We start from the raw sequence: 72,089 nt of genomic DNA on the forward strand, positions 1-72,089 counted from the left end.
ATGATGCATGCATTTGTAGAGATATGTCGTTTATATTACAGCAAGCTACCACTGCCGAGTTGAAAGTTGGGATTTCACTGACATTTTTTGCATGGACTTTGCTTTTATTTTGGGATAAACTGGGGTTAAACTGGGCTTTCGCTGGTATACAAACCACATGCACCACTGTCTGTAGGCAGGGCTTTTATATTTACCGCAGTGATGAACGACAGCTGAACTGTATGGAGCCCACTAGACCAAAAAACATAATTTTTCTTTATGCTGCTTTAAATTTCATGTAGATTATTCAGAACACCATCAGAATACTCTAAATGTGAATAAGCCAACAGTGAATGACTCAGCATTAAGAATCTTAGGGGAAATGCTCAGATTTATTCAATAAACAAAAGAATTAACTACACTTGGATAATTGTTAAGTAACACAAACACGATATGAGCCCGTGGATAACTCAAAACATACATTTTTCATGGGATAATTTACAGCGTTTAAGGCTACTGTAAACATACTGAGGAGGATGTGAGTGACAACCAGCTCAGTCTGGGACACTGGCTCAGACTGCTGCTTTGTTAACTTTGATCAGGCCAATCATATATACATAATTTCAGGATGTTATTTGAATGGACCAAAGTAAATTGCTGCAATTGAGTTAACCTTATCCTGTAATTTTTATGAATATGATTATGTGAATATGATCCTCTGGTGAAAATAATTATGTTCTCTGTCACAAGGTAATTACAATATACAAAGTCGTATGGGTTTTAAGACAAAAAGTAGGTACTATTGAGACTTCCAGTGCCTTCGCGACATGCAGGACCTCTGTCTGCCCTCTTACTGATCTGCTTCCTCGGCCTCTTCTCGACTACGGGCTGTTCCCTCAGAATATTGAACAATTTTCATTAAGACTTCGGCTCTGCCAGACAAACCAATATGAGGGCCACTCTCTGCCCGTGGGTGTGCGCTCAACTGTTTGAAGATGTTGCACTGTAAAAAAGAGGGCTGTTATTTATGTAATGAATCTGTCACCATTGATCAACTCAGGTGATGTGATTACTGACAACTAATCATGGGTGAGTTTTTTTGTGTTGTTTAGTCTAATTGGAATTCATAAAATACTAATTGTTTCCAGATGACCAAATCTGTATTTTTATTTGTTATTAGTGAGTTTCATCACTGTAGATAAGCTGTAAATGCTGTACTTACAGTTCAGGCGTATCCATTTTTCCAATTAAGAAAAAAAAAACCTATCATCTGCGACCATTTCTTATCTCTTGGAAAGCACTAGATTTAACAATAAATGCAACAATAAATAAAAATGTTGTAATATTTTCCCCCTTTAGGCTGGCCACAGAGCAGCAGCTTTGTGTGCTTATGTAATGGATTTGTTGAACCTGATTTTTGTTCCTATTTTTTAATGTCAGTTTCAGTGTTAAGCAATTAAGGCATCCACACTGGCTGCATGACACGCATGCCTCAGTTGCTGTGTGCCATCTAGAGTTTTTACATGTGAGGTAAGTGTATCACTAACTAATACAGTTGTTTAGAAAGTGTGTTGTTACTGACATAAGGTCAGTAACAACACACCTCCCACTGTTGGTCCGATGTGTGGGAAATAATATAAATGAGAATAAAACTATATTCTTACCTGTTTCTTAATTTTTGAATTGAATGAATTACATAAAACTCTGTGCATTTATAGCCATTAGAGTAAACTTTTCTGTGTAAATTGCAGGCAGTAGCTACACTACACAGAAGCTAAAGGTTGCAGCTGCAAGGTGGTAGTTCAGAAATGCATGACACCGCTGGTGTGAAAAGCCAGCAGCATTTAGAAGTTTCTTAAATTTTTATCATTCAAAATGATTGATTTACGGTAATTTCTTTTTTCACAGCTGAATTTGTCATAATGCAACACTTTCATATCTAAACTGTCATGTTCATCATGTTCTTGCTGCCGGAAAACACCACATTATTAATCAGAAAACTGGAAGCGTTTGATAATAAAAAGAGAAGTGAGCATTATGCGAATATTTACACATGTGCAGTAAGTATCCCGTCCTGGACAGCTCCCTGAGTTTCCAAACGAGCAGCGTATGCTAGCCTTTGTCCGGTGGGACTGCACAGCCCGTCTGACACAGAGAGCAAATGAAGAGGCTGAGGTTTCCGCTAACGGGGACGTGGGGGGGGTAGCACACAGCCCTGAGGAGGTCCAGTGATGTACAGCGTTACTATGGATGGGTGTGTGTGTGTGTGCCTGAGGTGAATTTGAGATGTTGATGCTGATGTGTTCTGATGGACTCACACACAAACACAGACCCTGCCTGTGACTCAGAGACGAGACGCTCGTATTCCCTGTAGGACAGCCCAAGGAAGACAAACACACACTGTCTCACACACACACACACACACACACACACACACACACACACACACACACACACACACACACACACACACACACACACACACACACACACACACACACACACACACACACACACACACACAAGGTTGCCAGGTTAGATATCTGCTGGAACCATTCATGGTGAGGAGGGGAGGGTGGAATCATCAAGATGTTTGACTGTAATTCTGTGGAGACATAAGATGCACTTGAAGCATCTCATTGTGTCTCCGATTTTTTTCTGCCATGTTTTTCTCCATGTGAAATTAGATTTGGCCTTCTTGGGGGTTTCTTGCTCACCTCTCGTTCACCCTTTCATTGGCATAAATGCATGTAAGCACAATGCTCTATTTTGTTCCTTCCTATAGCCTGAATAGCTCTTATTGAATGGCTGTGGGAGTGTGACTGAGTTTTCTGGGTGCACTGCTGACTTCTCTCAGGGCTCCAACAGGAGAAGTTAGGGCAGCGACCGGAGGGTTCAGCCCTGATAAAGATGGATGATGAGGCTGGATGAGGAAAACAAGGCAGCACTAAAACCGTAGCTCTGAGCCAAAGAGTTTGCTTCATTCTTTCCCTGACTCACCGCTTATAATCAGACATTCAAAAATGAGTAAATCACTTACTTTACCCATCGCTTTTAATGTGAATGAGGACACTCACATGAATGAGTATGTAAGTAAGCATTTACAAAGACAGTCTTGCACAAAACTACATAGGATGCTAAAAAGGGCCAAGGGCTTAACATGAGCTGTGTGTGACGCCAACCATGTGCTCGTTATAACAGTGCTGCAAGCCTCTAAGTGACAGATATCACACACAGAATAGATTATCAGTGGGTCATTTTGAGAACAAAGCATTCTTCACAAGCGACTGCCCAGTTATTGGGGGAAATTAATTTTTTTTAAGTTGACCTCAATTTCAGTGGAGTTCCATCAATCAGTCAGTTGGTTGTTTGCTTCTCATGGGTCTTGAATTTTTTTGCATTATTTGCATCTTTTATGCTGCACCTGAACAACATGCCCTGAGAAATTCCGCTGGGTCAGATTGGTACAACTGGGACGTTAATGTAACGTTCTTACGGATATGAACTTTTGTGCTTTATTGTTGGAAAATAAGAGCCGAAACATAACATAGTCCGCAGCCAAGACTGGTGGTTGAAAGTTCTTACTGTGACTGTGATTTTAAAGTGCAACAACTGTTTCAAAAGGTGTCCTTTAATGCTGTTCACAATTTTCTTCTAGGCTTTCAACTGTTCATACTTGAACACTCTTGGGCTACTATAGAGGAGTTTTGGGGAAGGAACCTCCAACAACTCCAAGGGGATCTTTCAAATTAATTCACGAACGACATACAAACACAACAAAAAACACACAACTTAAGCATTGCTCAAATATGTAATTATCATGAAACCCTGTATGCAATCAAAGGGCTACATCTAGTCTGATGTGAAGCTGGAAATGAAGGAAACTGTAGTTCCTCTGCTGACCACTGGGGGCTGGCTTCAAGAGTGAGTTAAATTCCCAACTTTGCAGCAATATTAAAGCCTGATTTAAAGCGGTCTACAGTTTCATATCCACGACAACTAAACAGAGGGTGAATTTTTATGTACCACATTACAAAATTATGTATTTCATATCAGATAAAATTATATAAATCCACAAGTTTATGCATACATTTTGCTGGCTATGGTTGATGGATAGCTGCCAACAATTTAGCTACATAAAAATAGTTGCTAAATTGTATAAGTATAAGTTTAAGTATACAAATAAACGGAGTCCACCAGCTGTGAGTTGATCTGGAAGGCGATCGGGGACGAAGCCTACCTTTGTCCACGGACTTGGCTGCTCCCTGGGCTAAACAGTGAAGAGGCTCTAGAACTTTGGACACTCGTCCTAGGAGCAGTCAGGGTAGCCAGCTCCTTCAGCTGAGCCACTCCCCCCTTTGGACCGACTAACTTTGGCCAAACTGCGATCCGGCTCTAAAAAGCCCTGAGGACTCAAAGGCTGCGGTCACTTAGCTGAATGTGGGCTCACCAGTGGTTTCAGCGCCTCTCCTCTCCATCAGAGCTGCCCCAGGACACATTTCACCTGTGGCAGCACTGGTTTCAAATGTTGATTCAGTAATGACAACAGAAATGAGGACATATGCACATCTTTGATGAGAAGGAATGTAATGTAACGTTAATAAGCATCAGAGATTAGCAAGAGCTAAGCCAAGCTAAAATAGCCAAGGAATGATATCTAAACTAAAGTGGGTGTGTTTCCAGTGACCTCCAGGATTGCTCATTCTGACCATTTTCCCTTTTTTGGGTTAACTGTGGATTGGGCAGTCTTCCTTGGAAAGATGGCTGACCGAAGAGGTTCTCCAAAAAACCTATGTGGGGATTGTCCAAGTCTTTTTATAAAGTTTATGATTCAAGCCTATGTGCGTGGTGCAGAGTCCACCCCAGCCCACAGTGGAAATGCACACAACTGAACATCCTGGTTTGTATCTAATGACTACTGTCTGTTAGAGAGGTGTCAAGTATGTGTGTCATGCTCTTATCTCTTGTGTGCTTAAATGTCTCATATTGTGTGTCGTCTAGCATCATTCTAATATACCTGTCTGCCTCTGGAACCTGATCCTTTCCATGATCTCAGCTGACAAAAATGAAAATGGAACACCAGATACACTGTATAAACAGATAAATAAATAATCAACACTGTTCAACTGATTATGTTTTATTAAAGGCAGTTTTGGTCATAAGTTCTGTCAGTCATGATAAAGTTTTTCTTAGCAAGTTAAAATTGTATCCCCAAAATTTGTGTTGCTAATCAAGAAACTGCTCATTTCAAATACAGGTTGTCAAATATTCTCGTTTTTTTCAAACTCTCTTACTTAAACAGAATGGGCCTGCGTGGTGACCCATCAAGTATGGTTGCATTTCACACTGGGCACAAACTATGACATTGAACAACCAACCGAGACCCTTTAGAGAGAAATGGGACTTCTGAGTTTTGTTTTCTTCAATAGTTTCATCTCAGAAACGTGTTTGGGTCATTTGTAATTTCCAAATGATACCAAGAACTTGTATTTATTTATTTTTCTCTCTCCCTTGTCACTTTTTGGCGCCAAATTGTCCTGGCAAAGCAGCAATGTAATAACTTGTTGGATGTGAGGACAATTTTTTCTCATCTTTCTTTCTTGAAAAGCTGTCAGTAAGAGTTTTACTTCCTTGTCATGTGTTAGAAAGGCGCACTCATTTGGGCACTTCTGGCCCTTTCAGACGGACAGTTCTGCTGCAGATGGTTTGCCCAAGTCATTGTGAGAATAACATTTCAGCTATGTTTGTAGAATGGTAATCTTTCAATTAGAAGGTTGATGATTTGATCTCAAGCCTACACAGTTTTTCATATCAAAGTTTCTCTAAACTCTTCATTGCCCCCGATGTGTTGCGTCTGTTTTAAATTTTGAAATCCCTTCTCCATCTTGGAGACAAAGGCATTTAGCCACACCTGAGAATAACTGAAATCAGATGTTTCAGTCAGTCATCAAGCCCCCAACCACGCAGACTCCATTTGCAAAGATTTGTGTTAAAAAATTGGTCGTTCTGGAGAGGTCAGTGACTTCAGGCATGATTACTGTGATAAGCTATACCATCGTAGCAATAAGAGGGTTTGCTAAATTTAATCCCTGCTGGGTATTCCGTGTTTAACTGTAAACATATTATTAGAAAGTCAAAGCATTTTGTAACAACAGCAGCTCAGCTCATAGCAGGGTCAACGACTGCTAAGATCCACGATACACAAAACCCACGGACACTGCTGAATCCATAGCTGAGAAGAACTTCCACTGGGATTATCGTAAACGCATAAACTATGTGGCGGGAGCTTCATGGAATGAGTTTAGATGGCTGAGCAGCTGCAGTGTGGTGAATGCACACCGACACTGGGCTGTGGAGCACTGGAAATGTGCTCTGTGGAAACAAATCACACTTCTCTGTTTGTCAGTTGGATGGGTGAGTCTGGGTTTGGCAGATGCTCGGAGAATGTTACCTGCCGGGGGGATTAGGTTTAGAGACTGCGAGCCAGTTCTTCTGGTCCAGCATCAGTGCCTGACCTCATAAATGCTCTACAGAATGAATGGGCACAATTCCCCACTGACACACTCCAGAACCTCGTGCAAAACCTTCCAAGAAGAGTGGAAGCTGTTGTGGCAGCAAAAAGTGAGGCAACTTCTTATCAAAGTGTATTTGAATACAATATAATTACTGTTCCTGTTCCATCCGACTACTTTTGTCCTTATAGTGTACATTAAACTGTTGAATTTGCTTGATTCAAATGTACTATAGTATTTACCGGCTGAGTACATGCACAGAGTTAAACTTTGGATCGTGTATCTTATTTACATTTCACCACTTAACACTAAAATTGCCACATTTGCAAAGAATATTACTGACATATTGAGGGGGGTCATTTGTTTTTCGTCCAAAGGAATTTTGAATACCGGTAGATATTCCAAGTATATGTTATTTATTTAATCTTAAAAATATGTCTGTTGATGTGGTGGGTTTTATTTTGAAAGTAGATTTACCGATGATAGTAAAACCTTGTAAAAGCTTGGATGGTCTCAAGTACGAGAAACCCTCTGAGCATTGTTGCATCACTACTTCAACAGATTCCGGTTAATTGTCCCAGTCTTTACTTTTCCTCTGCATTCCTTTCATCTGTGAACCTGCTGCTTCTTTCCTCCCTATGACTTCACAAGTGTAATGGCAAAGCATAGATATTCTTTTATTGCATTGTTGGACTGCTATTAGGTAACTGTCTACAAAACTTGTCTATAGTGAGGAGTAAACCTGACCACTTTGGTATCCCAGGAATCCACTGCATCATCACATTCTGGTCTGATAACACTGGAACTGCCTGATCCCTATCACTGTCTGTGTTGTAACTGTCTCTGCCTATGCGAGTGTTTGTGTGGGTATTTGGGTGTGTGGGAGTGGGAATTGTTGTGTCCTCATACCATAATAGGCTTCTCTCAACTTTCGTCTCATAAATCTAGTCTCGTGAGGACAACCTCAAATGGAAAAGAAAGATGGGGAGATTGTTGTTGTAATATTCACTCTCTTGACTTGAAATTCACACATACCCACACTCAGACACACACACACACACACACACAAACCCAAGACCTTAATTCACCCTCTATGTCAGACAGCAAGTTTTTCCAAAAGGAATTTTAGGCATCCTAAGAACTATCTTCCTGATTCCTACGGACTTAGTGTTAGACTCATATTGTCTAGATGCTCAGCCAAGAAACACTCACATATACAAACAATCCAATAAGCCCAGATATCCACTTGAAAAAGCTGAATTTACATAGTGACTTAGCAGCAGGGAATGTTGCTGTAATATGTGCTGTGCTGAAGCATGTGTGATGAATTCCATCAGTGATGCTGAGCTGGCATGCACTCACGGGACAACCACAGAGGCAACAGGATATGCACAGGATGTTTGGCGGAGATGAGAGGAGAGAAAGTGTCTTATTTATCTCAAATACGTGCCTCAGAGCAATGGGGTGGGCCCCTCTTGCCCTGACGCTTCTAAATGTTCATACCAGCTGTCAGGGTAATTTTTCCATTGTGAAGGGTAAAGAAAGGCCCTGCCCTCCGCTGTGTTTAAACAACACATACAACACATAATAAGCTGGTCCACTGGATGGCCAAAAGTGTGAGGAGATGCAAACCATGGAGCATGGCTGAATAAGCTGCCAACACTTTTTTTTTGTTTTTAACCAAAGCTAAAATCCTTCTAATCTAATTCAGACGATCAGAAGGGACTGAAGTTATGTCAAAGGGGACTCAGCACAACTTGTGTATTGGCAAAAAACAATGGGGCAGTGCCCCTCAAATAGTGCTATAAAGAAATCTTGTAAATTTGTAAATGCAGGGGTATTTATTCTTTTTATAATTATTTTTATAAAATGGTCAATATTTGCAAAAATAACCTATATTCAGAAAAAGTTAGGAAAATATGATTAATGCAAAATAAACTGAAACAAAAAATGCAGTGAATCTCACATATACACATTTGCCACTGTTACACCTTAACTTTAATTTCTTCGATGACATTGGGAACCCAAGATCAGCAAAGCTTTTTCCACTTGTATTGTTGCCATTCAGTTTAATAACAGGAGCTGCATGTAAGAGCAATAATAAAACGAATCATAAAATGACCCCGATATGTCAACAGACATTTAAAAATCATTTTCATTTCAAATACTTATGTCACTGACAACAGCACTCAAGCCAGGATATTCCAGTTTAAAAAGAGGAGTTGCAGCCCTCAACTGATGTTTATGTTGTCATTTTTTGTTTTGGCCTGAAGGCCTGAATATGAAGTGATGATGTTTTTCCGTCATTTTGTGTAGTTCTTCCTTCAAACCCATCTTAATGTGTGGAAAAGTACAAGACATGTAAATGACCTTCGGCAGGAGGGTCCCCCCCTTATGAGCCTGGTCCTGCTCAAGGTTTCTTTCCTCCTAAAGGGGAGTTTTCCTTGCCACTGTTTGGCTTAAGGCTTTTCTCCCACTATGGGAGTTTTTACCTTCCATTGTTTATGTAATAATTGCTCGGGGGTCATGTTCTGCGTCTCTGGAAAGCGCCTAGAGACAACTTTTGTTGTATTAGACGCTATATAAATAAAATTGAATTGAATTGAATTTGTCCTCCTATACCATATATACCATCACAGGCCCAAGATTTTGGGTTTGCTGCTGTTAATGGTCTGGACAGCCCTTTTTGTCTGTGGTCCAGAGGACATGGTGACTATTAGTGCTATAAAGGAGGTATGGAGACCCAGATCCAGGAGATGATGGAGGCAGGAGGAATCAAATAAAAATCTTTTAATATCAAACAAAAGGCACTGCACCCTAGGAAATCCAGTAAAACAAAATCAAACTAAAAGGCACAACCAAAATTAACAAAAAAACACTGGGGGGGTTAGATAGGCAGGAAAATATACGGATGCAAGGCGGACTGCCGGATACACACACACACAAAATGATGCAACAGCCACATACACTCACCAGCCACTTTATTAGGTACACCTTGCGAGTACCGAGTTGGACCCCCTTTTGCCTACAGAACTGCCTTAATCCTTCGTGACGTAGATTCAACAATGTACTGGAAACATTTCTCAGAGAGTTTGGGCCATATTGACATGATAGATTCACGCAGTTGCTGCAGATTTGTCGGCTGCACATCCATGATGCGAGTCTGCCGTTCAACACATCCCAAAGGTGCTCTATTGGATGGAGATCTGGTGACTGTGGATCCATTTGAGTAGTGAACTCATTATCATGTTCAACAAACCAGTCTGAGATGATTCACGCTCTATGACATAGTGTGTTATCCTGCTGGAAGTATCCATCAGAAGATGGTACACTGTGGTCATAAAGGGATGGACATGGTCATCAACAATACTCAGCTAGGCTGTGGCATTGACACGATGCTCAATTGTTACTAATGGGCCCAAAGTGTGCCTGGGAAATATCCCCCACACCATGACACCACCACCAGCCTGAACCTTTGATACAAGGCTGGATGGATCCATGCTTTCATGTTGTTGACGCCAAATTCTGACCCTACCATCCGAATCTTGCAGCAGAAATGGAGACTCATCAGACCAGGCAACGTTTTTCCAATCTTCTGTTGTCCAATTTTGGTGAGCCTGTGCGAATTGTAGCCTCAGTTTCCTGTTCTTAGCTGACAGGAGTGTCACCCAGTGTGGTTTTCTGCTGCTGTAGCTCATCTGCCTCAAGGGTCGACGTGTTGTGCGTTGAGAGATGCTCTTCTGCATACCTCGGTTGTAATGAGTGGTTATTTGAGTTACTGTTGCCTTTCTATCAGCTTGAACCAATCTAGCCTCTGGTATCAACAAGGCATTTTCACCCACAGAAACAGCTGCTCACTGGATATTTTCTCTTTTTCAGACCATTCTCTGTAAACCCTAGAGATGTTTGTGCGTGAAAATCCCAGTAGATCAGCAATTTCTGAAATATTCAGACCAGCCCGCCTGGCACCAACAACCATGCCACATTCAGAGTCACTTAAATCACCTTTCCTTCCCATTCTGATGCTCGGTTTTAACTGCAGCAGATCGTCTTGACCACGTCTACATGCCCAAATGGATTGAGTTGCTGCCATCTGATTGGCTGTTTAGAAATTTGCGTTAACGAGCAGTTGGACAGGTGTACCTAATAAAGTGGCCGGTGAGTGTCTGTACAGAAAATATAAACCACACTGGTCAGTGATGGCCAAATGTGAGGAAGCTTTGTTTTAGGTGTTGCAAATGAGGCATATGTCAGATATCATGGACATTTACACCAGGACTCCCTGGCAGAAGAGATATTGTATCTCAATGGGACTTTCCTGGATAATGAATGAATGAATGAATTGTTTATTTCGGTTACATTACATTATTTCCAATTCAAACTCTGTGTGTGTGTGTGTGTGTGTGTGTGTAAATAACAAAACACTTTCATACAAGTTTACACTCATCAGTTTCACACAAAAAATAATAATAAACTCTGTAACCGAAAAAGGAATAGGCTGAAGCCAAAGCTTATATTTGCCTACCCTGTACTTTCCAACAGAAAACCCAGATTATCTGCAATATGAAAAGAAACAAAAAGAGAAATTTCCTTTAAATTGTTCTGCTTAACCAAATTATACTCTAATCATTTAGCATTGTAATCCTTAATTATTTTACTTTTCAATATTTTTTTTAAATTCAACAGAGATTTACACAGTTTCACTTCATCACTAAGTTGATTCCATAATTTGACTCCCAAAAATGAAACACATCTATATTTAACATTAGTCCTCACACGACATCTTTCAAAGACCCACAGCCTTCTTAAATTATAATTTGTTTCTCTTAATTTAAAGAAATGCTGAAAACAAGCAGGAAGGCTATTATTCTTAACTCGAAACAAAATTTCTAATGTTTTTAAATATACAATATCTATGAATTTTAATATGCATGACTCTACAAATAATTTATTAGTAGTGTCACGATAAGAAACTTTATTTATTATTCTTACAGCTCTTTTCTGGAGTTTAACTATAGGGTCTATATAAGTTCTATACGTATTCCCCCAATAAAATAAATAAATAAATAAAGGATAAATAAATAAAGTATAAATAAAATAAAAATATCATGGACATTTGTTCCATGATGATGTGGATAAGAAAAAAAGGCCGGGCTTTAAACAACGTCCTTTTTTTCTTTCATTATATCACTTTATTTTTTCACGTGTATTGCAGTTTTCATATTCTGCCTCTGTTTATGAGGTTGAGTTTCAGTGTTTTGAGTGTAAACTGTGAATATAATCAGAAATGTTCCACACTCATCGCCAATTCCCGCTAGCTTGTTCACTCAAATTTGAGATTTCACACTCCATAGCAGATGACGGGTGAGTGAGTGCTTTGGAGTGTGCAGCCGATGGAGTACTATGCCCATGAAAGACTCTTCTCCTCCCACTCAGTGGGAAGAGAAGGGTGGGCCGCTGTAGAATTGAGAGCCCTCATCCCCTTCCCTACAGTGGGTGAGAGCCAACGGGTCCACGCTAAGTGCTGCTGGGCACTATTACCGTGAAAAGGACTCCTCTCTTGGGTGTCCTTTCAAGTGTCTGCTGAACGGGACACTGCTGAGAGCCACTGCCAGCTAGTATGTTTAGATGTGTGTGTGTGTGTGTGTGTGTGTGTGTGTGTGTGTGTGTGTGTGTGTGTGTGTGTGTGTGTGTGTGTGTGTGTGTGTGTGTGTGTGTGTGTGTGTGTGTGTGCTTGCATGTGAGGGTCTGTGCTTGCTTGTACAATGTGTTGCTGGGAAGGTTTGGACCACTGAAACTAGATCAGGTATGTGTGACAGCCTCTGCGTGAGTGTGCATTTATAGAGCAGCGAGTACGTGCCAGGTTACAGTATTAATAGACCGTAGTGTGTTTGTAAAAGACTCTAATAGCTGCATGGCTGATATTAGTGGATCAGTTTCCATCACACTCTGTGGCGTAGAAGCACCTGATTCAGCAGGTGTCTCCCGTGAATGTCCTCGATGTTCTCAGATAGTGTCGGTTCTAAGGAGGGTTTGCCTTGTGATGTGGCTCGACTGCCAACCTAGTAGGGGTCACACTTTCACAGATCAAATTTGTGAACCCAGGGGAGTTGTTTTCAGCCAAGGGGATGCAGGGAAGGGCCCCAGAGGAGCAAGTGACACTCGCAAACGCTTACAAAGCAGGTTATTCATTCAAGCTTCAACTGTTTATTACATTAGTATGGAGATCAAATTTAAAATAATTACAAAAAAAACCTTCGAAACTCTCAAAAATGTTCCAAAATATTATAGAGAAAAAAAAATGTTTCTAACTTAATGTTGAAATGAAAGATAACTGATTCTGATGGAAATTAGAAAAAGGTAAATAAAGAAGAAAAAGCGGAATTGCTTACAAGTCAATACTTTACAATATTTACTGTGGAACTCTGGGGCCTTGTTGTGGCAAAGCTTTGCTAATCCATGCTGAGAGCTCTCAGTGGGTATCATCTGTGCTTGTTGGCAATGGAAACACTTGAAACCTTTAGGATGGCAGTGATTCAGCTGTGGCTGGGGTGTTTGTGGAGTAGAAGTTAATGGAGAGCGAAAGGGATCTTGGAGTAAAAGCTGATTAAGTGTGTCTTGAGTTTCTCAATTGGTAAAACATGGCACACTGAAGGGTTTGAATCCCACTGAGGATGATGGAAGTGCAAATAGATGTGGTGTTTTGTGGACAATTTGGAACAATGTTTGCCAGATGGTGAAATGGTTTTGAAAGCTTAAATATAGCATCGTGTTTTAAAGCTCTACACCAAATATTCAGCAGGCAGGTTTGGTGGTCTGGTATGGTGCACACTGAGGGCTATCCCGCTCTCCATGCAGATCTGGATTCAGGATGTTGCTTCAGTGCTGAATATGGAGGACCAGGAGGGTCAAGTCTCCTCAGCTTATGGGGAGTTATCAGTAGTTTGAGGTGTTTGATCTGGGTCAGGATGGGGGAGTCATACTTATGTACAGCCTTGAAGTAACAGGTGGTGTGATCATGTTCAAGTGTGTGTGCCCATAGACACATATGAGTGTTACACAAGTCCATAATTACACTGTAAGGAGGAGACTGAGTGAAATAGTGCACATGTGAATACAGTATGGCGGCACACGTACATGCAGATACACACACTTCACTTAAACAGCATCATGAGTTGGCAGTGGGCTCATTTTCCGCCGTAGGTCAGGCTTAGTTCATGCATAAAAGAGTGTATGAGTGTCTGTGCGTGTGTGTGCGCCTGTGTGTGTGTGCGCGCACACGTGGTAATCCTTCTCCAGTTTTATTTTTAAAGTGAACTCAGACAAAGGCCTCCAGTCAGACTTCTCTGAGAACAGGACCTTGGGAACATGACCAGTGGCTGTTGCGTCATAGTGTGTGCGTGTGTGTGCTTGTGTGCGTGTGTGAGACAGAGTGGATCTGAGTTTTCGCTTGAAAAGAAGTCGCTTGTTCGAGTTTAAAAAGGAACAAAGGAAAAAGCTCTTGCAGCTCCTTGCCAGATGTCCAAGAGCGTACATGCACATACACACACTGCAGTTTCCTTTGAAAGGTGGCTTAGCGGACATTTGAATGTCAAGGGACGTCACTGTGTGATGTCATAGGAAGGATTTTTATGTGTGATAGAAACACAAATCCACAAAAGTCTGAAAGCACAGTGGATGCAGTGTTTGCCTAAATCACCACACCCAGTCTTCTACTTTCTCAACAGGTTTGGAGAGAGACAGGAGAAACAGGAAAGTAGAGGAGGAAAAAGGGGACAGGGGAGACGATATAGGAAGATTGAAGCCAAAAGAGGGGGAAGAAAAAGAGATGGAGATGAGAGAGATTGTTAGAGAGTAATTGTAAGAGTGTAAGAGTAATGAAACCAGAGGTAAAGAACAGAAAGAAGAAGATAAGAGAAGATGGAGAAAATGTAAAAAAGTAAGGGAACTGGAACAGACGAGGAGAGGGGAAGCCAGGAAGGAAGCGGTTAAGAGTGGCAAAACAATTGAAAGGAGGGAGGATGTGACAGAGAGGAGGGAAAGAGGAGAAAAAGAAGGGGGTAGGGATCACCTGCTCGACATTTCTCTCTTCTCGTGTTCTGTGGGTCCTTCCCAAACCTGTAAAACTTGGGGAAGCCCAGCCTCAGTTACATCACACACACACACACACACACACACACACACACACACACACACACACACACACACACACACACACACACACACACACACACACACACACACACACACACACACACACACACACACACACACACACACACACACACACACGATGAATGTAATCTGGAACATGGCTACACTGTTGTCTGCTTCCGTCTTATCTTTCTTTCTTCCTCCTTTACAAATCCTTTGTTTCAGTGTTTATTACACACTCTGGCATAATGAAACAGTTAAAAAAGAGTCCAGTTGAGGACTGAGACCTGAAGAGGTTGGGGAGGGGGGTAAAGTGACACTGCACCAGGGCACTATATTTACAATGCGCCTCTTTAACACGCAGCCTATTTATAGCTGCCAAATCTTTTCCCAGTGTCTGCCACACACTGTTGCACCGTCACAAGCGCAGGCATCAGATGGCACCAGCAGATTGACACCACTCTGTGCTGCCAAAGGGAACACGCCTTATCCTCTAGCATGTTCCTCTGCACCTCACCTTGCTCCACCTGCCCAGACATTCAGGCTCAGGACATTCCCTCCTCTCCGCTAACTGAGCATTCAGTCTTTTATTTCTTTGTTTCTCACAGGCCTCTTCTAAAGATGAAATGAGAGAAGAGCGACTTAAGTTTCTGTCATGACTTGAAATTGTTATCAAAAACGGAAGGAAGACAGGTAGGATAGGCAAAAGAATTATACTCATTAATATCTTCTGAACACCTTTTGAATGGCAAACAAAGTACAAGATCATTTACAAAAGATTTGGAGTAGTATTATAGAATAAAGGTAATGTTTCACTTATACAGGGGTAGCGAGGGTGGTGTACTGAGGTACAAAACAAAAAACACAAGAGGAAAGACATCATAGAACAAACACAGGGTTGGTTTTTTTTTTGTTTTTTTATTTTAATCTTTTTATTTTACTGCTACAAAAGATACTTTTTTCCCCTGTAATTCTGCCTTTTTAGTGGATTTTGTTGTCATTTGCCCCGAAATGAAGTGTGCAAAAGTTTTGGTAGTTTGATGCTCTGGAGTGTTTAAGTATATTAACACAATGCCAACGAAGACAGACACAAGCAATCATCTTAAACCCCATTCAAAGCCAGTTCACCCCGTGTTTGGGTGTGCCTTTATTCTGCAATGTGATGCTGTGTAAATGGCACAGAGGTGGAACACCATAACATTTTGTTTTGCCACTTTGCTACTTTGCCACAAAAAGGAGTAACAGGGCAAACGGGGGTAAAATGAGTGCTGTGAATTCACAATGCATAAAGGCCCGGGGTGCGAGGATGACTGAAAGATCTGCACAGACGGTCAAATCAATCTGTCCTGGGGATGGTGAGAGACGGCCTAATGGGCTGTCTGACTCACGTTCAGGTTCACTGTCACTGAGAACCAAGCTAAAAATGCAGTTACAAAAAAACTGTGTGTGTGTTCTAATTAGTGCTGGATTTTTAACCACTGTGGTCAGGGAGTCAGGGACTGCTTGAACATTTTGGGGTACTGTACTCCCTGCTGCCATTCTTAGAAACCTGGAGGAGCTACCAGCTGACGCCAGGCTGGCATCTTTCTCCCGCTGAAGCTCCCTCCCTCCCAACTGCAGTAACATTACAAACTACAGCAGCAACAGGAAAACTGCTGTGTGTCTCATAGGAACAACTAGGTCAAAACCGTCTTCAGATCGTGGAAGGTCATGATGCTTTGTAACTGCGCAGAGTGGAGACGGAATGAAGAAGGAAAAACCAGTGCGTCTTTGTAGCCCACTCTTTGTGTAAATCAATCTGGGAAAAGTTATCAGGCCATTTACAAACAATCTGGAGTCTATTATTCAGAAAGAAAGCATCTTGTTTCTGAAAAGAACATAGCAGCATGGCTTATGTTGCAAAGTTGATTCAGAACAAACTACAACACTTCTGGAAGCTTGTCTATTGGACTAATACACCAGAGTGGAATTGTTTTGCCATAACCCACTGCTCACATGATGCAAACTCAGCATGTTCACATAAGCAACTCACCAACTGTCAAGGACTGATTTGGTTTTATTTTACAGCCACCTGACATGGGCACATTACAGTCATTAAGTGAACAAGGTGTATACCAAAGTGTTAAATGTGAGGCGATCGGTCTGGAAACTAAAGCTTGGCTGTAATTGGGCCATACGAGGGGACAATAATCCCAACACTACCATATCCACAATAAAATGAATGAAACAGTATAGAATCAAGGTGTTATAATGGTTCAAAGACAAGACCTACTTTTGATTGAGAGTGGGCTGGTGTGACCTTAATAGACCTTTATGTCCATGAATAGATTCCCACAAAGCATCACTGGTAACAGGGACACAAATGTGGGAGACTGAGGATATCTGAGAAAATTATTACTTCATGGTTTTGCTGCTGAAAGTAGTTCTGAAGTTGTTGTTTTTTTTACTTTACATTTACTACTCTTGTGTTTCAGATTAGTTTTCCTCCTTTTTATTCACTCAATAGATAATGAATTGTGTTCAGGCTCATGTTCTGGGTCTCAGAAAAATACCAAGAGATAATTTTGTATTATAACTGACGCTACTGTATATAAATAAAATTGAATTGAACTGAATTAAAGATGGTCCACTAAATTGTGATGTTGTGTATCTATAAGTTATAGCTATATAATTGTAAGCCATTTGCCATTTACCATCTAATGATGCTTTTACCCTATTTAAGGCACCATCATCACATAATCATTAAAAAAAATCATCATGTCCTGATACATAAAATCTTTGAAAAGAACTGATTAAGAGTGTACTTATTTCTTTTTTTCCTACAGCACTGTACATCATGAAATTGATTTATTATTCATGTTACATTAAAGTGTGAGGAAAGTATACGTTTTATTGTTATAGTTTGTCAAGTACAGCAAATTTGTCCATTTAGTGCATTATAACTGTGCACTACATATTATTATTAACATATTGGGGTATGTTAAATGAAAATCATAATATATGAATAGATAATTGACAATAGCTCAAAGAAAACAATCAACATCAACCGATTTTGAATTAAAACATGTTACATTTTGTTCAGGTAATATGTTTCATAAAGTGCTTTAAAAGGTAGATTATATGAGAAAACATTAAACCTGCTTCTCCATTGATCTAACTGTGCAACAAGGCAAGAGAAGGAAGAAATACAACCCTGCATAGTCACATGCAGTGTTTTGTACACACGTAGGAGGACATTCAGGTTTCTGATCCAGGGGAGGAATCTATTCATTGTATCATGACTGCCCCCTCTGGACACTGCTCAGGCATACGCAGTGTATACCAGAGCACAAACTTCACAAAAACACTAACATAAAGACTGAACCTGTGTATGTATTTAATTTAAAATGTATGATGTATAATGTATACATAAAAACTGGTCGCCGGGCCCAGAGACAAATGCACGCAGGATGACATTCTGAACTCGGTGTTGGATCAGTCAGCCAGCTCAGGGGCACAGCATGTGGCTGCTGATCAAAACATGCAGCTCAAGCTTTTTTTACATGATGTTATAAAATCCTATTGTGTCCTTTGTGTGAAATATTTCAGATTTTTTTTCCCCACAGACTACTTTTACTTGTTTATTTTTAATCTCAATAAATGGTTTTCATAATGTTTTGTAATTTCCCTGCCGCCGGCTGCAAAGAGCGCACCGAAAAGCTGGTTCTAGTTTCTGCTTTCCTGTGATTAAAACAGGGTTTATATTAATGGTTTAGATCAAACACTTACTACAGCCTTAAAGTAACTTGTTAAAATAACACTCAAGTAGTTAATGATCCAGTAAAAACCCATCTCTGAGTAATTCCTATTACTCCTAATGTGCTCATTCAGGTATTAGTGTAGAAATTCAAGCACTGCTGTATATAGAGTGACTATGTAACCGAAAAACTGTGAAACTGTGAAAAACCAGCGACCTGTCCAGGGTGAACCTCTGCCTCTCGCCAGTAATGAGCTGAGATAGACTCCAGCAGACCCCGTGACCCTGCATAGGATAAAACGGGTATAGAAAATGGATGTATGGATGGATTATAAAGCACTTTGTAGGACCTAAATAAGGTTAAACAGGTGCTGTATGGGTATAGGACCACTTATACAGTGGTATATACTTATATACTTAGACTTATACAAGGTCAGTTTTGCAAGCTGGAGAAAAATGTGGTGGAAAAAAACTTCAGTGCGTTCTGATAGGACTGTATCTATAACATATAATGACAACTTGTTGCTAAATTAGTGATCATTTCTACTAATCTAATGACTATGCTTTCTATACCCATGTAAATTTGCTTCCACTCACATCTTCAATTCATCTTCCAACTCTCCTTGTTTTTTCCTGCTGCCCTATGCAGTGGCCAGCTCTTATATCAGGCCAATTCAGCCGTTATATAAACAAAAGAGTTATTCTCAGGAACAAGATCTAAATTATACAAGGTCGCACCCAAGTGGATGCATCAAAATATTTGCTTTTATTTCGCAAAACCACATTGGAGTCCAAACATTAATGGGTAAAATGAGCTTTTTGCTTGATGTTATCAGCTAGTTTGCAATGTTTTTGTTGGGTAAACCTTGTTCTCAGCTCTGGGAAGTTTTGAAAGAACTTAATGTGAAGCTGAGTAGAACGAAAACATGACACCACATTGGAGTTTTGGGGTCAAATAGAGGCCAAACAACATTTTGTGTTCCCTTCTGGGACCAATAAACCAGGTTCATAGTTTCATATATGAATTAGTCTTTGGAGTCAGAGGGAATCCTTTTTTTCCCCTTTCTTTCCTTTATGTATGTGTTTCTTTCCTTGTGGAGCATGATGCTGAGGTGTGCTGATAATCAGAGGCCATTAAAACCAAAATACAGGTATGTGTTGTATGTGTGGCAGCAGTGTAGCGAAGCAGCTCTAAACCTTCAACTGGCGCTGTCTGTTGGGCTTGACAGCGCTCACCCGACGGCTGCAGACGTTGCTCAGGTGCTGATAGACATGTCAGTGTACGCTGGCCGTCGTATGTTCCTGCGCTGGTTTGAGTTTCCTTGCGTGTTTACTCAACAGGGTGTTAACGTCAGTCAAGAAAATCAATGTTTATCCTCACATGTGTCAAGAGAGAAGTATGTGAGTGTGTCTACACCACTTTGCTTTGCCATCATTTCTTCACTGTCCCCAAACACACACCGGCACATACACGAAATGTGTCCATAATGTCCTGAGTCAGTCTTCATCCAGCCACTGTTAGTGAACATGCCCACTGGCTGGCCAGTATAACCACAGCGCAACGGTGTGGTAGTTTTCCATATGTGTAGTGAAGGGCAACGGGTGTACAGTTGCTTTCCGCTGTAAAATCTGTGGTGGGTGATGTGAGAGCGTCACCACTGCTTCCTGTGTGCAGTGCTAAACGCACTCTGTCGCAATATGACTTCAAGATGACTTTAGTGACTGTGCACAACAGTGTGGAGCAGCGTCACAATGCATCCACTAATAACATGCTGCAGTTAGGGTCGCACCCCCCCCCTCCCTCTGTGTCTTGCCGAGGCCTTTGGGATAAGATTTATGGCAACTTTCTCAGCTCTCCCTGGGGAGTCTGTTCCAGCTGCTCCAGATCCACTCAGTCCCAAACCTCAACCCAACTTCACTGACCACGGCCTGCGTGCTGACATCACTGTCCAGGCGTGCACGCACATGAAGCACATACGCACATACGCAGCCCTACTGAGACGTCACAGCCAAGGCAAGTGACACAGACACAGTAATGTCTCTCTGCAGAAGATAAGGTTCCCAGGGCTTCTTGGTTGTACAGTCTTGGCCAGAATTATCGGCACCCCTGAACTTCTAGTACTTCATTCTAAATTTCTTTCTTTAGCAATACAATAAAAATTTACCGATTGTGTGTGATGGCACTCATGAATATCTGTCTGAATAATCAGTCAGCAGAATAAACATTACCGTTCTGCTGTCAGACAATCCGCGGTTATGCAGAATATCAGTGGCTAAAACAAGCCTGATGCATGGACTGCTGCCAAGCCTGTGTTGAAATCACAGTACATGCTGCTTCCATGGAAACAATGAAAATATTAAGTTTATTTAATTCTTTTTTGTAGTGAACATAATATCACTTTTCATGCTAAGCACATGAAATATGTCGCACAAGCTCAGGAAGTATGTTGACTCAATAAAACTTGCTAGAGGGAATAAAGGGGCAGTAATGCAAGACTTCCAGCCAAGTTCCAGACTTCCACTGAAACATTTTTATCAAGTCTTATTTTAGAGTGCTACTATGTTTTTGGTAGAGTTTAAATACATCTAAATAGGGTTTGAAAATGTTAAAAGCAGTCCAATGGCAGCATGAATTTGGAATACGTCTATCATTTCTGCTATCTTATGAAAGAACAAATCTCATGGAAGTGGATGTGCTGTCACCACTATCTAGGGCTAGGCAGAACATGTGATTCTGGCAACCAAGCAGATTACTCTGACAGACGTGGCAGGAGCATGACTTCTTTACATGGTTTAGTCATTGGAAGATGAGTTTGTCACTTTTTGCGGCAGCTGAGCCAATGTGGTGTCCAAAATTCATGCTTAATTCATGTTTTCTGTGAGATCGTGCCGCAAAAATCTGATGCAATTGGTCTTTACAGAAGAGATTTTAACATGAGCCGGGTCATAGTTTGATAGTGTGAGTGTGACTTTTAGTGTACAGTGAATTCAGTTGGCAGCAGTTTGTATTATGAAGGACCGAGGGAGTTGTAGGATTCAAGTTCACACATCCCCCGGTCAATGTTGGTTGTCTGACACTGACCCACCCCTGCAAGCATTCATTCTATCACTTTGTTTTGCCTCACTATTTGCACCTTTTCCCTCCACCATTTTGCCTTTGGCCTCAAAGACCTGTCAGTCGAGGTGTCAGAGGCACCTGGTCGTCTTTCACTGCCTGTCACCGCTTGAGGTAAACACTCTCAATTTTCATGCTTGCAAGTTTCAGAAGTCAAACTCAGAAGAATATCGTACAGAAAATGGAGCGTAAACAAGAGAAATACTGAAAAAGCTCAATGTGGAGATGGGAGAGAAAAAAAAAACCCAGAAGATGGGGGTAGGTAAACTGTCACGTATCAGGCCTGGTTGAGTCTCAACATTGATCTCATGAATAATAGAGCCTCAGTGGCCATGTGATTGGATTAGACATGACATCCGACAACAACCTGGTCCACCAGTTTTTCAAGCTATGCACAGCAGCAAGCACACATATTCTTGCATGTGTGCATAATTGAAGTTAATTCAGTAAATCTGACTAATCTAGTCTAATCTGTACCACACAGCTGGGTTTATAGAAAGAAATGTTAAGTTGGCGAATAGCCTTGTTTAATAAGGTAGTAATACATGCATATAGATTGGTCAAATGAAAGGCTCTTTATCATTTTTAGTAACAAAAATGGCTAATAGAGAAAAATAATATTTTTCTCAAATGTTAAATTAGCTTTGTGCAGAACTGATAAACCACAATTCAAACATAATTGCATTTTTTTCCTTGGACAATTTCCAGCATAGATTAATTAATGGATTGATAAATAGCTTAAAAAAGTAGTCATTCATGTTCATCAAGTGTTTAGAAATTCAACCAAAGGGTTGTTCAGCTGGAGGGCCTCTAGCTTGTCAGCTTCCAGCCGCCGGAGCCTTGGACTGAGCCTTGTACTATTCGAGGACCCTTGACGTGAGGTTGACGAACCAGACATCCAGCGAAGCGAACAAGAAGTCAATTAACACAGAGGTAACACACGCCAGAAAGGCTAAAAAATAGAATTCAAATCGAGGTTGACAGACGCTAGTAAGTAATTTATTCACTTTCTCAAAGTCACAACCTGAGTTTCTGCAGTCTGATTTTCTTTTTTGTGATGTCAACAGACCCAGACTAAAGAAATGCAGCTCAGGTATGTCATAAAATGCTCCTTCACAGCTAGATGTCACTAAATCCTACTCACCACTGCTTTAAAATTGTGAAGTTATAGTGTCAAAAAAGGTCGCAGTTAAGTTTCTCAAACATGAAGTTGAATCAAAGTAGTTCTCGTGTGGATAGAAATCACTGACTCACAACATAGTCATCAATATGAAAGACCCTCATCAAAGAATAACTAGATGTCTATGAAACACGGAAATCTCCCACGATGTTCTGTATCCTTCAGCCTCTTAATAATATATAGTACAACAGCCAAAGTCCAGTGCTCCGAGCTAACACACACATGTTCCCTCTGTCATGTTTATTTGTGTTTACTGTGTCCCTGCTCATCAGTCATTCACTGTGTCAAATCTATGTGAGAAGAATCTGCAAGTCTGCAGTTTCCTCTCCCAGTTGGTTGTTTGTGTCAGTTTATTCTACCTGTTCTTCCCTTCATCCATTTATGCATGTGAACAACTGAGAGGATGAGGTGAGTGGACAAGATTTTATAGACCAGTAAAAGAAGAAAAAAATAGATAGAATCCTTTACGCTAATTTTTGTTTTTGTTTTTCAAACAGACTCAAGCACTGACCTCTGCATGTACCACATCTGTAAATTGTGGAGTCGGTCCAGAGGCAGTGATCACACACCCAGAGCAGCGAGCAGCCGCAGGTGTAGCATCTGGGAGCATTTCAAGGTGAGCTGCCTTGCTCAGGGCTCTTCAGCTGCAAATAGGGAAATAAGGACTGGTCATTCCTGCTCCAGCACCAGGTTTTCAGTCAAGGAAACAAACAGGGAACCTTACAATTTGCTTTAAGCCCCTTTGTCACAGCTTTTTTTCTGAATTCAACTATTAAGTATACTGATAACACTTTTGAACTTTTACTTAGGTGAGATTTTAAATGCAGGACTTTATCCTAACAGTTTTTTTTTTTTAAGTTTTCTCCTAAGAGTCATTGAAGCAAAACATCTAAATACCCACCAAAGCAGCAAAAAAGGACCGGGTTAACTCAGTAGTAAAAGAAACCTTTTGCCTGTCAAAACACCTCCTAACAACCATGCACCTTACCCTGAAGCTACATGAGAATTATGACTGGAGGACTCGAGGGGTGTCATCATGTTACTATCCTCTCTGTCACCTGAGGCTTTGACATGCCTGTGCAAAAATGTCTACAAGTGCTCAAATACTTATCCTGCTTATGCACTGTGTGGAAACTCCCTGCCTAGACCTAGTGAAGATAGGCAGCTGAAGTAGAACAATCAGACAAGATCATACCTTGTAGTATGGCATGTGCTAATTCAGAAAAAAGAAAACATGCATACCGGATCAAATTCTTGCACATCAAAAGTAAAGAGAGAAGATTACATAATGCTTGGAGTATAGGTCAGGCGAGTGTGTCAAAACTGCTGTTGGCCGCTGGGTAACAGGAAGGCACAAGCTGAGAGCATGTTGACATTGTCTGTGGGAGACCTATGAATAAAGCTGTTGTTTGAAAGCAGTGTATACCTTTTTTTTTTTTTTTTACATCCACATGGATTATTTTGAACAAAGTCTTCTGGCAAAATGCATACATTACTCATAAAAGGACACAAGGTATTCAGCTAGAAAATCTTATGATTCATCAATAAACAGAGCTATGCCAGTTATGTTTTGAAGTGAACTGCTGGGGTGCAGCTCACGCACTATAGGCACTTAGATTGCATGATGCTCCTAGCTTATAATTGCATAGCCCTGCGCATACGTGACATGCAATAACTTGCTTTGACAGGTATGTTTTCAAAGAATGAACATGCCTCATAAAGAGTACATACTGAACCCAACAGCCCCATATATTCAAATCAAGTTGTCTGACAGCAGCTGCTGACATCTAGCTGCTGAATGTATGTAATATGGATATTTTGTACATAACATTCCCTCTACAACATATAGTTGAGTAGATATCAAATTTAATAGTAAAGCGACTTGCTGTTAAGACTGATAAAACCAAAAAAAAAAAAAATACCCGGGTGGGGTAGCATGTGAAGAATAAACATCTGGTTAACTGTGCCCACTTTCTGATATTAGATGGCAATAGTTACTTTTTGATATTACTATAAATTGGTACATAAAGAAAAATAAATGCCAGCGAGGCATTTCAAAGAATTCAGGAGCAGTCTGTTCTGTGGTACAGAATCCTTTCCATTTACTGTGGACTTGCCAACTCTGTGTACCTACTATACACACAAAAAACTACTTTTAGGAACAGGGGAAAACCCAAAAGGCATAAAGTGATCTTTTTAAGAATACCTGGCCTCATTTATTTGAAAAAAAGAAAAGACAAATGTTACATTTTAGTGGCAATTACCACTCAGATGAAGGTGTGTTTATGTCCAATTTGTTAAAGATCCTGATATCTGTTGAAACATTGCTGGAAGGGATATCAAGAAAAATGTTCTTGAAAACGACACTTTCACTTACTGTAAATCAATGTACCTGGAGGTCACAGCCTCCAGGTATTTCCTTTGTTTAATCATACCTTGCGTCACAGCATTTTAGGGCGTGAAGTCAATGAGAATTCACTGTTGTGAGAACTAAGAGAGCAGTAGTCAAATGTCTCTCTCTCTCTCTCCATCTCTCGCTCACACACATACATACATGTACTTTAACAAAAGGTAATTCATCATGATATTGTGTACAGGTCTATCCATCCATTCTTCCACTTATCCGTTACCGGGTCGGGGGGCAGCAGTCTTAGCAGAGATGCCCAGACTTCCCTCACCGCAGACACTGCCAGCCCAGAGACATAGTCTCTCCAGCGTGTCCTGGGTCTTCCCCGGGGTCTCCTCCCGGTGGGACATGCCTGGAACACCTCCCTAGGGAGGCGTCCAGGAGGATCCGGTACAGATGCCCAAGCCACCTCAGCTGACTCCTCTCAATGTGAAGGAGCAGCGGCTCGACTCCGAGCTCCTCCCGGGTGACCGAACTCCTCACCCTATCTCTAAGGGAGCGTCCAGCCACCCTGCGGAGGAAACTCATCTCAGCCACTTGTATCTTGTCCTTTCAGTCATTTTTTTTCTATCATGTATTCTATGTATTTTATTGCTCTAAACTGTTTCTATTCTATAAGGCACTTTGTGACAAATGTCTGTGAAAAGTGCTATATAAATAAACTTTACTTACTTACTTACTTACCCAAAGTTCATGACCATAAGTGAGGTGGCAGCATAGATTGACGGGTAATTTGAGAGCTTCGCCTTTCAACTCAGCTCTTTCTTCACTACAACGGTCCGGTACAACGACCACACAACTGCGGACGCTGCACCAATCGGTCTGTCAATCTCACGCTCCATCTTTCCCTCACTCGTGAACAACAGCCGGAGATATTTGAACTCCTCTACTTGAGGCAGAACCTCTCCACCCACCTGGAGAAGGGTACGCCGCCCTTTCCCAGTGGAGAACTGTTCTCATCCCTGCCACGTTGCACCTGGCTTCAAACCGAGGTACTCAGGCCGGACCTCGTCCACCCCCGGTGTCCTGCCACTGAGGAGCTTACAAACTACCTCAGTGACCTCGGCTTGGGTGATGGACAAATACATCTGCTTCCCCTTCTGAGGCGTCGAACGGTTTGACAGAATTTTTTCAGGGCTGACCGAAAGTCTTTCTCCATGGCCTCACCAAACTCCTCCCAGACCCGAGTTGTTGCCTCCAGGACTGCCCGAGCTCCAGCTTGCTTGACCTGCCGGGACCTATCTACTGCGTCAGGAGTCCCACAGGCCAACATAGCCTGGTAGGACTCCTTCTTCAGCCTGACAGCATCCCTTACTTCCGCTGTTAACTACCGGGTTCTGGGGTTGCCGCTACGACAGGCACCAGTGACTTTGCGTCCACAACTTTGAGCTGCCGTATTGACAAATGGAGCCCTCGGAAGTTGTGAGAAGTTCTCTCGGAGATGAGAGTTGAAGATGTCCCTGACAGAGGGCTCAGCCAGACGTTCCCAACAGACCCTCACAATACGTTTGGGTCTGCCCGGTCTGTCCAACTTCCTCCTCCTCCAGCGCATCCAACTCACCACCAGGTGGCGATCAGTTGACAGCTCAGCCCCTCTCTTCACCCGAGTGTCCAAGATATGCGGCCGAAGGTCAGATGAAACGACAACAAAGTCGATCATTGACCTCCGGCCTAGGGTGTCCTGGTACCACGTGCACTGATGGACACCCTTATGTTTGAACATGGTGTTCGTTATGGACAAACTGTGACTGGCACAGAAGTCCAACAACAAAACACAGCTAGGGTTCAGATCGGGGAGGCCGTTCCTCCCAATCACGCCTCTCCAGGTATCACTGTCATTGCCCACGTGAGCGTTGAAGTCCCCCAGTAGAACAATGGTTGGAGCACGATCAAGTACTCCTCCCAGGGACTCCAAGAAGGCCAAGAACGCTGTACTGCTGTTCGGCCCGTAGGCACAAAAAACAGTGAGAGACCTTTTCCCGACCCGAAGGCGCAAGGAAGCGACCCTCTTGTTCACCGGGGTGAACTCCAACACATGGCGACTGAGTTGAGGGGCTATAAACAAGCCCACACCAGCCCGCCGCCTCTCACCCTGGGCAACTCCAGAGTAGTGGAGGGTCCAGCCCCCTTCAAGGAGCTGGTTCCAGAGCCCAAGCTATGTGTGGAGGTGAGCCCGACTATCTCTAGTCGGTATCTCTCAACCTCACGCACAAGCTCTGGCTCCTTCCCCCCAGCGAGGTGACATTCCATGTCCCTACTGCAAGGGTTTTAGTCCAGGGGTTGGGTTGTCGAAGCACCCCGCCACGACCGCATTGCACCAGCCTGTCATGATCCTTCCTGTGGGTGGTGAGCCTACAGGAAGGCAGCTTCATGTCGCTGTTTCGGGCTGAGCCCGACCAGGCCCCATGAGCAAAGACCCGGCCACCAAGCGCACACCTTCGCAATTTTTCAAGTCAATAATTGGGGTGAGATTTCTCCAGAAGGCAAATATCAAATATTAAGTTTAGACTTCCCACTAAAGCAGCATTACTCAGGAGCAGTGGGGAGGTAGGGTCTAATCTGAGAGGCAACGTAGGAGTGAATTCATCCCACAGTTCAAAACCATGTTTTTTAGATTGTTCATTCTAGATGGATTGTAGGAGTGAATATAAATATGCATGGTTGTTTGTCACTTATATGAGCAAACTGGGGAGAAAAACAAACAAATGACATTACAGAACACCCTGTGTCTGGGAATTGACTTCTCTCACCTTTAACTGTTAACTGATTTAATTAACTGGTTGATAACCAAAACATCTCTGAATTTGCTGCACTGCACAAACAATCAAGAGGAAATGAATAGAGTATTAATTTTACTGCATTTTCCTGAATCTTAAGCACAGCAGCTAAGACGGCTTATAATCATTTATAATTTAAAACATTATTCAATGTTATTCATTACTCTGTGTGAAGGTGTCATGTTCCATGTTTGTCACGTAGATGTGTGATTGAAGCCTGCTCTCACAGTGTCTGACGGCCCTCTTCATTCACTAGCAGTACAACTCTTGTATTCTTCGTATTCAAATCTTTCAAAAGGATAAACCTAGAAATTTTTAAAAAATAAATCAAAACTCTACAGGCCTAAGGCTGTGACTCAGTAGTATCAAGTGTATACACAGGCCTCTTATTCAAGAGCATGTCATATTTGGAATAGTTTTGGGCTGTAACCCTGAAGGAAAGAAAAAATTGTGGCAACTATTTGAAAATATGTTAAAGAATAACCCAGGAACAATATTTTATAAGAAGAAGCAGGTGATTCCCTGATTCACTGTACCCACCCTCACCCCCCTCTATCAGAGCCATGGAGTGCTGCACAAGGAGTGGAAAATCACCTAAAAATAAACTGCACATCAACAACACACAAACACATGGGCAAGCACACAAGCCAAGAGTCTTTTATATTCGAAAGCACAAGACTGACACTTGAGATACTCGGCACAGCGGGTCCACCATCCTCTTTCACCCCCCCTGCCCTGCCTAAATTAGCCCAGCCTTGGCCCTGTTGTCCACGGTGGACCGGTCCCAGCAGGCAGGGCTGGGAGTGAGAGGCAGGTGCGGGGCTGGGGTTGGGGAGGGGGTTCTGGGACACACACATGCTCATGACATCACAGCAGCCCAGTTGGCTCCGTCTGCGTTCTTGTGGCAGTCACACGGGGCATCACCAGGCCTGACGCAGCTCGTGAGGGGATGTGTGTGAAAAGGTCGTAAAGACCAGTTTGGCTTCCGTGCCTGGATTCACCCTATCATAGCCACCAAGCCCCCACCATTCACACAGTACTGCACATCAACACTCTGAAAAAACACTCACTAAGGTTTTGCATTTATGGTTTATCTTCCCGCATAATATAAATATGTGATATATTTTCACTGTTACTTGCCTTTTGTTGATATTTTATCTGTAAAGCAATGTATTCCTCACCATGCGGTTGCTCCTTTCTCATCAAAAAGCTGCATTTCCTCTTCTGCTCTTTTATTCAGTTCTCATCTCTGTGTTTAGTGGTGCCTCCACATTGTTCCACACTTCTAATGCATCGCATCAGACTTGTAAAATTTATTTTGGTTTTTCTCCCACTATCAACTGTCTCCACTTGTTTCCATCTTCCTGTAGTTATTCATATCTCTCTCCATTGACTTGTGCTGGTGCCTGTGTCTTTGTTTTATGTTGGGTTTCTGCTCTAACTCCATCTCTCTCAACTCCCAACGTTTTTGTGATTTTGTTTTCTTTTGTACTTTTAATGTCTATTGTTTGAGCTGGATTGTTCAGACTCTCAATTTCCTTCTGTATTTGACTTGTCTATTTTTGGATGTCTTGTCTCAAAATTGTAATCTTTAAGACAATTCTCTCCTTATCTTTACATGTAATAACACAAGATTATAATTTTTTACTCCAATGTGCAGTAAAGTTCATACCTTTTTTACTACAATCTAAAATAATTTCACTTCTATTTGACTAGCCCACTATTTTGTTTACATACATACATAAAAATGTGAGTTTACCTGTTACTAAATACTAAATTTAAACTTTAAGGCAAGTACTTCCTGTCAGTTAAACCTGTGAGATCTCATTGTAAGATAAGAGTATATTTTCAAAAGATTTTGGTTTACATTTTGGGGGTCCTTTGAGGTTTTGAGTGTTTAGATTCAGTAACTAACAAATAATCAAATAAAAATAAATAGAAAAGTGTCCAATAACTCCCCTGAGGTTGTGCATCGAGCACGAGGTGAGTTTATGTCACATAGAGAATTACAGAGTGAGAGATGAGGTGCTGACGGGTTCAGACTCATTCTTGGCTCTGTATCTGACTCTCTTATTTCTGTCTGAAGGGGCATCCACATCTAAAGCGAGATCAAGGAGCATCCAGCTGGCACATATTGTACACACATTCACAAATTCACACTCAGCTCGAACCTTCGTGACCCACATCCAGTTCATATGACCACAACCATGTAGCCTCGGCAGCAGAATATAGAGTCAGATTAATTTACAGTGAACAAGTTCTCACCTCTCAGCAGATCATTCTGTGCTACTGATCGCTGACCATTAACTGAGCGTGGCACCCAATGGCTAACAAATCACTGGTCACGCTGGTCTTGTGATCGCAGCAACTGGATGCATCTGATACAGTCATGTGAAAAAGAGTGCATCCTCTTTCACTTCTAAGGTTTTACATATTAGGATATGATAGTACCAGGTTCTAAATTACAACTTCAAATAAACAGCCACATGCTGCTTCAATTTGCAGACATGTGTCTATGCCGACCTCTTTTAAGGTCCAAGCTTTAGCTGTTGAATACTTTATACAGAGGAGTTGACTCAATGACTTCAAGGATCCCCAAGTCATGCGGCAGGAAAACGAGACCAAATCATCACCTCTACATCACCCAGGCGGACAGCTGGTATCAGGTGTGAGTGTAGATGTGTTGTGTTTATATGTCACGAAACATGGCTTTTGACTATTTTCATTTTCAACTTTGCAAACCTAAACCATCCCACTGTGTTTTTATTTAGAGAGGAAAGATTTTTCTCCTGGAAAATCTTCCAAAAAAACTACTTTTTTTTTTTTTTACTATGTAACCTGAAATTAATTAAATGAAATTGCTCTCTAAGAACTTTTCTTCCCTTTTTTTCTCTGAATATTGGAGGATGTGACCTCTGGGTAAGCTTACTGGGACACCCACTTGTGGGAAGTTTAGGAGTCTTCAGTGTTTTCCGCTTGAGGCAGAAAATCACAAGGTTTCCCATTTGACCCCTGACTCACAGTGGGACCAATTGTCCCCACAGTGTGAGTTTCCTAGAATATGCACATTAAGTTTTCAGACAACCAAAAGACAGCTGAGTACACTTTTTTCCTCTTTTTTTGGGGGGGGGGGCTATTGTTACACTTTTTCAAGATAAGAAGCTGAATAGCACTTACTAACTTCTCCTCACTCATATAATTCCCCTTTCAACAGCTCAGTCTGTTTGGAGGCCTTTGTACAGCTTCCCCCACCATCTGACTGCGCAGATCCTGTTACAGGTATCTCAGCGTCCCCTCTGCCAGCCCACAGTATTTGGACATCCCTCAGGACTCACTTGGTCAGTGAGCATGGATCGATTCCACCCGCGTGTCCATTCATTCCACGCTTTAGCAACCAGGCGATCTTTTCAAAAACACACACACATACATGTATCTGACATAACTGCATGCAACACTGGGCATTCACATTCATCATGCAGAAGGAATATTGGGCTTAGTTTTTTGGAAAGAAAGTTTCAAATGACAGTCCCTCTGGTGCATCTGATAACTCGAAACCTGTTTATTTTGAGTACAGTGCATCTCCATTTTTTTTTATTTTAACAATAATACCACCACCAATAATAAGGTGAAGAGCAGCGTGTAGAACTGACAAAAGTGTGTGTGTGTGTGTGTGTGTGTGTGTGTGTGTGTGTGTGTGTGTGTGTGTGTGTGTGTGTGTGTGTGTGTGTGTGTGTGTGTGTGTGTGTGTGTGTGTGTGTGTGTGTGGTGGTGTAAGGGACCATCCCTTCTAAAATCAAGTGGCTTCTTTACAGGATATGAGTTTCTGGTGAAGAAGACACAGGAAGGAAGTGAGAGGAAAGTGTATTTTCTTTTCTGTCTTCCTCCTTCTGTCTCACTGCACTCTTTCCACAAGACAAATGTCACCTTACATGTTTGTGTTTGGGATGATTTATGTAGAGCTCTAAGATAAAGGCTTTACTTGGAGCTTTGTATTGATCTCTCCTGACGCGGCTTGATGCCATGGAAATAAATGATCTCATCTGCATTTTTAAAAAACCTGCTCATTAACGATCATTTAGACAAAACAATTAATGTTCCTGTTGTTACATTCAGTTATCATCGGGAGATTGAAATCAGAGCTCAAAGTCATTTGCCTTTTACGCACAAAGAGGAAAAAAACACAGTTCTACTCAGTCGCTTTCCTTCAAACAAAAGCACTCAAGAGAGATGCCCCCACCACACACACATATACATTATCTTTTTAATTTAACCTATTAATTTTGTGTCACGCACATAACTAACATAACACTTTCTGCAGGTCTTCCTTGATCATTTTTAGCAAAACGTCCCAGACACACAACTTAGCTTTGATCATTCCTTTCAAAGAGTGAGATTCCAGTAAGTGACTGCGTTTCCAAACACAGCATTCAAAGCTTGAAGGATTTAGATATATATGTTCATAGAACAGCCAATTAAAGTGAAGGATGGCCCACAAGAAAAACACTACTGCATATCTGAAGAGCACAAGGCACAAACCTAAAAAAAAAAATCTAAATAGAGATCATTTTACTGTTTTCATTGGATTGATTTAAACGCACCATGGATCCATCCGTCTAAAACAGAAAATGCAGCTCTCTCTTTGCAGAATTGAAAGAATAAAGAATTTTTAATTAAATGTCCCTGAGTGAAATAATGAGCTGACTTGTATACAGTGTCAGGAAGAGTTGGGAACCACAGGCTGCAGCAGCAGGGACGGCCACAGCTCTCCACATGCTGCCCAGGATTGTTTGACTCCTGAACACCAAGGGACAGCTTTTTCCACAGCTCCTTCATATTTAATTGTTTTGTTGAATTATTCTGGCTCAATGCTGTGTTGTGCCACCGTGAATTGGGCCATGGAGGTTGTTAGTGTATCTCAGTGGCCGTGCATGCGTTTGTGTGTGTCTAGGATGGCGATGATGGGGAGAGTGATGTGGCAGTAGTGACTGAGTTTGCCGCAAAACGCTGGAAACCTTTCAGAAAGCAGAGCCATAGCAACAGAATGAATTAATGAACAGGACATGAATGCTACGTTTAACACAAGGAACAAGTACACGCACACACTCACACACATCAGTACAAGCCGTGCCAGCTGGTGGTTTCATATTCAACGAGGATAACCTGGTGATGCATGCTGGGGTAGAACTACTTCTACAGGTCCAGCAGCTTGCATTAGCACCCGTTACTCTCATTGAAATAAGAGAAAAGAAATTCTGAGAAATTCAGAGGGCTCCACTAAGTTCACAGCCATGTCACCATGTCAGTCACACCGCTGTTGTATAAAAGCAGCTGTGGGTGCAAAGCACTTGATTATTGGTCAGACTAAATAATCATGCTGTGGTTCATCAGTGTGGTTGGGGAAACTGCAGCAGAACACATGATTGGGAACAATTATATACAGTAGTTTCTGTCTGCTGAGTCAGTAATATTCAGAAAATAGTCTGCAGCGCCCCCCTCAGGCGAAAGATGTAAAACACCCGGGCAAAATACTAATTAAGCACATTTATGATTTTGTTTTTTTTTTCAAGCAAAAAATATATCAAATATACACACTAAATGTGATTATAGAAATAAACTGTTTGATTAAAACCAAGGACCAGGTTTTGAGTATAACTACATAAAAATATACCAAGACTGTCTGTAAAGGAAGAGTTTCATTTAAATGCACACAGTTGGTCAGATTCAAAGGGGACAATTAGCAATAAATATAAAAAGATGTAAACTTTTTTTCAAAAAGATAAAAAGAAAAGTTGGGTCACAACATAAAATGAATAAAAACCCAATGCAATGATGTGAAAATCTATATCAAACCTAATCTAAAGAGACAACATTCCAGCTGTTTTCATTCAGATGTTCTGTCATTCTTTGACAAATATATGCATATTTTGAGCCGAACTTGAAAATGCAGGGGATAAAACACAAAACCATTGCATCACATCTTTTCACAGCATCCTGTGTGGAAGCTGAGGAGACACCTGGTTGTAGATTGGATTGTCAGTATTTTTTAATTCTAATTATTGAATATATCAATTGTTCAACCATCTGGAGAGTTCTGCAGCTGGACTCTTACTACAGAGCCATCTTGTTGTAATATGTGCAGAATGTGGTTTGACATGATCTTGCAGCAATAAGCAAGACATTCCCTAACACATAAAGGATATTAAGATGGCAGAAAATGTTGTCCCAAAACCTGTGTATATTTGTTTTCTATGAATGTGTTTTCTCTGAGTTTCAGGTAATCAACACCATGAGCTTTAATCTATCACTATGTAATGTATCACTAATATACCAAACAGAGTTTTCAGTTTAAATCATTATTTATCATATAGTTAGCAAGCAAACAGGTGGCAGAGCTACTTGATCTTGTGCTTTGTTCAGTGCTGAGGTGTGCATTTTATTGTAAGCATTTTGTGATTTTATCTGCGAAAAGCACTATAGAAATAAAGTTTGACTGATTTTTTTAAAGCAGTAATGACTGGCCTTTTAAACAGTCATTCAAGATTAGATTTTGGCTTTGCTGTTGTTGTGCTGGTTTTTCCCGTCTCCGCTTGCCTGTGATAGTGTTTATGAAGCGCAATGTTTCCCACCTGTTGCTCTTTAACCTACTAAGTTGTGAGATGTTGAATAAACGTGTTTTTCGCCCTTTAAGCGTCTTTCCCCTGTTACAACTGCATTATGAAAAACAAGTAAAATATAAAGAAAACCATACAATCGTCCAAAATAAATAATTTTGCTTTTTCCCACATTAGTCTCCCAAGTTCTATAAATGTTTAGTCAAAAATGAAACACGTAATCATTTAGGTTCAATTAATGTGAAAATCATTGCTTTATTTTAAGCATCAAGACCTTTCTTGAAACAAGACAGCAACACACAGTTAATGTGATAACGTGGCCTTCTTTAACATCTGTATCTAGTTGCTGATCAATAAGGCTATTTCTATATCCAATTCCAATTTTCCAAAATCAAGGCAGCCAATGGACAGTTTAGGGGGTTTAAGGTACCTTCTTTGTGGATATATTTCTTTTAAATAGAGAAAGCATTTTCATTTCAACGTATTAAATAAAACAAAGGGTAGCGTGTTTTACGTGCAGAATTGTTATACAGCTGGATATTCTGTTGTGGGCTCACCTATTATTAAATACACAATATTTAATTGGTCTGCTTATTAGTGACATTGATTACTTACATTTTTCTACCTTCAAATAGTTTCATAGAAGCCTTGTAATTTATGTTGGTTTGTTTGGCACTTATAGCATGTATAGCAGTTGATGTATGCACTTGCTAACAAGCATGGTTTTGTCTGCTGATGCAGAAAACTTTAATAAGATAAATTAATGCAAACATAAACCATTAGGATGACATGGTTAGATCATTAAGATTTCTAATAAATGCAGTTTCAGGATTTGTTAAACTACCCAGGTTAATACAAAAATCTACTACAACAGCAAACTGTCAGTTGAGTTTGTGGTTCTAAAGCCATTTTTATTATAAGTCTACTGATTTTGTTCAAACTTGCATATGAAAATGCATTTTTTAAAACAAACTGTTTTCAGCCATCACAAAGAAACAGGACTAATTCATTCAGTAAACAAAGGATTAAACCATCAAAAATCACACTTTTCTTTTTCGCTTTTTAATTGTACAATTTTACAATTATATTTTTGTACAAATGCTGTTAACAAAAAATGTATTTCAGACTATAGGGAGAAATGTTTGTAGGGGCCCTGTAAACAAAACTGTCCTTGGGCCCTGCACCGTCTTGAGGGAGGGACAATCCGAGGCAAGTTGGTAAGCTTTCCTTCCTTTCACCCCATCAAGTGTGAAACACAGCGACAGGAAAAGAAAAAAAAAAAGGAAAAAGGGAAGGAGGTTGCCAAGTCTGATGAACATTATATCTTGAACTACAATGGTCACAAAAATCCAATGAGTGTGTTGCCGGGATAGTGGAGGAGGGAAACTTGAAACTTGTTCATATGTCGTTTGGTCCAGGTCCAAAGAGTTAAGAAGCTGAGGCGCAGAGTCAGAGGTCATCAGGCGTGGTTTAAGAGCGGGTGTACTTCCCCCAGATGTGAAGCATGAAGACCGAAGCAATAAACAAGAGACTCATCACCAGCACTGGCACTGGACCGCTGTCACAAGAATGAGACACTGATTAATGGCTGAACACACACACACACGCACACACAAACACAAAACCCATCACTTTCTGCAAGTGCAACCAAAATGAGCGAGGGGGAGTAGAGGCTGATTTTATTGATGAGATTTGGAAACAAGGAGGGGCTCTCATCATTGAAGGAGGCTCTGAGAGGGGGGTGGAGCAGAGGAGCGCATCACTAAGTAGCAACATTGCCATGCCAACCTTCTGCTCTGCAGCCCCCTCTTCTCCTGTCAGAAGGCTGTAATTGAGTTGACCTTTCAGAGTGGATCCTTTAATGAAGCTTTGAGGCCGGCATCTAACGCAGGAACAAACACGCACTCGATAAAAACCACTGTATGGCGAGTCTGCCCTCCTTCGACTGCTAGAAATACACACTCAATATCACCACGACACCACTGATCACTCATGGGTGGCTATGGTCAGGAGACAGGATGTCTTTAATATCAGGGGTAAGGATATCGCAAACATAAGCTGGTGGATGAGAGTTATCTAAACATGCAGTCTAATCATACAATTATGTGTGTATGTGGCCACACACACTCAAATCAGGCTCACAGCTCATACATAATTTGTTTTTACCAGAGAGACACGTCTGTCCAATTTCCTACTATTAAAGAGCCCAGGTGTCGGAAATCTTGAGGATTAGTATGTTTACATGAATCAAGTTAAAATGTCAAAAGGCTAAATTTGTGAGTGTATTGGTACAACTGTTTGGTGCCTTTATGAACTGTACTTACACTTTGAGGCCTGGTGAGTCCTCAGTGTAGAAGCGCCACATGCCACCAGTGCCTGCTGATCCTGTGCTCCTACCGCCGCTGCGTGTACCACTGCTGGTAGCTTTTCTGTGGAATAGGCAAGTCAAACGTAACATTAAATCCAGTACCGAGGACAATGCCTCCATCTCGAAAAAACACGTTTTTCCACACAGATGTTGCAGAAACACGTTTAAAAAAAGAAAAGAAAACCATCATTTAAAAAGGAACCCAATTTAATCTCAATTATAAAAACAGCAAAACTTTTCGAACTTTACACATTCATTTTAAATCAATGTGACTGTTGACATTTAAAATCTATTCTGGATTAAAAATATCAGGCCTATTACACACTATATACAGACTAATTCCAACACAACTACGGACGATGGTAATGAAGAAGCAGATTGATTCATGGCTGCTTCACTCATTTCTCACTCAAGAGATTAAACAGAGGTTAATGAGGTAATGAAGAGGATGGTGGTAATGGGTAATAAGGAGAGAGGCTACACTGAGCCGTTGATTACACTCCGATTAACACACAGCACAACATCCATCTGCTTCTGTCTATTTGGGGGGGGGGGTCTCAATACCTGATGTGAGTTGCTGCCAGATGTGAGATGTGCATGTGCAGCCATGGTGGGGTTATGCTAGTTCATTTAAAATCAATCAATTGATTAGTCTTATACTTCTTATCCTCTTGTATTACTTTCCATTAGAAGTGGAATTTAAAGATCCCCTTTTTCCCAAAACTTAACCTCATTAACAGAAACACTTAGGAGGAAAATATTTAGCATCAATAATATTTGTTGAGGCGAACTCTATCTTTTTAGGCTACAGATATGTCCATTCGTCCCCCCAATGTCTAAAGTTGATCGAATAAAGCAATGATTCTCCTCTTTATTAAAGTGTAATTAGTCTATGATTAAGATTCAGTTTTAGTCTGAAGAAGTGGTACCAAACTCTCAATATCTGGAGGAACTAAGGGAGACTCACGTTCTAAAAATGTTGATAGATCTCATCCGAATGTGTGCGACAGTAGAGGCTGATTTTATTGATGAGATATGACGCTTTATATTATATATCAATATCTGATCTTAGTCCCAAAAGGTCCCAAGCATTATATCTAATTTATCATGTTTACAACAAACAAATTGCCATGAAAAAACCTTGGGAATCATATTTCAGTCAACGGTGGAGACCAGATATATGACCAGGGGTGCACACAAGCCGGGACTCCAGGGCTCGTCTACTGCATGTTTTAGATGTTTCCCTGTCTTCAACACAGCCGATTCTAATCACTGGTCGTCATCAACATGTCATCACGGTTTACACAACTCTGTTGGTGACACAGCCTTGTCTATCAGGGTTGTGTTGAGGCAGGAAACATCTAAAACGTGCAGTAGACTGGCCCTCGAGTCCCGGCTTGTGTGCACCCCTGTGTATATGACATTTTACATCAGTGGCCAAAGAATCATCTATGTTTTCTGTATCATTACAGGGTAAGAGAGAGTGGGAGAGTTGGTACATTAAGATACATGCCTGAGTCTCATTCAAGCAGTCGCGTCAGGTAGCAACTCACATCAGGGAATGGTAGGTCGCACCTAAAATGAGGAGGTCTAAAATACCCTACACCAGGGGTGTCCAAAGTCGGTCCTCGAGGGCCGGTGTCCTGCAGGTTTTAGATGTTTCCCTGCTTCAGCACACCGTGATAAAAGTAGCTGTGTCACCAACAGAGTTGTCCAGACCTTGATGGCAAGCTGGTGACGACCGTTAATTTGAATCAGGTGTGTTGAAGCAAGGAGATATCTAAAACATGCAGGACACCGGCCCTCGAGGACCGACTTTGGACACCCCTGACCTACACAATCTAATGACTACCAAAGGCAGAGCCAAGAGTGAGCAGGGATGGGTATTGAGAACTAGCATTACACTACTATTGGTAAGAATCAATAACATATGGGGTAACTGTTGCAGTATCATGTTTGATAGTGAATATCACCTTTGAAACATTTTGCAAATTATAACAAACTGCCTGCCTCTGACATTTACGTTTGACCCATGACCATGAGCGAATCATAATCAAATGCGAGATTTGTGGTACCAAATGTGTTTGTAAAGGTCGTAAACCAGTAAATTTAGTATTAAAATCTGCAGCTAAATAGTTAAAATATCTGTATTTTACATATTTGGCCTGTTCTACTTTAGACTTCCCAACCCTTAAAGTGACACTTTCCATTACATTTGAAGTGTTTAAAACCAATAAATGGCCCTCTGCGTCTGACATGCATTATTACAATGCTATTTCCCAACCTTGATGATGTTGTCTTTAAAATAAAAGATATAAAGAGATTTAATATATTAGCCACATTTAATGCATTACCATCCACTGATAATAGCATGTGTTATGCTGGTGTATTTGTTTCTGTTTAATGAAAGCCTAGAGGCCACAGTCAGTACCTCTGCCTGACGGTGGAGCCTGCAGCCCGGGGGGCCACCGTCTTGCTGGGGGACCGACCAGACGCCCCCACGTTGGTGTTGGTTGCTGCTGGACCAGGCTGAAATACACACAACAGGATTAGAAACCATAGACTAAAATATACACAACAGGATTAGAAACCACAGTCAGGATTGGAATAGAATCAAACTTTATGAATTTATGAACTTTTTCTATTGATTGATTTGTTTTTGTGATTTTGTATTGAGGGGGAGGATTTTTTATAAGCCCGTCGGGCTTCATTTCCTCTCCTGCACAATTATTTGTCCTTGTATTGTTAATATAATTACTGTTTTATCATTGTGCATATGAATAAAATAAAATAAATGAATCCCCCAGAGGAGAAATTTGCTTGTGCAGCAGCAAACATACACACACTCAACAATTTTACAAAAAACACACGAAGTATGGAAAGGTATATAAAAAAAAGCATATCCTAAAAAGAAAAATAACCAATAAATAGCTAAATAATTTTAAAAAAAAAGCAATATAAAACATGAGCATTGTACAAAAGAAATACTAAACCTAAAAAAAGGAATAATATTTACATGTGCAAAATTATTTAGATAGGTATTTAGGGGGTCATGAATCATGAATGGCCACTTGATCTTCTGTCCAAACAGTCATACGGCCAAAAGCAAAGCTTTTTAGATCCTAACTGTAAATTCTCATATGAAAACCCATCTTACATTTTAACCTCAGCTGTCCAGCACAATCATGACAGACTGGCGCATTACGCCTTAATCGAGTAGCTACAAGTACAACATTCACCGAATGAGTCCTAAAACATAAAAATAATAATGAATCTGGTGTTAAATTTTAACTTTCTCGTGTCTGTGGTTCAGAAAAACCAGCCACGTCCACGGATAGTGGACTAGCAGTACCAGCTAACAGACATCCAAACCTTATTACAGCTCTAAATGAAACATCTACACCTTCACTAAAGGTAGCGGCTTTTAGATGGATCCGAGGGGTTTACCATTTTGTTGTATTTGTTCTGAAGGGGATACTGAAGACTTGATCTGACGTCCCAGACGAAAAAGCAGGCAGTCAATGTGTGAATTTGGTCAAAACTTGAGAGGAGAGCCCACAAAGCTGACGTCCGTCTAAAAAGGACACGACTGCTTCATTCAAGACCAATGAAGCCGCCCGAGCAGAAGCCTGACCGGTTTAATGTCAAACACAAAGAAAATACTACACGAAGCCCAATTTTACGAGCCAATATTTAACCTGGTTGTGAAAATATATTTCTATGATGTATTTATTTTGTATGTGTCTGGATTAAAATATAAAAGCCGATATTAATTTGAAGGCGAATAATTCGACCGCCTGGAGCCCAGAGGGTAGACGTGTCTCACGGGATGTGTGCAGTAACCATTGCGGGGGAGGAAACAGGCGCCATTGCGGCTCCAACACGAAGCTGCTTCGCCTTATCGCCCTGCTGGAGTTGAGCCAAAATGGCGGCCAGAGCGTCGCTGCTTCCTGCGAGGGCACTGGGGCTCATCCTTTGGCTAGACTAGACATAACCACAGTTTCCAAACTCGGACAGCGTGGTGGACAGTTTGACAGGTAAACGTTTAGTCGTTTTAACTATCAAATTGCGTGTAGTTGTGATGTTCAGCTACACAGCTCACTGGCATCTAGTGTGGCCATCAATATGGTTCAGAATTTCACGAATTGGTGTTCATATTAACACCACTTGAGCTTTATACTTTTTAGTGAGTTAGTTTCAGCAGAGGTTTATGTTTTGTTTTGTTTTGTTTTTGTAAATCTTATTACTACAATTCCTTGCCAAGTAGTTTGAGACTTTCCCATTTTACATATAAGACTCGATAAGGACGCTGAGACAGGACAGTTTGTTGGGTGTGTGATAATCATAACTCCTCTTGGGATAAATTATATTACCGGTATGATGATGCAGAGTCACACGTACAAATTCATAATGCAAAAGAGTCATTTTTCCCGCATAAATTACATACATCTACATACAATCTTAGTTAAGATTATTTCTCTTGAAGCCAGGAAGAGCTGTTGTTTGTTTTCATCTATATAAAGTTTAAACAGAGGTGTCAAAAGTATTCACATTCATTACTCAGGTAGAAGTATAGATACTAGAGTTTAAAAATACTCCTGTAGAAGTTGAAGTATCAACTCAAGTTTTTTACTCAAGTAAAAGTATAAAAGTACTGGTTTCAAAACTACTTAAAGTATAAAAGTAAAAGTAATGTAAGGGGGAAAAAGCCATTAAGGACAAAAGCCATTGAAAATGAATGTATCTTAGTATAATGCAAATATATTAAAGAACCATATATGTGTACTATTGAGCACTAACATGTGTTTCAGAGAGCAGAAGATATGATGACTAGTTGCCTATAAGTATTGTAATGGTGCAAAAAGTCAAACTTCAGAGCCATGTTATCATTTATCCTAACCTTTATTGGAATGTACATCCAAGTTTAGTTGCAGGAATCTGAGGGAACGGATGTAAGAACAAAACTGGACAAGAACATCTGAAACAACCACAACCAAATTCACTCTATCCGGATTTTTTTTTAAAGGCCAAAATGAAATAGAGTAATGAGGCTGTTTTTAAAATGTAAGGAGTAAAAAGTACAGATAATTGTGTGAAAATGTAGTAAAAATAAAAAGTCGTCTGAAAAATAATTACTCCAGTGAAGTATAGATAACCAAAATTATTTTAAGAAAATTCATTAAGTGAGGTAACAAAGTATTTTGTACTTCGTTACTTGACACCTGAGTTTAAATGATTATGTTTCAAAGCCAAAGAAAGATATCTTTCAGATTTTATCATAATTTGCACTCTAGTCATTGAAATCACAGTATGTAATATTGTATAGAGAATTCTGATGTTTTTTTTCTGTCATTAAAATATTGCAAAGCGGCATTATTTTTTTGATGACATGTATTTTAACAACGCTTGTGTGCAGAATGGTGAGGGTGGTGTTCCTCCATCCGGACCTTGGTATTGGAGGTGCTGAGCGGCTGGTGGTTGATGCTGCTGTGGCTCTAAAGTCTCAGGGATGTAGTGTTCAGATCTGGACGGCCCATTACGACCCAACACATTGTTTCTCTGAGACCCTGGACCCAGACCTGCCTGTGGTGTGTTCAGACAGAACTTATGATGTTCTCATAAATAAATAAAGTAATTAAATGTGTGATTAGTTCTTCATTTTTAAATGACCCCACCCCACCTCTCCAATAGGTATGTGTGGGTGACTGGTTACCTACCAATGTGTTTGGCTATCTGCATGCCCTGTGTGCATACCTGAGGATGATCTATGTGGCCTTTTATCTGGTCTTCCTTAGTCAGGTGGAGTATGATGTCATTTTCTGTGATCAGGTGAGTTTTCGTAACCCAGATCATGTTCACATTAGAACATTTTTATGTTTTTGTTTTAAAGTGGCCTCCTTGTTCGCATTGCAGTTCCATGACAGACTCCCTCCATATTACACCACCATAAATGTATCTCACATGGCTATCCATGCTCACATGAGTGAAAACTTCACTGGAAATAATGTTTTACTCCGACACAAACGTTGGCTGCATGACAGCTCATACCTAAGACAATAAGCACTGCTTGTTCCTCCGTCTCCATGTTGTTTACACCGCCGTTAATACGTGTCTGTGTGTTATCCTCTCATGATGGACATATGTTTTGGAAAAGTATAGTGAACCAGCCAAGCAACTCGTGAAACAAATCAATGCAGTTATGTCATCATTTTTAAGTTCAGGTTTTCTTCCTCCATGTTAGACCTCCAACAGTTGTGTTTACAAACTAAAGGGAGGCCTGCAGTCAAGCAAACATTTTCTGTGTACGAGGACTTGAGTACTGTGGATACCAGGCAGACAGAAGTTTTACCTTTTAGAAGGACAACGTTCTTATGTTATTGGAGGATTCCCCCCATTGATAACAGTGGACTCTACATTTTAGTATCATGGCCTCTTAGGACACATGGACAAGCATTGAACACTCCCTGCTTTATATTCATTTAATCATGCAGTCAAAGAGAACTTAAAACATTTTTTGTCTCACTTGACCCAGGTGTCTGTGTGTATACCTGTATTGCGACTGTCCCGTCGCAGGAAGAAGGTTCTGTTCTACTGTCACTTCCCGGATCAGCTGCTGACGCAGAGGAAGTCAGCTTTGAAGAAGATTTACAGAGCTCCCCTCGACTGGCTGGAGGAACGGACCACTGGCATGGCTGATATGGTATGTAACGCACTGAGGGGAAGGGCTGATATACATACGTGTGTGTGTGTGTGTGTGTGTGTGTGTGTGTGTGTGTGTGTGTGTGTGTGTGTGTGTGTGTGTGTGTGTGTGTGTGTGTGTGTGTGTGTGTGTGTGTGTGTGTGTGTGTGTGTGTGTGTGTGTGTGTGTGTGTGTGTGTGTGTGTGTGTCTCCATAGCCAGGTTGTGCCATTTTGTCTCATTCATACAGTGTTTTGTAAAAGTACTTGTTCAAAATAATGGGAAAAAAATAAAGCAAATTTTAAAACTGCATACAAGTGCCTTTGAAATACTCGGGTTGTTTGTTTCATTTGCATTGTTACAGCAGTTTACAAGTAAAAATAATCTGAAGGCTTTTTACAGCCCCTTATTCACTAGTAGTAGAAGTAGTAGTAGTAATGGCTGTCTTGCAAAGATCCGGGACTGGCCAGAGGATCCTTCCTGAGTCTGCATGAGAGCCACAAAATAAACCTGTGTATGTCCTGTATTAAATCACCAGAATATGAAGATTATTTTTACACTAATGGCTTAATACAATTTGTTTTATCATATTATGTTAAAGCCTTCCTGTTGAGTTTGGTCAGTGATTTGGTGATTGACCGGTGGGGCATTTGGAGACAACCAAGATACGCAACATCCACCCAAGGACTGCAGGGATTTCACAGACATTATTGGAACAAAAGCATAATTGCAGACAACATTAAAGCGAATAAATTGTACAGCCTGAACTACTTGCATGTAGAAATGGGTAGGAAACAGAGTGGTATTCACAGTAACTTACAAAAATTTGGGTCAGGATTTGAGTTACTGTAAATTCTTAAACAATGAGCAGATAAAGTGATCTCCAAAAGGTTTGAAATGAATATCTAAACATGTCATATTTTTTGGGGAAAAACACAAAGCATCAACAACAACGGTCAGTGATGGCTGTAAAAAGAAACTACGGTAGCTCACAGCGCTACAGTGGACATCATCACAGAGGTGACGGAGAAAAAAATGCTGGAGGAAATGAAGACGGGCAAACAAGAGTGTCATAAAGGCAACAACATCAGTATCTATAGGACCATCTGAAATTGATAACGTTTCCTTATGTTGTTTTAAAATCCAAGGTGTCATTACCCCTTATCCTGGGAATAGCGACCCCTCAGGCTTCCTTCCAGGTGTAAGGGATTTAAAAGACCTGTAATATGTGTGAGATCCTCATGAACAAATCTCTGTGCTTCTTCTCAGATTCTGGTAAACAGTCACTTCACTGCAGGCATCTTCAGGGAGACCTTTCACAGTCTAGGCAGCATCCAGACAGATGTCCTCTATCCCTCCCTCAACACGCACACCTTTGACCAGTCATCCACTGAAGCGCAGGGCCTGGAAGGCCTGCTCCCTGAGGGAACCTCCTGCCTGTTTCTGTCTCTGAACCGATACGAAAGAAAGAAGAATTTGGGTCTGGCTCTGGAGGCTCTGGCAGTCCTCAGGTGCAACCTTCCCCCAGGTCAGAGAGCAGGTATTCATCTGGTGGTTGCAGGGGGCTACGATGACCGTGTTACTGAAAACGTTCAACACTACACCGAACTGAAAGAATTAGCGGAGCAGCTGCACCTGGGGGACTGTTGCACTTTTCTGCGTTCCCCGTCAGATTCCCTGAAGGTGGCGCTGCTGCAGGGCAGCACCGCAGTGCTCTACACGCCCAGCAGGGAGCATTTTGGGATAGTTCCTGTAGAGGCCATGTATTGCTGCTGCCCTGTTATCGCTGTGAACTCTGGGGGGCCGCTGGAGAGCGTGGCAGACGGGGAGACGGGCTTCCTGTGCGAGCCTACAGCAGAGGCTTTCTCTAAGGCCATGGAGAGACTCGTCAAGGAGCCAGACCTCTGCAGTATCATGGGACAAGCTGGGAAGAGGAGAGTACAAGATAAGTTCTCTCTTCAGGCCTTTTCAGACCAGCTGCATGACTACATTGTGGGGCTCAGCCAGTGAAGGCACGGCAGCAAGAGAAAACCAGTGGGAATGTCAAACTGACTGTGAACTGAGAACTGCAGTGAATGTCTTCTAACAGGATATATGTGAATATGTTGGGGGATGGTGAAGGGTGTATTATGAGGACTTAGAGGAAAATTAATCAGCATTCCCCTGGAGGGGTTGCTTAGAGGAAAGGAAAAAGGATGGAATTTCTTCACCAATTAAGAAATGAGAAATGAGTTTACCTATCGTATCTCTGGAAAAATACCACCCTTTGCAAAAGTGTGTGTTTGTGTAAGTAATTGCGCGAGTGGAGCAACACAGCAATAAGGAGCCTCGGAAATGAGCGCACCAAAAAGATTGATTGTTAGAGTGAAATGTTCTGCTCTGTTTGTGCGTTTTCTTTTCCTACAGTTCTCCTTGTGTTGGTGTGTTCTGGGAATAAAGAACAAGAATCTAGTTGTCACTGCGAACCGTTGGGCAGTGCAAAACCTTGGATCGATAAACAGGATGCTTTTTTGCAGCGTCCTGTCCGCACAAAGCTTTGTTCCCCTTCTTCTCCAGAAGACACTGGCCTGTCCATGACTCTTGCAGCTACATGGCTGTTATTAGTAAAAGATTGAGAGTGTTATGGCTTTATTAGAGGTCTGGCTGATGGACAGTGTGTCTGTGTCTGGGTCATTATCAAAGAGGAGAATAGCAGAAGGTCATTGTGTCTGCACATAAGACTCCCTACTGTATAGAGATGCTTTTATTGACATTCTTGAAGTCTTAATAAACAAGAGGGCACATAGTTTCCTGAGTCTGAGTCTTACTTTGTTGGTAAGGGTTTTCTTGTTTGGCCTTTAATGAAGTTTGAGAAGGATTTTGTGGCTGCGCAAGGAGCCAGAGAAAAGATTAATGCTGTGAATGGTTCTCATTGCTCATTGAATTGTTGAATAAAACATTGTCAACAAAGCGGCATCAAATGAGTTTTATTCCCTAATTAACAAAGGAGCAAGGAGGCAACAGAGAAGAGCTCCAGTCTGTCTCCATCCGCTGTGGCATTATCATTTTCAGACTCTGACTTGTGTCAGTACGGGCTTCATTCTTATTCTTGAAGGGAATCTAAGAATGAAAATAAAAAGATAATGTAGAATATTGGGGATGAGATCATTATCACTGTCATTTGAAATGCAATTTCTTTTTCTTGTTAGCCATTTGGAAAACAGTAAAATTTCCCATCATTAATTCACTATGGAAACCAACAAAAGATGGTGTTTATTACATCAGGAGTCATCCCCTTTTTTGCAGTCATCTTGAAATAATCTACAGCTGAACTTCTAAACATCTCTAATGAATCCCCATAAGTCCACCTGGATGCACACAGCTTGGTCATACCGAACAAATGCGACAAAATGCTCGCTGTTCATCAGGTCTATTTGAACTCCTGATGCAGGGAAGTGTCACAGCGCTTCCTCATCATCTCCTGCAGAGAAGGAACCAGGTTGTGTTTGTTGTTGTTGACCCTGATGCGAGTCCCTGCAGGCAGTTTGATCTCAGCAATGCGCTGCGTGCGGATTCTGGTCTTCTTCAGAATCCAATCACCTTGTGATTTTGGAGTTAGCAGTTGAAAGAAGCTGCGACACGCTTTCTGCGTCATATTTTCATCTGAAATCAAAGTCAAATTGATTGTAATGCAACTGACATTTAGAAAAAGGCCGACTCAAATGAAGTGCATCAGAAGAGAAGTGTCTAAGCTCCGTCACCAACATAAACAACCCAAAGAGACAGTCATAACCGTGGGTTCGCAAACTCAACCAAGTCTCCGATCTCTGCTGTGGACACACTCAGATCAGTCTAAAGAAGAGGAAAGCAAAGGAAGAGCAGCACACAAATAAATCATGTATAACAAAAACCTGGGAAAATAGACTTAGTCATAAAATATCTCTGCTGCTCTGTGACAATGAGAAGCACCAGGGGAAAAAGACTTTAAAATCAAAGTGCACTAACTAGTGTACATTTCAGCATCTGTGTGTAAAAGTATTCTGGAAAATGCATATCCCACACTGTACAAGAAAAAGGCTATACACTGAAGAAGTCCTGTAAGTACTGGTTATTGTTACGGCTGAAATAATACTCACCTGTCGCCATGACGTTTGGGTAAAGCTGTTGCTCCATTTTCCAAAATGGTCCATTGCTGCTCTGGGCTGAAGTCAGGACACTGTGAGCAGGTTGTATAATAATGGAAACACTTTCAATGTTTCCATACAGCCTTGAGTGTAAATGTTTCAAGATCATAGTAAACCTAATGCATCACCTATTAATGGTAAAAATATGTGTTCAGTTATTTCATCAGGCTCAGGTAGATGGCCTACCATGAGTCTCGGCCATTTTCACAAACATTTGCTGGTGTTTGTATCAATTAGTTCAAGTTGTGCTTTACCTGCATTGAGTTTTCAATCCCCACATCTCATTGATAATCACATTGATTCAGATATTTATTTAGAGTCAATTTCAAAGGCCTAAATGAAAGGAAACCAACACGGATGCCACTTGTTTTTCAGACATCCAAATTATTTGTCCCTATAGGTCCAATTAGTGCCGATGTCTGGGGTTTAATTTGCAACAGACGCTCTGCTCCAGCATGTAGAGTATCTCTCCGATTCACCTTGAGTCGATTCATGTATGTGAGCCTGACATGTTTGATGACTACATATTAAGACATGTATATATTTTCACGAATATTCAGGACCTGTTTGGTCTAAGAAATCACACTTTTACAGACTTGACATTTGATTTGTGGATGCTTGATCTGATGCTATCTCTGATTGATAATCTGTCTAATAAACAGATGCTATAGAAATGATCATTCTCACAGGGCCATATTTCAGTGCTATTTAACAGTTACTTTGTGAGCTTGTATATAAAAAAAAAGGCAAAATAGGCGTGGACCGCATTTAAAGAAAGTCCCTTATCTCTGAGATGCAGGTGGACCACAGAGTCTGACCAGAGGAACTGGTTCTTCTGTATTGTGGTTAGTTTCACTTAGTGCAGTGCACTCCTCCCTGCACTGGGCGGTGTGTACAATGTCAATTTGTTTCTGTATGGCAGTTTTTCTCCTTTGGTTTAATCAGTTTTTCTTTCAAACTGTCATTGGACTGAAATGAACTATGAAGTTGCATTTGAGGAAGATCCTCCTAAACTTCGGGGACACTCCAACATGAAATGAGAACATTTTTGCTTTTTCTTTAACTCTCTTTGATCCTGTAGGGGTTTTTTTTAGGTTTCTTATCTGACTTCAAGGTGCAATGCATATTAAGGAGAACATAAGTCTGAACGTGCACTAGAAGCCTGCAACCACACATCCATGGACATTGGAACTGCACCGTAGTCAAGTCAGTAGTCTGGCTTTGAAAACATAGTCTCTTGAAAATCAGAAAAAACTTTTAAATTAGTTAAATAGATTTTATTTGAGTGACTATTTGATAACTGGGTCACCTTTTAGTTGCTTTTACGTTATCTAGAAACAGGTTTTGGTGGACTTCTAATGTAGGCAACATGACTAGTAGCATTTTAGACACAATGGGTCTGGGAAAGTTGGACTCTTCTCCACGGGCTGAAGGCAAGCGGCGTGGGGTGATGTGGGGGTCATTTGCATATTAATAGACTCTAGCATATCAAATAAGGCAAAGATGTTGCATTACTAAGTCATTTAAAGGCTTGGAAGGATTACATTAATGAAAAAAGCTCTTATTTTATTTCTTTTTTTCTTGCAGTTTATCCAACACCCAAAAAAAGGCCACAGGACTGTGATGCACAACATATTACCTATACCAGGGTTTATATATGGCTTTTGAAAAGATAAAAGACTCCAGTAGAGCTTTTAAAGGAAGTGGAGGTTGCACAAATAAAAACAGACATACTAAACACTCTTAAGGCTCCACTCACTGTGTCCCACTTTACATATTTCACAGAAAGATGGTGTTTCAGGTCCTTATTCTGTCTCCCCGTTATTTCTTCTCTCTTATAGTAAACTGTCTGTACCTCAAAGTTGTGCCACGTCCTTTCGGCTCCCTCCCTCACCCCCACCCCCACTCTCTCTGCCCTGTGGTGAAGTGGTTAGTGAGATCACGGTGCGTCTGAGTGGCAGTGATAACCGGTACCCAGGTGCCACTGGCACATGGTGTTTAATTAATTAATGAGACCGCGGGGTTGGTTTTCTAATTCCACCTAGTTGGAGCTGGGGTGTGGGGGAGATAGCCGTGAAGTGTTTAGGTGTGTTTTCAGGCGGAGAAAGGAGAGATGTATGTGAAGAGGTGTGTGTGTGGGTAACGGGCATATATCTATTTTGTTGGCAGTTTGGGAGCTGCTTCCCTGTTAGTGGAACATTAAACATGTATGGAATATTTTTACTCTGACTTTTAATCACGCCCTGTGATTGGGAGTTAATCATCGGCTAAATGAAGCTGATGATGAGAGAAGCACAGTTAGTGTTAATACATCAGTCTGGACTGCTCCTGCACACTAACCAGGTCATGGACCCAACGACCTGAGAAAGAGAAAGACATTCACAATATAAACATAGTACAGTTAGTGGAGGGGTTTAGTTATGCAAGCAGCTTGACGGTAACAAGGATAGCATTTTAGACTTTTTTTTCTTCTATGTGAAGTATTTAATGAGTAAATACCAAAAATATTTTTTAAGCCATAGATTTTCATACAAAACAAAAAACAATCTAAAACTTCAGTTTAGAAAAAAATAAGATAAGTTCTCAAGCCAAATTTAGATGTATAGGATATTTGATAAATACTACACGTTTTGCCCTGAAATTGAAAATGACAGAAAATAATTACCGTAGTACCATTTCAATTCTTTCTTTTTCTTTTCTTTTTTTTCGGCATGTTGTCATAGCAGATTCATGTGACTCGTTCAGTTCTTAACAACCTTTTTGTGTGTCTCCACTGGGATTCTGGACCGCTTTTGGTGTCCATCTCTGGGCTTTTGAGGAATTACAGTCACCTAGAAGAAGACTTTACTCTTAAACAGTTTGAAACACTGTGTTTGTGGTCTTGGCTTTTGTATTGATTCTTGTTTACATCATCACGATACACGTTTGCATTATACCTGCCTGACGATTAGTTTGCACCCCTCCCTTACACTTTGTCATTTTTGACTGCTCAGACTGGGCCTTTTGGAAGAGACTCCTGAAAGAGTTAAAACAGCCGTAGGTCTATTATTAGATGGTAATGAGTGTAAATTTTAGTTATGGACTAAAAGGACATAGATCAAAATGTGTGTTTTTAGTAAAATGACAATAGAGATAATAGAGCTACTTTGAAATAAATTACTATTTAAGCCTCTGACAAGACCAAAAATGTAATTCCACTTAAAACATAGTGTGTATAGGATCCCTACAGAGAAACCAAAGTAGTTTTACTTTGAGTACAAAATGAATTAAAAAAAATCTGTTTCCTGCAGATGTGTAATAGTTGAGCTCTGCTCCCATCAGGTCTGACGGTATATTATTCATTTATGTTACTACATGGGTAATAGCAATGTACTGATGTTAACTGAAATTATAATGGGAGTCTCAGGGGCCACCTTCCTACTTCTACTTCTAGTGCTTCAAGTAGTTCCCTTATCAGTTTTACCTTCTTGTGCCCCAACTGTCTCCGCAAGACTTTTACTTGTAATTTGCCTAAGTTAGAAAAAAAAATCTCCGGCAGCTGAAGATGCATTAGTGTAATATAATGCAGCTTTCCATCCAGCTCCAAATGGAGGAATTTTCTTGTTGGAGGGATGCAGCGAGGAGAAAGCTCTTTCCCTGTCACGAATGATCGAGTGTGCTTAAACAACAGAAAACCTGCATTTGTATTCACAGCTCATATTTAAAAGCAGTTTTACATGGTTCATGTTAGCAAATTATGTATTTCATACTTTACTGCTTCCATAAACTATTCAAATATATTAGCTTACATGCCATAAATGTTAACACTGCACATTCTTGCACTCACACACTGGCAAACGGTCTTAACAGCTGAGATCACAGTTAAGAGGAATGATTTACTGAAGCCCCATAAAACTCTTCCCTCTGTGGGAGATCACAATAAAACATCTCTAATCTCTGCTAGTGAAATATTAAAGATATGCTCCATAAAAATAGCTTTATGGCTCAGGAAAGGCAAGTATTATGACTTGTTCACTCCTGAATATTGCAGTTTGAAATATCCTATAGCTTACAGACAAATGAGTGCATGCATTTCTTACTTAAAACATAATCTAATCCACAGGGGGCCTCTCAATGAACACGTTAAGTCTTGTTTTGGATGACAAATACAAGAAAACAATTAAAACAGGTATCCACTTCTTGTGTCACAGTTTTGCTATCTGGATATCTGGATGTTACTGCTGTAAAAACCGTCTCCTACACAGTTTTCTGTCATGGATTCAGTCATTACAACTCGATTTAACACGAGTGTACTTCGGGTATCTCGGGTCTGAATGGGTTAAAAGTGTGTCAGTTATCGGTGCACAGTTTCAATGACACTCCCAGCTAAAGCCAGTGATGCTCTGTTATCGATGCACTTCACAGTTGGTACTGCACACTCTCCCTGCTCTTTAGTATAATGAACATCATTTACACAGTGTCGCCTGTGTTGTGTTTTACTGCTTAAATAGGTAATTAACCGCTCATGTCTGCCTCACTCTGCTGCACCTCTCACTTTTGTACTTCCTTTTGTATAATTTTTTGTATTTTTTGTATAATTTGTCTGTTAAAATTGTATATAGGTTATACTTATACTTATTCTTATTTTTATTCAGAACTATCCTTCTTTTATCACTACCTCAAACTGTTGCACCTTAAAATGTTAAAATGTTTATACTGTAGATAGTAATACCACATTTGTTTATTGTTTATTTGTTTATTGTTTATTTTTTTACTACCAAAGAGCGAAATAACCGAATCAAATTCCTTGTTGGACAATGTTCGAACCTGGCCAATAAAGCTGATTCTGATTCTGATTCTGATTCTGATTCTGATTATAGACACTAAACCAATCGGTATGTAGCACCTTTTAAAGTTTGATGGGTACACTGAATCTGGAAGAATAAAATATCTTCATTTTCAAACAACAACACGAATATGTACAAGTTTTCTTCAGTTTTCCAGGTGAGATACTTCAAAGATATGGAGGATGGAAGGAAAATCAGTTTATAAACAAGAAAAACTCACATATTCTCCAAACATTAGTTATTCTTTTTTCCTTTCTGTTAATGAAGGCATGATATTAATCTCAGGACACTAGTGTTTTGGAGTTTTAAAATGATTTTTAAACAATAAAAGTGATTAATTCCTCCAAAAGATTTTGTCTTCTGTTACCGGTAAACAATCCAAGAACACAACTTGAAAGATCAGACAACATGCAGCATGATTTTACTCAGGAAAACCTGTTTCCACCTGCTTCCCTTCTTTAAACCATGAAAACTAATCTGACAGTATGACAGTAGTATTGATTTGCTCTCAAAAACAAAGCAAATTCCCTCCAAAAGTGGTTAGCTCTTCCTATCAGGTCATTTCACGCTGTCAACATGCAGAAAATTTCTGATTTTCATCAATACCTGTAGCAGTTGATCAGCCTGATCCGATGTAAAGAATTAAATCTATAGACTACATAATGAACTCTCTGCTTTAACTGATCTTTGATGTTAAATTCGAGTCTCAGCTAAGTGCGTGTCTTATAACACACAGATGGAGACACATCCTGTCTCCCAGGTGGCTCTTCCTGGAGCAGCGGGGCTGATGCGGGAGGAGGAGGAAGAGAGAAGGGGAAGAAGAGACTAAGCGGCAACAGAAGAACAGACCTCCCGCTGAACTTGGCCGGCTTCCAGCCTTCATTCACCCAGTAATCAGCTGTGAACCAGTCATTCATACCGGCTCGAAACAAATACATTAACATTCGCTGATTAACATTCCCATTAAACTGGCACGCGCAACTGGACACATATGCAAGTCTCTAACCGGATTGCAGAAGGAGTGTTTGTGTCTGTTTACCTGCTGGGTGTATTTGGCTTCGTGACCCCCACAGAAAGGGTTGAAGGGCTTGGGTTTACACAACACTGTGTACAGCAGTAAGATGGAGATGGAGATGCTACCGTGATGCACCCTGATCAAAGGATGCCAACTACGGCCCAGGAGGAACTCTGTGCCTGCGGTTCCGAAGCCACGGCGCTGCGCAGGAGAGGCCGAGCCGAGCCCCACGCAGCTGGGGAGGATAACCTCCGGTGATTACACCCACAGGGGTGAATGTCAATCAAGTTGTCTGGCTGGATGTGTGTATGTGACTGCAGGTGTGTGAGACAATGCCCCTCGATTGTTGATATGCTTTATGTACAACTTTGCCTTCACAAAGTGTGTGCATGTGTGTGCAACAATGTGTGTGTTTCCAGTGCCCAGTGATGGCCTGCTAGATTGAGCTGTCAGTCGGCAGGCAGCAGATGAAGATTAATGGAGCGAGCAAACAATAAGAGGCTGGCAATGATCATAAATATGCTAATGACCGTTATCAATACACACTCACTAACATGTATATAAGAGAGAGAGATGGTGTGTGTGTGTGTACAGTATTCATGCAGGAGAGATTTGGGATAGGAGGTGATTCAGGTTACTGAGTTAAAATCATTCTCCCTCCCCTCGGGAAGCCCACTAACACAAACACACACACACACACACACACACACACACGTATTTTTAAACTGGCAGAGTGTTGGCTGCTTGATGGACGGGCAAGCCAAGCCTCCCATGTGTTATGTTTGAGTTGTGGGCTACAAAAGGGAGGGGAGGAGGGCTCATTGAGTAGATGACATGATTGGTGTCGCATTAAAATGTGTTTATTTAGTGTTTGTGTATGCGTGAGAAGGGCGATGGTGTCTGTGCCAAGCCTCTGATTAAGACTACAGGATCAGCTAATGGCACAATGAGAGGCTGATTAAGAGCAGAGGAGATGGTGAAAAAAGAAAGCAGAGGGAGATAAAAGGCATAGACGGACAGATCTATTCACTAAACTGATGATGGGGCTCTTTGTTGTCTCATCCCATTCTGCCGTTCTCTGGGGTCCTTCCTGTGTCTGCAGCGTACACTCATTTTTTAAATGAAAACCCTCTTTATTTATCTCTCTCGCTGGCCCCCCTCCTCCTTTCTCATCGCCTCCCTCACCACCCATCTGGGTCACCCTACACATAGGAGCCTCAAACTGTAACCTGGCCGTGCACTCCCTCACCTGAAAACCCACTTCTTCACCTGCTTTTCTCCACTTTCCATTTTCAGTTGTCTTCTCGCTGCCCGGTTCTCTGTGTGCTGCTAGGTGTTCTGCAGTGTCCACCGGGAAATGTTGGGGGCTCCCGGGGCCCTCCGACCTTCCTCGTCCTTTAAACACACATGTGCTCCTGCTCTGTTAACTCATGCATGCTGGCTGACCAATTCTGATGGAGAGTGCCATTCGTGTGTGGGAAGGTGTCGATGGATGGAGTGTTTAAAGCTCACACTGGGAAGTGGTTATGATTGGGGCTAATGAGCTCACTGGGGACGCTGGGATAGATGAGGCGGGCCTGGCTCAGGTACAGCTCCCTGGAGTGTTTCTGAGACCCTTTACACCCCATGGGAATGTAAAGGGAGAGGAAAGGGACGTATGTGTGTGTGTGTGCGTCTGTGTGTGTGTATTTGTGTATGTGCAGGTGTGTGTGTGTGTGTTTGGATAGCTCCTGTTTGAATACTCAACAGTCCCGGCAGTCATTTTGCACCAATTTTGCTGAGCTGGTTATTACTACATTTAATAAACTGAGCTAGTTACAGATTTAGATATTAAATCAACCCAGTTATTAAAACAGAGTCTCTGTCGAGTGCTTGTTTTTGTGGTTGGTTTTTTTCTCGAGTGTTAATAAGCAGAAGTTGCAGCTCTTTGAAGCCCAGGAGAACAAACTCAAAAACTCAGTGTTGACTGCGACCATGGCATCAGTGGTAAGTGTGTGTGTGTGTGTGCGAACAGGTGTGTGTGACAGTGTGTCATTCTGCGTGTGTCTCATTACCATGCATGGTGTGTCAGTGTTGTCCAGGAGGCTGAGCCTCTTCGCTTTGCTCCAGGGGACAGATATAGATTACTGGCTGGAACAGGCAGAGGAGCAGGAGAACCTCTGGATCCCAGACCCGGGAACTCTGGGCTGGGCACGGCTCTCAGCTCATCAGCCCGTCTCCAGAGGCTGTGGAGCTTAACCTGGAGCAAGGCTCTGATTAACCAGACTAATGACAGTACGGCCCCCAGTTCCCACTGCCCAACACCATAATCACTGCTTAAGGCCCCGGCCAGCCGTCTATATGGAGAGAGAGCCGTGTTACAGCTTAATGGATAAGTCTACTGACAGCAAGCATTTTAAGTCAGCTGTCAATACAAGCTTTGAGAGTCACTTCCACTGGAGGGACTAATGTATGAGAGGCTGGAGTCGTGTCAAATAAATTCAGAGCGTAAATTCATTTTTCTCTGTTTGTCATCTGTGCCTGTGTGTGAATATGAATGTGCATGTCACCACAGTTGGAGGTGTTTAATGAGCACGGATCGATGCCGCATGTGTACCTCCTTATCGCTAAAGCAAATATTTCATCAGCAAAACGGATCCCTTCAGCCCATTGGTACGCACAGAGAACCCAACAGACAAACGGCCCAAACCAAAGCACGTATGCAAATAAGACAATGACAGGCATGCCTTTCCTCATGTCCCACTTGTACATAGGATCACCCGCTAGGTGCAATAAGCATTCAGTGGTAAAGATTTGTGCGAAGCTGGATGGGAGTGAGAACAGAAGAACATGCCAATAGTGCTTACTGTGAGTAAAGTGATTTCTGACAACTCCTAAATGAATCCCTGTGGGTAAAGAGGCTTGCAGCAAGATCACAGACCCGCTTTATGACTGTTTGTGTGCGACAGAGAGTCAGAGGTAATAGCTTGGTGTTATAAGCAGGGTTGAGTCGATAAGTGATCTTGCTTCTGCCCGATAAAGATTGAGGGAATGATGTTGAGTTTAGATTGGCCGCTTTTCCTTTGCTGCTGTACGAGGGAATACAACTCTGCACTTTTACTGCATACACAGTATGAGCCACCAAAGAGAAAATAGAGGGAAAAAGGAGAGCTCTATTTAGTCTGCTGATCATTTTTATCTAGATTATTGAGTATTTCTTTCAGTCAAGTCAGCCCGAAGAAAGACTGAGATAGAAAATGTGTTTGTTCGTTTCTTAATACTGTCTAGCTACATCAGAGGTGCAATCTCTAGAAATATATTTAGTAAAAGTGGCTGAGGATTGTAATACCAAGCCAGAGTATGTATAATGACCTACAGGAGATGGTACACAATCTCAGTTTCCACTTGGAGAGGAGCCTCCAGTCAGATGCATTTCGGGTGCTGGTGGCAGAAAAAGTTGTTAGTTGTGTGCAAAGAAATATAAATGAAGCCGTCATTCCTTTAGCTGTTGGATTTAATAGAAACCTCAAAAAATACACTCTCTGGAAAACATGACTTCTTAGGACGGACGGCAAAATTACAGAGGCCAACTATAAAGCCTTGCAATGCAAAATGTAGGCCCATGGTACTGCAATACATCGATGTATTTGACGTTATATTAAGTTAATTGTTTTAAAACTTAGAGTATGAATCAACGTTGAGGTTTAAACACTTGTTTAAACACATGGTTCTTCAGTTAAGGAAATATAATAAAAAAGTAAATTACTATCTGGGACAGAAGCAATGTGTCAAAAATATATTTATTATGTGTCCCTCATTCTGAATATCTCTTAGTCTAAATCCCTATCAGAGATCCTCCCTCATTCTCCAAACTACCTGCCGTGTAGAGATAAGACTAACTACTCATAACGGTTGATAGCACTTCAGAAATACCTGTAACATGCACCTACACTTGTGCAGGTCTACGCCACAGCGGCTTTTAGACTGTTAAAAAGTGAAATGGTTCCTTTGCACTTTGGCTCAAAGGACCAAAAGAGACAACAAATCATTTTCATTTTACTTTTCCAACCACTGAGCTGTCCCCTAATTTATCTTCTCATAATCTTTCTTCCTTTGTGAGTTGTTTTCTTTAGAAATACAGTATCACTGTCAGACTTCATATCCATGCAGTCTTTTAGAGAGTCATGGGCCTCTCTCCATCTTTATTAAATACTCTCTGGTATGCCCTGAGTTCAACTAGCAGTTTATATACTGGGTATACAATCAGGGTCTAATTTATTTGCAAAAAAAAAAAAAATTTAAATCAACATTTTACATCACGTGCCAACTGTTTGTTGTTGTTGTTTTTTGATGGCCTCACACGCTTTTAATTTTCTAGAGGAAAAAGGGTCTCTTACTTCAAGTTGTGACGTAAATTCAAATCCAGGTGAAAAATATTCATATCAAGAGGAACCGCATAATATAAATGTAGTTTCACATTGATATAAACTAAAGTTAGAAGGTATCATATCATGACTCTCTAGATATGAGAGCTCTGGAAATAATCTTAGGAGAAATAGATAGACGTGAATAAACTTACTCCAAACCATAAAGAAATGTATTACTTATCAAAGTTGATGTATATGTGGAGGTAATTACAATATATTATATCAGGTTTTTGGTATCATAAACAGATTGATTTGTTCTGTAAGTTGACACAGTGGAGAGAAGAAGTTGTGGCACATCAAATATTCCAGTTTTCAGTCTACAGAGGCTCTTGTTGACAGATGGCTCTGACTAAAACCATCCACATTGCTGCTGATCCCTCATATCATCCAGAGCTCACCCCATGTGTCCGGACAGCACAACTGTGCAAGACACCAGCCACGTGCATTTTTCTACGAGTGTGTGCGCACATGTGTTAAAGCTTTACATATGCCGGTAGACGGCTGAGCAGAAGACGGATCCCTGTGTGCGCGCTCAGCAGCTGCGTTTCTGAATGGATCCTGAAGCCATTGTTCTGCTGTCACTAACTCGTCTCTCAGGCCCAGGAGACATGCTGCTGACATTTACCAGACACACACACACACACACACACACACACACACACACACACACACACACACACACACACACACACACACACACACACACACACACACACACACACACATAAGTGTACGTTCCTTTCCTCTCTCCTGTCTCATTCTTCCTCTCTTTCCCACTGCTTCCATCAAAGTCCCTCGCTCATTCTCTTTCAGTCACTCCATCTCCTGCTATGGCATGATGTACGGGGCCAGACGTGCACAGAAATGTGTGTTCAAGTGTGAGACAGATTTCGTGTTTGTGTTAATGAGTGGCCCTTTAAGGCTATTAAGCTCAGATTGGTACGCCCAGAGTCCCTCATTACCCAGCAAGCATCGCCCTCAACACGGAATGGTAATTGGTACGGAGACAGGGAGGGTTGAGGTAGAGGTGGGAATAATAGGAGGATAAACATGGCATAATTGGGTGGATCGAGACCAGGAGAGGCGATTGATCAGGTTGATTTGTGTCTGCTCAGAGAGGCTGTGTGAAGAGCAGGAAGGTTAAAGGTCAGACACTCTAGTATGTGCATACACGCATGTTAACCCACACACACCTGACATAGGTTTAGGAGCAGGAATTCACAAACACACACTAGAACATGCAACGTCTGTATGACACTAATCTTATTGGTGTTTAAATTGTTTGTCAAACTGATTTTTTGTAGATATTCCATACACATCACATGTTGCTGTTTATTTCATTCTCTGACTGTGTGACTGTGCATCTGTGTGACTATGGATGTCCGTCAGACTGTGATCTTTCTAACTCTTGTCACTCTTGACCATTTATACTTCATCCAGTGTAACATCAGCATCACCTGCAGGATATATACACAAACAGCAAAGTTTTTTTTTCCGGTCATTACTTTTCTTTAGTGCCTATTAAATGTATTCATTGATAAAATATCAAAATCTGAATAGGTATCTAAAGAGGAATGAAAATATGACTCAAAACTGCCAAACGTGTTCTTTTTGTATGAAATTCTTATTATTGTATTAGTTATTATGTCCAATGGTTTGTTACATTATTTATGCTTTAGCAGTGTCAATGCTTAATCAGATGGATACATATACTGCAAATATTTTTGATAACTTTGAATATAAATGTAATAATATGTACTTTACCTGTATTTCCTAATTCTCGAAAAGCATGAACGAGAGAAGGTAGTGAAGAATGAAATTTAAAACGTGGATAAATGTCGCCATCAAGTGACAGATCTGGGTATTACAACCAAAGACAAAGGCAAGGCAAGGATGGAGGAACAGGTTACATGCACTTGCACACTACGTCCAGGCCTTTATGTTTGGTGTTTGCATGGCCATGTATGTAATGTATGACTTTGGTTAGAGATTGTCTGCAGTGAAGAACATGCATTTTTGATCTCTGAATGGTTCAAAACCCTCTATATCAGTGAGTGTGAGCGTGCATTGTAGTTTATTCCTGTGATGGACTGAAGACCTGTCCAAGATGAGCCCTTCTTTCTGCCAAACAAAAGCAAGCTTACAGCTCATGCCCCTGAATAAAATGCAGCTGGTATTGAAACATGATAAAGATGGTTTATTATAAGGTTCTTATAAAGCACCTGGTATAAGATGGTATGAAGTAGTCTGTATAACACATTTCTTTTATTCAATTTTTGTGTCATTTTTATCTTTTGCCTCCTTGGTCAAATGTGTGAGTGTCACTGATAAGGACAACCAAATCTTGTTCAACCTGACAATGTGAAAACTCTGAAGTCTGAACTGCACAAGCAGTTTAATATTTCCATATGAAAAACACTTTGTGTTCGTCAAAGAAATCAATGCAGAATACTTTATTCTGAAATGTCTAGTAAGAGACAAAAGGGCATGTATTATTGTGTCAGGGAGTAGCCTAAGTCCATCCATGCATCCATTTTCTATACCCGCTTTATCCTTTGCAGGGTCTGCTGGAGCCTATCCCAGCTCATTACAGGCGAAAGGCAGAGGTTCATCGCCCTGGACAGGTCACCAGTCCATCGCAGGGCCACATAGATAAACAAACAACCAGACTTCCAGTACAGAATCCTCAGCTGGGAAAACCTGACAAAATTCACTGATGCCTGCCTACTGTTTAAAATTTTAAATGGTAAGGCCCCTCCACCTCTCAGTACTTTTGTCAAACAAAAAACATCTCATAATAGGTCCACAAGATCTTCCCAGAGGGGGGACTGTATGTACTGTGCTGTTTAGGTCCAGCTCCTTCAGTCAATCCTGTTTTTCAGTCAGAGTTCAGTCACTCAGTTTTGGAACATCATACCAACTGATATAAGATACTGTGCTACCTACCACACCTTTACAAAAAAAACTCAAGACCTGGCTATTAACAAATCAAACATGTGACCACATGTAATCAGTTAATTGTGTATTGTATTATTGTTTATACTATTATTACTTTTAATGCTTCTGTTTTAGGTGTAATGTTTTATAACATCTTGCCAAAAGGACTACAGTTGCGAATTAGCCAGTTGGCTAAAACTGGCGCATTTACAGTAATGTTGATTAATGTGTACTGTCCTTTTTTAAATAAACTGAAACTGAAACTGAAACATACTCACACTCACCTACTGTATTGGCAATTTAGAATCATAGCCTAAGTCTTTTTTCGTTTTCTTTTTTTCAATACACTCATTGCATGTCAGCATGCCTTATTCGATGTGTAAAGGGAATTTGAAAATACATAATCCACTATTACTATGATTCCACTTCACATCCAGAGCACTGTTGTGGAATTGAGTCTCCAATTGATCGGTCCAATAACCGCACGACGTCGCGAGTGCTCATTGGATGGCACAGTGATGGACTGAGTCCGGAAAGGAGAGGACGAGTGGGCGAAACCATTCACCCAGCTGAAAAATATGTAAAGATTAATGCCCCCCAGTATCCGCCTTCGACTTTCACAGTGGATTATGATCATGTATGTGTATTAGCTGGTAAATATACAAATCTGGGCAATTTAGAGTAGGATTATCCTCCCTATCAGCCGGTGAGTAGCGCGGTATCCCCTCATATCCGCGCCAACCAGACGGAGAGGATGCTGAGATGATTCCGTGACGCTGCAATGGATACCTGCGAAGATACACAAATCCAAACAGTAACCGGGATCCAGGTTGATTCGTTTGCCCTTTAGTCGTTTTTATTTTCTTATTATTTGCTATGATTTTCTGGCGGGGACTCGTCCAGCTGTCGGTGCTGCTCAGCCAGAGCAGATGGCCGGGGGTTGCGCCGAGCCCCACCGAGGAGGGAGCGCTCCGGAGCGGCCACGGGGAGCACGGGGAGCCGGGGCACCAGGAGCCGCACAAGGACTCCTACAGCACCTTCGCCTCGGAGTTCCTGGAGTCCAGATACCTGTCTGACGACGGTGAGGCACTTCACACAAGATTTAGAGTATAGTTGCATTTGTTTACATGTTATTTACATAGAAGCAAACATACAAAATACAAGCAAATAGAAGAGAGGAGAAAAATATGCAGGAACTGAACATTTCCTCTTTATTTTTGTGTTGCATCCAACCTGGTTTATCTGTTGAAGGCCTTTCAGCACCCAGGCCAGCTCCCTGCTGGCTGCGCCTGCGCACGCACCTGCATGTACACAAACAGTGAAGATGGCCTCTCCTTAGTTGGCCTTTCTCACTGAAAACAGGCCTCCCTTGTCATGTGTGGACCATCAGAATGGATGATTTTTGCATCTTGCAGGTTATCCATTCCCCACTGCTCCACCCGTGGATCCTTTTGCCAAGATAAAAGTCGTCGACTGTGGAGTTACCAAAGGCTGCATAAGGTCAGAAACACTTCATCGAAATCACCACGTCCTCTTTCTGAAAACACATCTTACAGTAATTGCATTTACATGTCTCCTAGCTCCATTATCCTGCAGGCCACGGTCTAATTTCAGAGAACTGAAGCAAAATTGAAATTCAGACACAGCCTTTGTGTGATTCGCCACAATATTAAATGAGCCACATGTTCTCTGATGAGTTCTATGCAGAGGTGTCAAGTAACGAAGTACATATACTTCGTTACCTTACTTAAGTAGAAATGTTGGTTATCTATACTTCACTGGAGTAATTATTTTTCAGACGACTTTTTACTTTTACTCCTTACATTTTCACGCAATTATCTGTACTCTTTACTCCTTACATTTTAAAAACAGCCTCATTACTCTATTTCATTTCGGCCTTTAAAAAAAAAGTATCCAGTTAAATTGCGCCATCCGGATAGAGTGAATTTGGTTGTGGTTGTTTCAGATGTTCTTGTCCAGTTTTGTTCTTACATCCGTTGCTCTCAGATTCCTGCAACTAAACTTGGATGTACATTCCAATAAAGGTTAGGATAAATGATAACATGCCTCTGAAGTTTGACGTTTTGCACCATTACAATACTTATAGGCAACTAGTCATCATATCTCCTGCTCTCTGAAACACATGTTAATGCTCAATAGTACACATATATGGTTCTTTAATATATTTGCATTATACTAAGATGCATTCATTTTCAATGGCTTTTGTCCTTAATGGCTTTTTCCCCCTTACATTACTTTTACTTTTATACTTTAAGTAGTTTTGAAACCAGTACTTTTATACTTTTACTTGAGTAAAAAACTTGAGTTGATACTTCAACTTCTTCAGGAGTATTTTTAAACTCTAGTATCTATATGTCTACCTGAGTAATGAATGTGAATACTTTTGACACCTCTGGTTCTATGTGTCTGTTGTGCCTTTAAAATGATTGACATTATCTCTCTGTGTCCAGGTATGGGAAGCCAGGGTGTGATGCAGAGTCGTGTGAATACTTTCTGAGTTATCGTCGCATCGGGACAGATGTGGAGTATGAGATGAGTGCAGACACAGATGGATGGGTGGCTGTAGGGTTCTCTTCTGACAAGAAAATGGTGAGTAATTGCACAACTTTTCTGACTGTTGATTAGTTGGGACAACATATCAATCCATGATACATTTTAATAATTTCTGCACTGATGCAAATCACAGAAATTCACAGCCAATCATCGGCAATCATGAAGTAATCGAATGCTGTGAAAGACTGTATTGAATATTTGATTTAACATACAAGGCTTCCAAAAGTATCTGATTGACAGCATCATTAACTAATCAAGGTAAAGTCACACTAAAAGCATAAAAACATGTATATAGATTTGACTTCTTCTGTGACTGTAAATCCTACTCATAAACAAGTTTTAAATGTATAAATAGCTCTTTGATTGTACTGCTTATCATCCACTCTGAAGATACAACCTACTTGGATAAGACTCAAAAAGAAAAAGTCATAATTATAAAGGGTCATAAGCTAAAGATTTGGAAGTTTATTTGAGGTGAAGGTGAAAAGCTGTTATGTTGAATTTTATATCAGTACATCAAGAAACCCCATAAATATTATTTTATTGCCTGATAGCTCCATCACACTTAATGGATTTTTATGCACTTCTGTGACTGTAATCTATTAGTACAAACCATTGGAAAATAGGGTCTGCACATGTGTTCTGCAAGAAATTAGTGAAGTGATGAACATCCAGTGGTCCACTGTAGAATGTATAAAAATGCTGAGAAGGCCCAGTTTATCTTGCTTTTGTGTCAAAACGACAACCCCATGATTGTAACCGGAGGTTAATTGTATGGAGCACCCTAGACAGGAACCTGTCACATAAAGCCACATTTTGATCGGAGGTACCTAGTGCATACACCTGTCAGCCTCAATGTTATGACCACCTGTTGAGGACGGAGCAGATCCTCCTCATTCTGCCAAAACAGCCCAAATCAGTCAAAGCATGGAGAAGGAACATCTGAAGGTTTTCTGGGGTGCCTGGTACTGGGATGACAGCTGTAGATCCTGTGGGCCCACTGTCCTGTGGGGTACAGCCTTTGGATTGAGATTGAGTTTAGTGTCCATAGAGGTTGTCATATCCCATCAGATGGATATCTGCTTTCTGGAGGCTGATTCTTTGTTGTATTCTTTGAGCACTTCTTGAAGACCTACTGTGGGGTTCTCAAAGAATATTTTGGTTGTTGTCAACTGGTCTGTACCCCACTGAACAGTGGCCCAACGGTGTCTATAGCTGGAATCCCAGTACCAGACAGGTCACAGTAAAGGATGCAGGTGTTTCCAGCAGAACATCATATTTTCACAAGATGAACAGTGCTACTTTACCTTTTAGTGGTTTTAATGCTGTAGCTGATTAGTATATAGTCTGAGAAACTAACTGTAAGAATAGTGCTGACTGGACCCACATGACTCCAAGAAGCATCAATGGTGGAGATAGGAGGCATAATTTCTGGTCAGAGCTTTCAGAATAAAATCTGAACAATATTACAGGATTTGTATGAACATTTGTAGTATTTGTGTATTTGTGTATTTGACATCTGCTGTGTGCAAAATTATTTTTTTCAAAATTAATGTATATATAATATTAAAAAACAAAGCTCCTTATTCCTTGATCATCTTTGTTGCTTCAGGGAGGAGACGATGTCATGGCATGTGTGCATGATGATAACGGACGTGTGCGGATTCATCACTTCTACAACGTTGGCCAGTGGGCCAAGGAGATCAAGAGGAACCCGGCTAGAGATGAAGAGGGCGTTTTTGAGAGCAACCGCGTCACCTGCCGTTTCAAGCGACCTCTATACGTCCCCAGAGAGGAAACGCTGGTGGACTTGCATCTGTCGTGGTATTACCTGTTTGCATGGGGACCTGCCATTCAAGGTGAGGAGCAAGCATCGGCATCATGTCTCCTTCCTGTCTTTGTTTTGTTTTTTCTTTGTGACATCCTCCTGCTGTTTCCCCACAGGTTCCATCACAAGGCACGACATTGACAGTCCCCCAGTCAGCGACCGCATGATCAGCATCTATAAGTACGAGGACATCTTCATGCCTTGCACAGCCTATCAGACCTTCAGTTCTCCCATCTGCTTACTCCTCATAGTAGCTCTCACCTTCTATTTACTCATGGGAACGCCGTAAAGAAGAATAGCAGATTACAAAGGGGTTAAGAAGAGAGTGAAGAGAGACTGAAGAAGCAATAAAAACAGTGTTGCCATTTTTTTCTGATGCAACATTGAAGTGTGTACTTAGCACAAATAGAGATACTGTATTAAATGTATTTAACATGACAAATTATGTGCATTACTCATACAGGTAATCTTCACAAATTAAGCAAGCAAATTAAAAGAACAGTACTAGTTTAAAATAAGCAATTTATTTTCAGTATTAATAGCTTCTATTTATTCAAAAAATGTTTCCACATGAGAATAAATAAGTCTCACGAGTCTTTGAAACACTGCATGCACTGGAAAAATCTAGGAATTATTTGGAATCCTGCTGCTCACAGTTGAACTTGGCTGAAACACAAAGGTTTTTGAGAGGATGAAAGAAAATGAAAGGGCACACACGCACACTTTCTGTCCCGTTACCCTGCTGTGTTTATGTGAATAACAGCCATTGTATCTTCCTCAGCCAGAGCGACTGCTTGTTTATCATGGCTGTGACACTTTGACTGCAACTAACAAAGAAGGAGTGATTCATGGGTCGCTATTGCTTATGCAGGCAATAAGACACTGAACAGGAGCAAACTGGGGACTGAAAATAAACAAATTCTTTGCTAGCATATGGACTATTTTTCTCCAGATTAATGTAGCATTTCAATCTGTATTAAAAACAGCTAAATATGTTGAAAAAGTCCATCATATTAGCACATGCAATATACATTTTCCTGTGAATGAACAGATTTCCCTGTGTAACCGGAGAGTATAAAACCACAAAAAAAGACTTTGATCGTTACACATTTAGCCCTTGTTTATACCTGTGTCTAGATAGACTAAAGGGAAGTTCGGTCCATGAAATAATTATGGTCACCTGTTATTACAGGCTGTGCAGTATTATTAAATGTCAAATTACTCAAAGTTGTATCAACTCCCAGTCTTCTTCTTTCTGCTTGTCCCTTTAGGGATCACCATGGCAGGTTATTAATTTCCATAGTTCTCTAACACCAACCATCTGCATATCTTAATCGCTCTGCATCTCATCCTGCCTGGCAGCTTAGTCCCTTTCTACCCATGCATTCCCTTTCTCTTTATGTGTCTAAACCACCTTATCTAGTCTCTCTTACTTTAGCTCCAAGATGTTTAACCCAGGCTGTTTCTCAAATGTGGTCACTCTTAATCTTATCAATCACTATCATCCCAAAGACATATTTACTATTTCCCTCACTTCCACCTACAGGTTTGCTTCCTCTCTCTTGTTCAGTGGCTGACGTAAATAGTATTTATTTGTATTGCGGAACAAAAATCTCTTTTCTCCAAACTTGATGCCTCGCACAGTTTGCTACATACAGCATAAGCTATGGAACACAAACAGGCAAATGTTTAAGTAATGGGGTGTGCATAGAATAGAAACAAACAAACAAATGGGAAGATGATCCCAATTAACTTTATATTATGTTTTATATGACTAGAATGACAGTGAGTGTACATTCCTGATAGTGAGTCTGGAGGTGGGAGACTAATGATACGAAGCTGCACACGTGTAAAAGGTGTTGGATGTGATATTTTTATAGATATAACTATACCATCTATACTAAACCATACTATCTTCACATGCACTGTTTCATCATGCCTGTGAAGATATCAAAACACTAATTGGCATGACTCTGTGGATGCTTGGGGCGAGGTCAATGTTCCAGCCTGAATATTCAAAGCACACTGCCTGAATCCCACAGGAATTGTTGAAAAAAAAAATACAGGGCTAAATATAACACTTGACTTGAAATCAAGAAAGATTTATTTTGCCATAATAAAGACAGAAGTACAACGCATCTGCTATATCCATATCAGCTGGATATTCCTTATCTGTCACCCAGCAGAGGTCATTTGAAAACCTTCCTATTCAGGAAAGCTTTTAACTGTTAAGGAAAGTAGAGAGGAGAGGACGCGGGCGTGTTTGTTCACCGCTTCTCAGTCTCTGAGTTTTTAATTTTTATTGACACTGACCTTTTCCTGTACTTGTTTTAACTTGTTTTAATCTTGTGAGCACTCTGAGATTCCCTGAATGAAGAGTAACTATAAATACAATCTATTATTATTATTATTATTATTATTATTATTATTATTATTAATGTTATTATTATTATATTATTATTAATTATAGTGTAGTTGATCACACATCATTGTTTCCATTTGTAGTATATAAATGTGCTTCCTTGCTTCCATTCACATTTTGTTGTTACGGCTGTATTAAAAAAAAATTGTGATCCAGGAGTAAAATTACCTTATATCAAGTGGATAATATCCAAAACTAATTCACTGTAAATAAATTATGCAACACCTGTATATTTAGAGAACTATAACTAACTATATTAAGAGAAATGCATGGAAATCACACTAAAATAAAATACAGGGAACTGTGTGTTCTTTCTTCCGGCACCTGTTTTTAAATTTGTTTAAACAAACAAGGCATCGGCCATGGAGCAAGCACATTAGAAAAGGCCTGTACTGAGTGGACAAATTAATGAAATAGGAAATAGAAAATAAGGAACAAAAGAAAACAAATTAAATAAAATAAATAAAGGGCAGCACGGTGGCTTGGTGGTTAGTTAGCACTGTTGCCTCACAGCGAGAAGGTCCCCGGTTCGACTCCCAGGCCCGGCAGGGTCTTTCTGTGTGGAGTTTGGATGTTCTCCCTGTGCTTGCGTGGGTTCCTTCCAGGTACTCCGGCTTCCTCCCACAGTCCAAGAACATGTATATTAGGTTAATTGGTGATTCTAAATTGCCCGTGAGTGTGAGTGTGCATGGTTCTGTGTGTATATGTGGCCCTGTGATGGACTGGTGACCTGTCCAGGGTGTAACCCCTGCCTCTCACCTGAAATGAGCTGGGATAGGCTCCAGCAGACCCCCGTGAACCTGCAAAGGATAAAGCGGGTATAGATGATGGATGGATTAATACATTTTCTAAACATCATAAATGTTATGACTAAAATAAAAAAAGACAAATAAAATAAATAAATGTAGCTTAAAAGAAAACAAGGAAAAAGACATTTGCAGTTATAGTTTCCTTCTGGTAGGGTTATACAACATTTCGATCAGAATCTGTTAATTTATAAAACTGAATGTAATTCAGCAGTTTGTTCACAGATTTGAAGTTCATATTGGAACAGTCTCCCCCCACACTTGATTTCAACCACAGGAATGGCTAGTTTCAAAAGTAAACTGAGAGAAGCTGTGTTTCAACATAATATTCTGTTACAATAGTCTATTAGAAAACTACGTTAAAGGAATCCATTCATGTTAATTTTTCAATGTTCATATTATTATTATTAGTATTTGTTCATATGCACTGAGAAATTTATGTTAATATTTTCAGGTTAATTGATCCATGTAATTCTTTGTATAAATGCTGTATTGTTGATTAATTGTATGATTTAATGTGGACCCCAGGAAGAATAGTCTTCATATTTATGCGGACTAATGGGGATCCAATAAATAATAAATAAATATACTTGAGGGATTTACAGTAGGCCTACAACTTAAATTCGTTATAAAAGGCATTAAAGATAGGTGTGGTTTTCATGAGTTTCGAATGTGAATGTAGAACTACATTTCCCATGGTGCCCGTGGGCACATCGCAGCTCCTACGTCACATGTTGTCCTTCCTCACGCCGGGATCTGCTGGACAGACTGCCGGACGGAGACTCAGCTGGGAACATGGCAGACGAGGAGGACTCTGCCCCGGACCCGGGCAGCCCTGGCTGCGGGCCGCCTCACTCTGTTTCTTTCTCCGACAGCGTGCAGCCGGCCGTAGGCATGATGAGCCAGCTGCTGAGCCAGCCGTCCTCCCTGAAGTTTGACAAGAACATAAAGCAGGCCTTCTACAACACCGGGGCGATGATCTTCGTGGGCATCTGCTGCGGGGCGGCCGTGCTGGTCTACTTCATCCTGGAGGCTTTCCTCCGGCCGCTGCTGTGGGCGGTGCTGTGCGGCACCTTCCTGCACCCCTTCAAGCACTCGCTGGCCCGCCTGGGCCGCTCGTGGCTGGGCGGCCTGCAGGACAGCGGCACGCCCGCGGTGGTGGGGCTGCTGCTGGTGCCGGTGTGGTGCGTCAACTACGGTGCCGAGGCGCTGGGCCGCCTGCTGCTGGAGCGGCTCACCGTTCTACTGCTGGTGGGCACCGGGGCGCCGCTGCTCTACCTGCTCTACCTGTCCTGGAGCATCACCGGCATGCAGCTGGTGCTGGGACACACCTGCGGGGCCGTGGCGGCGCTGCTGGACTGTTTCCGCGCAGTCTGGGTGAGTTGGATGGCAACAAGTTGCACCTCCTGGAGTCTAGGGGTCGGAAACACAAAATGTTGAAAGAGCCAAAAAAAACAAATATGTCTGGAGCCGCAAAAAATGAAAAGTCTTGTATAAGCCTTAGAATGAAGGCAAACACATGCTGCATGTATCTATATTAGTTATAACTGGGGGAAGATTTTTTTTTTTCTTTATGCACTTCGAGAAAAAAAGTCGAAATGTCGAGAAAAAAGTCGAAATGTTGAGAAAAAAGTCGAAATGTTGAGAAAAAAGTCGAAATGTCGAGAGAAAAAAGCCGAAATGTCGAGAAAAAAGCCGAAATCAAGATTAATGTTGAAGTTGTAGTGACCACTCACTAGCAGGACACTGTTTAGTTTCAGTAGGTTAGAATTCACAAGAATCTAGCCGTTATTAACAGATGACGTTGAGTTTTGTTGTGTTTTAGTTTAGTTTATTTTCGGTCATGACACAAAAAAATAAAAATAAAAAACCAAGAATAAAACTGACAAGAAAACGTTCAACTGTTCAAAGAAAACATAACAAAAAAGTTTCCAGTATACAAATAAACAAATAACATCTAGACCGAAAAAGGGGTAGGCTGAAGCAAAGCTTATTATTTGCCTACCCTCAAAAGGCAAATAATACATTTATTTGCCTTTTGAGGCAGAACAGTTGTCAAAAGAACAACTGTTCTTTTGAGGCAGAACAGTTGTGTTCTGTTACCGTTGGTTACGGGGCAGTTGTAACGAGAGACTGGAATAAACAACTCATCTTTTTCCTTCGTCCACAAAAAGCGTTTTTTTTTCAGCTCTTTTTGTTCCCAAACTCCTACAAAGTACAATCTTGAGAAAAAAGTCGAAATGTCGAGAAAAAAGCCGAAATGTCAAGATTAATGTTGAAGTACAATCTTGAGAAAAAAGTTGAAATGTCGAAATTAATGATGAAATTAATGATGAAATGAAATTAATGAAAATAGCAAATTGTCAGGTTTTCCACATAAAATAACAAGTGTAAAGAGTTATTGTCATTTTGAATATACCTCTATGTATGAAAATGCCCGGATTGGCCTCATGAATGTAAAATGACATATTTTGATACTGGACTGTTGGTTGGACATTACATATGACACCTGTAACCTGTTAAAAATGAGGATCAATATCCGTAACATTTTTATTATAACTATAAATCCACTCACACATTCTTAATACAGTTGAATAATCTATTAAAAACAATCCAGATCTAGATTGAGTATAACTTTAAACTGCATTAGATTATATTGGACATTTCTACTAATGTTTCACTCAATAAACATCCGTACAGAAGTACATTTCTTGGAATCTGCAACTAAACTTTTAGGTCAGTTGATTTCCTCCAGTTCCAGTGTCTGATCGATCAGTATCCTATTAATCCACAGAATCCCAGAACAAACCCTTCCTTGCATGGCCAAATCCAAATTCTATTATGTTTTTGTTTGTTTGTTTTTTTTCACCAGACAGCCTGTGCTTTCTTTAAAAACAGTGCCAGACTCACAGGATTTATAAATAGTAAGAACACTGTATTGAATTACATTGAAAGATACCTTTGTCTCCAGTGGAAACAGGAGACATCTTTGTGAACAGTTCATACTAAAAATGAAGCGCAATATCTCAGGCTTTTACCTTGAAATGAATGTTGATTAACAGCAGAGTAGTTTGAAAATCTTTTCGAGGCTTTTAAATGTGTTTGGGAAAGAAAGCGGTTTTAGAGAACATCAAGAAAACATTTTTTTCTTTAACCTTGATGTTGTTCATGTTTGGAATTTATATGATTGTATGATACATTCACAAGTTGTCTATGGAGTAAATATGTGCAAGATCACCCATAAAGTAATCAAGTAGATGTTATCAATGGTCATTTGTGTTTTGTAGTTCACACACAAATTGTGACTTTTTCTTTTTTTCACCATAAAAACAACATGCCCATATAAGTACTTAATGCAAAGAACAATTTTTATCCAACTTTTGAAGATGCTAGAAGCTCTAAATGTCTTGTGCTGCTGTGTCATTTTCTGGTTCAGGTTTGCACGGTTGTTTTTGGCTACTTGCTGGCCGTTTGTCTCAAGTGGAGCCCCCAAACCGAGCGCTACCTGAGGGCTCTGGCTCTCCCTGTCTGGGCTATCCTGCTCTTCTTTATTGGTGAGTGTGGAAGCACTGGATGGGCTGTTCAGGCAGGTTTT

The 72,089-nt window shown here is 40.9% G+C and overlaps 4 protein-coding genes across 4 annotated transcripts in view; 3 read left to right on the forward strand and 1 right to left on the reverse strand.

Moving 5' to 3' along the window:
* Positions 1–35,517: 35,517 nt before the first annotated feature.
* Positions 35,518–40,422, reverse strand: sec61b (SEC61 translocon subunit beta). Its single transcript, XM_061716772.1, has 4 exons — positions 40,287–40,422; positions 39,271–39,368; positions 36,796–36,900; positions 35,518–36,029 (listed from the first exon to the last, which is right to left on the reverse strand). The coding sequence occupies exons 1-4, from the start codon at positions 40,287–40,289 to the stop codon at positions 35,942–35,944; spliced, it is 294 nt and encodes a 97-aa protein (XP_061572756.1). The 5' UTR covers positions 40,290–40,422; the 3' UTR covers positions 35,518–35,941.
* Positions 40,423–40,718: 296 nt separating this feature from the next.
* alg2 (ALG2 alpha-1,3/1,6-mannosyltransferase) lies at positions 40,719–46,466 on the forward strand. Its single transcript, XM_061716773.1, has 5 exons — positions 40,719–40,876; positions 42,256–42,427; positions 42,531–42,668; positions 43,372–43,539; positions 44,787–46,466. Exons 2-5 carry the CDS (start codon positions 42,257–42,259, stop codon positions 45,525–45,527), a joined length of 1,218 nt encoding a protein of 405 aa, XP_061572757.1. The 5' UTR covers positions 40,719–40,876; position 42,256; the 3' UTR covers positions 45,528–46,466.
* A 14,926-nt stretch (positions 46,467–61,392) lies between these two features.
* On the forward strand, positions 61,393–67,980 carry LOC133431053 (DOMON domain-containing protein FRRS1L). Its single transcript, XM_061716774.1, has 5 exons — positions 61,393–61,945; positions 62,280–62,364; positions 63,336–63,474; positions 65,051–65,297; positions 65,383–67,980. The coding sequence occupies exons 1-5, from the start codon at positions 61,741–61,743 to the stop codon at positions 65,553–65,555; spliced, it is 849 nt and encodes a 282-aa protein (XP_061572758.1). The 5' UTR covers positions 61,393–61,740; the 3' UTR covers positions 65,556–67,980.
* Positions 67,981–69,189: 1,209 nt separating this feature from the next.
* The window catches only part of tmem245 (transmembrane protein 245), a 16,258-nt gene continuing 13,358 nt past the window's right edge, over positions 69,190–72,089 (forward strand). Inside the window, 3 exon segments of the mRNA XM_061716775.1 lie at positions 69,190–69,210; positions 69,212–69,871; positions 71,931–72,048. Coding sequence (XP_061572759.1) covers positions 69,190–69,210; positions 69,212–69,871; positions 71,931–72,048 — 799 coding nt within the window.

The sequence above is a fragment of the Cololabis saira genome, chromosome 3 (assembly GCF_033807715.1).
Source record: "Cololabis saira isolate AMF1-May2022 chromosome 3, fColSai1.1, whole genome shotgun sequence".
In the NCBI taxonomy this organism is placed as follows: Eukaryota; Metazoa; Chordata; class Actinopteri; order Beloniformes; family Belonidae; genus Cololabis; species Cololabis saira.

Excerpts from the sequence above, each read along its gene's own strand:
- sec61b (XM_061716772.1), bottom strand. Across the intron at positions 36,901-39,270 it reads GGCTCCACCGTCAGGCAGAG|AAAAGCTACCAGCAGTGGTA; the intron begins GTACTGACTGTG and ends CCTATTCCACAG. Across the intron at positions 36,030-36,795 it reads GACTCACCAGGCCTCAAAGT|CGGTCCAGTGCCAGTGCTGG; the intron begins GTAAGTACAGTT and ends TTCTTGTGACAG.
- alg2 (XM_061716773.1), top strand. The coding sequence starts at position 42,257 with ATGGTGAGGGTGGTGTTCCTCCATCCGGACCTTGGTATTGGAGGTGCT. Across the intron at positions 42,669-43,371 it reads ATGTCATTTTCTGTGATCAG|GTGTCTGTGTGTATACCTGT; the intron begins GTGAGTTTTCGT and ends CACTTGACCCAG. Across the intron at positions 43,540-44,786 it reads CCACTGGCATGGCTGATATG|ATTCTGGTAAACAGTCACTT; the intron begins GTATGTAACGCA and ends GCTTCTTCTCAG.
- LOC133431053 (XM_061716774.1), top strand. The coding sequence starts at position 61,741 with ATGATTTTCTGGCGGGGACTCGTCCAGCTGTCGGTGCTGCTCAGCCAG. Across the intron at positions 61,946-62,279 it reads CAGATACCTGTCTGACGACG|GTTATCCATTCCCCACTGCT; the intron begins GTGAGGCACTTC and ends TGCATCTTGCAG. Across the intron at positions 62,365-63,335 it reads GTTACCAAAGGCTGCATAAG|GTATGGGAAGCCAGGGTGTG; the intron begins GTCAGAAACACT and ends CTCTGTGTCCAG.